The 72,089-nt window shown below is 41.2% G+C and overlaps 2 protein-coding genes across 2 annotated transcripts; one reads left to right on the forward strand and one right to left on the reverse strand.

Annotated features, from left to right (window-relative positions):
• Positions 1-36,123: 36,123 nt before the first annotated feature.
• Positions 36,124-36,554, forward strand: LOC133061226 (small ribosomal subunit protein uS8-like). The gene has a single exon (XM_061149217.1). It carries the CDS (start codon positions 36,135-36,137, stop codon positions 36,525-36,527), a length of 393 nt encoding a protein of 130 aa, XP_061005200.1. The 5' UTR covers positions 36,124-36,134; the 3' UTR covers positions 36,528-36,554.
• Positions 36,555-41,383: 4,829 nt separating this feature from the next.
• LOC133062740 (zinc finger protein 709-like) lies at positions 41,384-51,608 on the reverse strand. The gene is made up of 4 exons (XM_061152142.1): positions 51,325-51,608; positions 51,032-51,246; positions 50,673-50,887; positions 41,384-41,524 (listed from the first exon to the last, which is right to left on the reverse strand). The coding sequence occupies exons 1-4, from the start codon at positions 51,606-51,608 to the stop codon at positions 41,384-41,386; spliced, it is 855 nt and encodes a 284-aa protein (XP_061008125.1).
• Between the last annotated feature and the right edge of the window lie 20,481 nt (positions 51,609-72,089).

The following is a 72,089-nucleotide window of genomic DNA, read 5'->3' on the forward strand; positions in this document are numbered from 1 at the left end:
ACATGAAAGAATTCAGAGGTGAGAAAATGCTATGAATGTAACCTGTGTGGTAAAGCCTTCAGTTATTTCAGTGCCTTCCAATCACACAAAAGATTTCACACAGGAGAAACACCATATATATGTAAAACATGTCCTAAAGTATTGAGTAGTGCCTGCTCACTTAAAAACCATGAAAGAATCTACACTGGAGAAAAAACCTTAAAAGTGTAAAGAATGTGGGAAAGCCTTCACATTGAATATAATTCTTCAGAAACATATGATAATACACACTGGAGATGGACCTTATAAATGTAAAGAATGTGAGAAAGTATTCATGAATCCCAGTTCTCTTAAAATACATGAAAGTAGACATACTGGAGAGAGACCCCATCAATGTCAATGTGGTAAAACTTTTAGAACACAGAATGTTTTCAGAGTTCATGAAAGTACTCACAGTAGAGGAAAAACCCTACAAATGTAAGATATTTGTGAAAACCTTCACTTCCACTTATGTTCAAGCATGTGAAAGAATTCACACTTGGACAGAAACCATCTCTCAACCATTCAAAGACAAATTAGACTACACACTGGACAGAAATAATATAAAATGTGAAGAATGTGGAAAAGGCTTTTCTGATCCTTGTAGTTTATGAAACCATAAAAAGATTCATTAGAGAAAATCTTGTTTGTAAATAGTATTTTTAATATGTTTTATGTTTGTAAACTGTTATTGGCCGATATCATTACTTGTAGAAACTGCCATGGAGAAGGACTGTAAGACATATGAGGTAACTTCACTGAAAGTAATCCATGTCTAATGTTGCAGAAAACCTTCAATTCCAAAGAGCTGTGTTCTTAAGTTATTATTGTTATTATTTGTGAGACCCTGCAGCATGAGGACGACTGAGCGAGTTCACTTTCACTTTTCACTTTAATGCTTTGGAGAAGGCAATGGCAACCCACTCCAGTGTTCTTGCCTGGAGAATCCCAGGGACGGGGGAGCCTGGTGGGCTGCCGTCTATGGGGTCGCACAGAGTCGGCCACAACTGAAGTGACTTAGCAGCAGCAGCATGTGGGGAGTCTTAGTTCCCCAACAAGGAATGGAAGCCATGCTCCCAGAAGTGAATTCTTAACCACTAGAATGCCACAGAAATCCCGAAAGAGTTCTTTCAAAAGTCTATAAATATGTTGTGTTTATTGTGGATCTTTCTTCAAGTGTATCCTTAGATGGTGGATTTCTACTAATTTCAGAAACAAATATTAATGTGAGTTCATTCTGTCAGTTTCCTTTCAACAATAGTATGTAAGATTTAAAGGTAGTGATTTTTTTTTCTTTTACGTTTGGATCCTGTTGGATCTTTGAATGAGTGTTAGTTGCTCAATCATGTCCAGTTCTTTGCAACCCCGTGAACTGTAGCCCAGCAGGCTCCTCTGTTCATGGAATTCTCCAGGCAAGAATACTGGAGTGGGTTGTCATTCCTTTCTCCAGGGGATCTTCCCAACCTAGGGATCAAACCCAGGTCTCCTGCATTGCTAGCAGATTCTTTAATGTCTGAGCCACCATGTATGAATATGTATGTTTCTAATATGCTCTGAGGCTTAGATTTTCATAGTGTTCTATTCATTTTTAATGGGCCTTTGAAACATGACAGTTTGGTATTTGTACAGATTGACCTAGTGGTTTTGTGTAGCAGTTGCGAGACATATACTGTTATATGTATTGTATCCTTTCTTTCTGGTGGGTATAAGAAAGTGGGTATAAGAGCCATTTTCCATTCTGTTAATGACTTGGGATAGGTTTTATATATGGCTAGGATGTCAGAGAGTATACTGTGAATCAGTATTTTTTTTCTGTTTGCTTTTTGCAATTCCTTCTGCCTAGTATTTGTTAAATAGGCTATGAGAATTCTGAAAACAAACAAACAAAAAAAAAAAAACAAAAGAAAACTAGAGGTTGAGATATCTTACTTGTGAGTAATACTGGGACCTAGACTTTCCAGAATCAATCCCCTTTGTGGTTCAATGTTAGCTTTCACCAAGAGCTCACCTGTGTTCCATTTAAAAGCGTATACAGGGCTTCCCTGGTGGCTCAGTGGTAAAGAATCTGCCTGCCAATGTAGGAGATGGGGAGATGTGGGTTTGATCCCTAATCTGAGAAGATCCCATGTACTGTGGAGCAAATAAGCCTCTGCACCAACTATTGAGCGTGTGCTCTGGAGCCTATGCTCCACAAGAGATGTCAACACAATGAGAAGCCTGTGCACTGCAACAGGAGAGTAACCCCTGTTCTCCTCAGCTAGAAAAAAGCCCTTACAGCTGTGAAGACCTAGCACAGCCCCTCAAAATCATCAGATGCAAAGAAGAAACTCTTCAGATATCGGAGCTCCCACACAGGGAAAGAGATGGATACATAAGGGCTTCAGGGATAATAATCTTCCAGCTTATTTTCCAGATTCTCTGTCCTTGTAGTCATGAGTAGCCATGACACCAGCAACCAACCCATCACTTCATGACAAATAGATGGGGAAACAATAGAAACAGTGACAGACTTTCTTTTTGGGGCTCCAAAATCACTGCATGGTGACTGCAGCCATAAAATTAAAAGATGCTTGCTCCTTGGAAGAAAAACTGTGACCAACCTAGACAGCATATTAAAAAGCAGAGACTTTACTTTGCCAACAAAGGTCTGTCTAGTTAAAGCTATGGTTTTTCCAGTAGTCATGTATGGATGTGAGAGTTGGACTATAAAAAAAACTGAGCACCAAAAAATTGATGCTTTTGAACTGTGGTGTTGGAGAAGACTCTTGAGAGTCCCTTGGAAATCCAACCAGTCCATCCTAAAGGAAATCAGTACTGAATAGTCATTGGAAAAGGACTGATGCTGAAGCTGAAGCTGAAGCACCAATACTTTGACCATCTGATGCAAACAAGTGACTCATTGGAAAAGACCCTGGTGCTGGGAAAGATTGAAGGCAGGAAGAGAAGGGGATGACAGAGAATGAGATGGTTGGATGGCATCACTGACGGAGTGGACATGAGTCTGAGCAAGCTCTGGGTATTGGTGATGGACAGGGAAGCCTGGTGTGCTGCAGTCCATGGGGTGGCAGAGTTGGACAGGACCAAGTGACTGAACTGAGCTGACGGTTTTTGGCCCTTCCTTTTTGCCCCAGGCACACTGTTTTGATAGGGTAGTTTTACAGGTAGTTGTGGGGGATTGTAGACAGGAAGGGAAACCTAAGGAAATTTCGGGGACCACTGGAAGCTAGTGATTGCTCAGAAAGCTATAATGCCGTGAAAGGTAGCAGGCTTGCTGAACTATAAAGCCATAAATAAAAATATGAGATATGCCCCGGGTCACTAAGTAAAAGAAAAAAAAAACGAGGCCTGCATTCTGTTGGTCCAGTTCAGCAAGATAATGGTCCTTAGGACCAAGGACAGGAATCTGAGGGAAAGGACATTCGAAGTTGGAGACCCTCATTATGTGAAAAGCTGAGGTGACTCAACATATTTTAATATCTGTTACCACCCTTCTGCTGATTTGAATAAGGGGTCAGACACTCTCCTGCCTGTTAGGAAGGGGAGGTAGTGATGATGTAAGCCTCATCTCTACTTGGAGAGGAACAAGGTGATTCTTTCCCCCTCCCTCACTTTCCTTTCCTTTTCTCTCTCTTTTTTTTTTTTTTAGATTAAAGACTGCATCCGGTCCTTGTTGTGGCCCTCAGGATTGTAGTTGCTTATGCAGGATGTTTCCTTGTGATGTGTGGATTCTAATTGTGCTCTGCAGGCTTCAGTAGTTGGAGCTCCTGGGCTTAGTTGCTCTGTGGCAGGTGGGATCTTAGTTTATCAACCGGGGATGGAACCCATATCCTGTGCGTTGCAAAGGTGGATTCTTAACCACTGGACCTCCAGGGTCCCCCTGAGCCTCAGTAAGTCCAGACACTAGGTGAGTGAGTCTAAAAGAAAGTAGAAGCAAAAAAAGAAGAATCTGATGATGACATGGACTTTGGTCTTTTTGACTAAACCTCTTTAGTAACACATTCAGTAAAAACCTGTTTAAAAAAAAAAAAAGAAGACTGTGGGTTCATATCTCAATCTTGTTGCCCTAATGGTCCGGAACGAGTGACGAGAATGAAGACAGGACACGAAATCTGGTGCAGTGGGTCAGGGGACCTGCAGCCGAGTCCACTCTGAGTCCAGCTTTGATTCCTAATTGCAGACTGCAAGACTTTCTATGACCATATCTTTCCCAAGACACTACACTGACATAGTCCAGATCTCCTTGTTTTTACCCCAGGCTGTTCACTTTTGGGCTAGTCTCGGGGACAATCAGCAAGTGCCTAGGCAGCATTCATGCCTGATGCCGACCTGGTGTTCCAAGGTCCATGCTTTCATGATCCCAGTCATACTGCCTTCTGGGTCTGGCCTTGGGGTTTGTGACAAGGTTATTCTTAAAACATGAAAGATAATCATTAGCACAGTTTGTTAATATATGCTGTTTTTTCAGGTGCTGTTTCTGTGGAATTTCTCAAGGCTGTGAAAGTACATTATTAGGCATTCCCATTACACAATCTGAGTTTAGGCTGCGTTTGAGCCCAGCATGCAGGTTCGAGTCCCAGTGTGGGTTTAGGCAGGGTTCACGTCCCTAGGTGGGTTTATGTTGGGTTCCAGTCCCTGCATGTGGGTTTAAGGCCCAATCCAAGATACACGGTCTCAGTTTTCCTTTGAGTTTTCCAAATGTTTGGGGTGCAGAATCTCAATTTGAAGACCTTAGCCCCCCAGAAGAGTTCTTTGTGGGGCTGGCAGTATATTAGTACAGTTCTAAATCACTCCCCTCTTTCCCAAAGTCGGTTTTGCCTCCCCAGTTCAAATGATCTGTTCTCTTTGGCACATTTCAAACAAACCAATACTCAGTATTTCAGTTGTTTATCCTATTTCTGTGGAGTTGTCCATGGTATTTTTTTCAGGGAGCTGGAGTGGGGAGGTAGGGTGGTGGGGTGGGAGGGTGGTCTCTGGGTATTTTGTATGAGCAGAAGCTGACAGTAATCACTTAGAAGCAGGTTGTATCAAATCCTTTCAATTCCTGTTTGTTGTTGTTGTTTTTACTGGGAACAGATATCCTATAGGAAGTCTTTTCATGGAAGCTTTCTTTTGAAACTTTTCTGTCCCATCCCTAGGTTGTGTGTGTGTGTTAGTCACTCAGTCATGTCCGACTCTTTGCGACCCCGTGGACTGTTGTCTGCCAGGCTCCTCTGTCCATGGGATTCTTCAGACAAGAACACTGGAGTGCATTGACAATTCCTTCTCCAGGGGATCTTCCCAACCCAAGGATCGAAGTGGGGTCTCCCGCATTGCAGGCAGGTTCTTTACCATCTGAGCCACCAGGGAAGCCCTGTTATTTCCATGAGGATAAAGTAAATAGAACTCCAAAGATGTTAATCTGTTAATGTAAGTTTCTTTCTTCAATGGTGTACAATAGAGCTTAAAAAGACCTTGTGGAATAGTTCTGAAAAGTTAAAAGAGGTGAATTTCAGGAAAAATTCCAGTATTACATTCTATATGTTAAAAATTTTTCACTTGAATTCATTCTCTGAGTCAGTGTGGTAAGTTTTTGAGTCCTCTCCTTTACTTTTGGTGGCTTTCAAATAAAGTTCCATGATTTAGACTGATAGAGGAGAGGTATTCAAGGATGATTATTTATGTAGTAAATTAAGTTGCCTTGGAAACAATTGACTGACATGTTTTTACTGAAAAGGAATAGATATTTCGGGCTTTCTGGTGTCCTCGTAGAAGTGGCTTATAATTTTTTTTCTCTCATTAATACATAAACACTGGGTTTGAGTGATATTGCTGAGTTGGTCAAACAGGGTTTGTGTACTTAATATGTCAGTGGTGGTCAAGAGCACCTATAGTGGGGAGCAGAGCCTGAGGTCAGTGTCTTCAGGCTTAGGCCCCCTTGGAGCGTGTGAGAGGAAGGACTTGAAGGCCCTATGTACTTGGCATCATACAGTGTATAGCTTTGTCAGATTGACTTCTTTCATGCAGCAATACACATACACTTTTGACCTTTCCTTCCTATGTTTTCATAGCTTGATATATTTTTTTTTTACTACCGAACAGATTGTAGCTTCTGGCTATACCACTGATTATTGGACTCTTGCAAGATATCTTGCTCACATGTGTGCTTGATGGCTCAGTTGTGTTTGACTCTTGCAAACCCATGGACTACAGCCCACCAGGCTCCTCTGTCCATGGGGTTTCTCCAGGCAAGAATATTGGAGTGGGTTGCCATGTCCTCCTCCTGGGGATCTTCCCAACCCAGGGATCGAACCCAGGTGTCCTACATGGCAGGTGGATTCTTCACCATCTGAGCCATCAGGGACACTGGAATGGGTAGTAGCCTATCCCTTCTCCAGGGGATCTTCCCGATCCAGGAATCCAACTGGGGTCTCCTGCATTGCAGGAGGATTCTTTACCAGCTGAGCTACCAGGGAAGCCCAATATCTTGCTTCCCTGTTAATTATTGCCAGTTCTGAATAAAGCCTGTACAGATACTTGTGTAGGATTTTTTTGTGAATATAAAAGTTGACTTCATTTGGAGAAATAGCAAGGAGTGAGATTGCTGGGTCCTAATATACATAAGTGAGAGTACATTTTGTTTTGAAAGAAAGCTCTTATCTTCCTTTGTGGGGGTACCAGATTCCATCCCCTCTGGCAGTGAATCTGTATTATCTTCACATCTATTTGGTGTTCTGAGTGGTTGCATTTTAGTTATTAAATAGTGTGTAGTGATAGCTCGTTTTTTTTTTTTTTTTTTAATATTTGTTTATTTGTTTGCTCTGGGTCTTAGTTGCAGCACACTGGCAGGAAATTTTAGTTGTGTCATGCCAACTCTTATTTGTGGCATGTGGCACTCTTTAGTTTTCTATTTGTTGCCCTTATTTTTTCACTTTTTTCTACCTTCTCCCAATTTAATTGAGCATTTTACCTAATGCTTCCTTTTTTCCCCTTTCTTAGCCTTTCTCTTCTTAAAGAACTTTTAAAATGGTTGCCCTTGAGCTTTTAGTACACTTTTAGAACTAAACCTCATCTTCTGCAACTTAATACCTCTTCAGTGGTTGTACAAGTACCTCACACCACACTATTCTCAATTCCCTTCCTCTGTCCCTTTTGACATGGTATCAGTTATTTCATTTATCCACAAGGTTATCACTGTCAGTGTCATTATTGCTATTATTATTTTAGACAACGTCTCATCTGTTATAAAGAAGTGTTACAGATGTTCACCTTTATTCCTCTTTTAATCCTCCTGCATAATTTATATTCTTTCTAATGGATTTTTATTTATTTTTCTAATGGATTTTTAAAATGTGTCTTTCAAAGTTGGTGTACTAATGACAAATTTGCTCCATTTTTGTCCCAAATGGCCTTATTTTCTCTTAAGTTTTAAGGATAAATGCACTTGATAACAAATTTGTAGGAAGGTTTATTTTCAATTTCAAATTTTTAAACTTTTCAGTCCACTTGGTTCTTGCTTTTGTTTTGTTTTTTTCCTGAAAAGAAGTGTAATTTGATTCTAGTCTTTGTCTATACCAAAAGTATACCTTTGCCTTCTTCCAATATATTCTTTTTGCCTTTTTTTTTTTTCTCCAACTACAATATACTTTGGTCTCCATTTTACGTTTTTCATTTTTATTTTTCATTGAGGTTCGTGGATCTACATTTGTTGTCTGTCATTAATATTAGGAGAAACCCAGAGGTCATTAAATATTTCCATCTCTCTTTTCCTTCAGTTATTTTCATTATATGTACCTGAAATCTTCTGGTAAAGGAGGTTATGCCAGGACTCACGGATATTGTGTTCTATAGTTTTTGATCTAGTTTATCTTTGTATTAGACTCAAGTGAAACGGTGTTTTTTCAGTGCAGGCCTTAAGAACAGAATTTGGGAGCATATTGAAGCATTTATTTTCTCTTTCCCAGTTTTAGAACATCAGCTTGCCCTTTGAAGTCAGTGCTCACGTGGCTCTGGGAGGGCTTCTTTATTTCAAGTTTTTCATCCTCCTCTTTTGATACAGAGAATCACAAGTTCTAAATTAATAAATCACAGATTAGATTTTCACCTGGCAGTGGTATAGTGGCTGCTTGGGAAACACTTGTTCCTGAAATTGCAGGCTGGAGACTTCATGTTGTTCTGAAGGAAGCCAATGATGAAACCCTTACATATTTTATAATCATAGAAAAGTTCACCATCAAAGTATCATGGACTTTGGTGAACTCCCTTCTTAACATGGCCTCTAGAGCACAAGCTCAGTAATTGTGGTGAAAGAGCTTGGTTGCCTTTGGCATGTGGGATCTTCCCGGACCAGGGATCGAACACATCTGAGTCTATTGCATTGGCAGGTGAATTCTTAACCACTTGACCACCAGGAAGGTCCCTAATGCATTATTTGCTTCTTCTCCATAACTGAGGTCTTAAGTTTGGAATCACTTTCTACCTGTATCAAGTTTTATATATAGAGGAGAAAAAACAGAGTATGTAATAATTGTTACACAAATTAAAGTCAGTGTTTCTGCAGAAGAATGTTTATTTTGAGGCAAGTGCATGTGACTTCTTCTAAACACCTGGAGGACACTGGGACAGTGTGGCCAGCTGGGCTTTGTTAATTGTTTGAGTTCTACAGGTCACTTGACCTCTGATGATAGGTGATAGGACTAGAAAAATGCTTCCAGTTCTTAATTGTGTTTTTTTTTCTTTTTTAACAATCCTTTAAAATTTATTTATTTTATTTTTAGCTCAACTGGATCTTCCTTGCTACATGGGGTTTCCTCTAGTTGTGGTGAGTCAGGACTACTCTCTAGTTGTGGTGTGTGGACTTCTAATTGTAGTGGCTTCTCTTGTTGAGGAGATTGGGCTTTAGGCACAGGGGCTTCAGTAATTGCAAATCCTGGACTCTAGAGTACAGGCTTAGTAGTTGTGGCGAAAGGGCTTAGTCACTCCTCAGCACGTGGGATCTTCCTGAAACAGGGATCAAACCCATTTCCTCTACATTGGCAGGTGGATTTTTTGCCACTGAGCCACCACGAAAGCCCATTCATTGTGTTTTTAATCATTGAAACTTCCTGCAGTCTTGATCCTCGGCATCATGGGGTACTGTAAATTTTGGAACATCAGGAAGAAGATGAATGAATTTTTTTTCACAAGAAATGGATGTCCCTAAATTGGTATTTATAAAGCATTTCTGTCCTTTCCCTACATTCTCTGGAATCTGTTATGAGTCCATGATTGTGAGAGTTCCATGATTGTGATATAAGCAATAACGTGACCACAGATATGATGTGTAAATAAATAATTTTTGTTTCTTTGTGATGCTGTTACATTTTGAGGAAGTGTGGAAAGTAAGTTTACTTATGATCAAATCAAATAACTTTGTAAACAACAGAATTGTAGGTAACCTTCCTGTAAATGGATTCTGGGTATCTAGTTCTGTCAGTCTCATGCTTCTTACTGTGCACATATTTTGGGTATTTTAGGACTTATTGATCTTTGGGGATGTGGCTGTGAACTTCATCTTGGAGGAGTGGGTTTTACTGGATTCCTCACAGAGGAAACTACAGAGATGTGAGAAAACTTCAGGAACATGGCCTCAGTAGGTAATAATGAAAAAGTTCCCTTCATTGGTCAACTAGAGAACAGCTGTTTCTTACCTGTCTGATTTGTTCAAAGATGTGGAATGTGGAAACAGAAGACACTGTTAAAGAAATTTGGGGAAATAGAATTCCCCTGGCAGTTCAGTGCTTAGGTCTCAGTGCTTTCACTGCCATGATCTAGGTTCAATCCCTGTCAGGGAACTAATGTCCTGCAAACTGCAAAGTGTGGTGGGGAAAAAAAGAAAGAAAAAGAAACTGGTCAGTGTCAGAGCTCATCATGAACCAAAAATCCAATAATTATTCTATAATTTCTAATACTTTGGGATCTTTTTTCTGGGTCTGCATTTCAGAAGCAAAATGGGAACATCATGGCATTCAAGATCAGTGCAAAATCCAGGGGAGGAAATTAAGATGAGCCATACTCACAATACAAAGAATATCTCATGTAGGAATCCTGGTCTATTGTGAAAAATTTAAAAGATGCGAACAAAAGAAATAGCCCTGTCTGCAAATTTAGTTATTGTTTGAAAATATTTATAATATTTTCTTAAATATGACATAAATTCAGTGTTTTCAGTGTCATTCATTAGATTCATAAACTCTATATTTCACCTCACTTTTTAGTAGAAAGTTTGAAGGTCCATTGTTAAACATTCAGTTTATTCAATTTGTAGTAATTCTCACAAGATAGAAAAGTTCACTATTTCTATATGTCATAATAAATACAATAAATATAAAATAATAAATTATTAATGTTCTCATGATTTATATAAGTCTTATCATTGAGAGTCTCTCTGAAAGTAAAGATATTAATTTTTGCAGAGAAGACTTCAACCTTATTCCACCTCTCAGTCTGAAGAAGAAAACTGTTGGCTTAGAACCATGGAAATGCAGTCATGTGGGAAAACCTTCATGAATCATTCATCCCTTACTAGACACAAGAAATGTCACACTGAAGACAAACCAAGAGAGCATCTAAAGTACTGTGAGAAGGTATGTAAATATAAAGAACATGGGAAGGCATTCATTTCTCCCAGTGCTCTCAGAACACATGAAAGGAGTCACACTGGAGAGAAACCCTATGAATGTTGCTGCTGCTGCTGCTAAGTCACTTCAGTCGTGTCCAACTCTTTGCGACCCCAAAGACGGCAGCCCATCGGGCTCTGCTGTCCCTGGGATTCTCCAGGCAAGAACACTGGAGTGGGTTGCCATTTCCTTCCCCAATGTGTGAAAATGAAAAGTGAAAGTGAAGTTGCTCAGTTATGTCCAACTCTTCATGATCCCATGGACTACAGCCTACCAGGCTCCTCCATCCATGGGATTTTCCAGGCAAGAGTACTGGACTGGGTTGCCATTGCCTTCTCCGCTATGAATGTTACCAATGTGGAAGAACCTTTAGTATCAAAAATCCTTCTGACTACACCAAAGAACTCACACAAGGGAGAAACCTTACAACTGTAAAGAATGTGGGAAAGCCTTCATGTGGCAAATAAGTTTTTGAAAACACATGGTAACCCATACTAGAGGTTTACCTTATAAATGTCAGAATTGTGAGAAAGCATTCCTTTATCCCAGTTTTCTTCAAATACATGAAAGGAGTCACACTGGAGAGAAACCCTATGAATGTAAACAATGTGGAAAAGCCTTTCCATATAAAAAAATCATTGCAAATACACGAAAGAACTCACAGAAGGGAGAAATCCTATGAATGTTAGAAATGTGGGAAAGCTGTTCTGTGTAAAACAACTTTTCAAAAACACATGGTAACACACCCTGGAGATTTCTTTTATAAATGTCCGAAATGTAAGAAAGCATTCATTTCTCCCAGTTGTCTTAGAATACATGAAAATAGTCACAATGAAGAGAAACCCTATCAATGTAAACAGTGTGGAAAAACCTTTAACAGTCATAAAACAATCCAAATACATGAAAGAATTCACAGAGGTAAGAAAAGCTATGAATGTAACCTGTGTGATAAAGCCTTCAATTATTTCAGTGCCTTCCAATCACAGAAGAGACACCATGTGTATGTAAAACATGTTCTAAAGTTTTGAGTAGTGCCTGCTCACTTAAAAAACCATGAAAGAATCTACATTGGAGAAAAACCCTATAAGTGTAAGGAATGTGGGAAAGCCTTCACATTGAATATAACCCTTCTGATACACATGATAACTGGAGCTGGAGCTTATAAATGTAAAGAATGTGAGAAAGTACTCATGAATCCCAGTTCTCTTAAAATACATGAAAGTAGTCATACTGGAGAGAGACCCTATCAGTGTCAATGTGGTAAAACTTTTAGAACACAGAATGTTTTCAGAGTTCATGAAAGTACAGTAGAGGAAAAACCCTACAAATGTAAAATATTTGCAAAAACCTTCACTTCCAGTTATGTTCAAGCACATAAATTAATTCACACTGGACAGAAACCCTGTCAATGACAGGAATGTGGGAAATCCTTCATTTGTCCCTCAACATTCAAAGACAAATTAGACTACACACTGGACAGAAATCATACAAAATGTGAAGAATGTGGGAAAGGTTTTTCTGGTCTTAGCTGTGTATGAAAGTATTAAGGATTTACTGGTTAAAACCTTGTTTTTAGGGCTTCCCTAGTGGCTCAGTGGTCAAGAATCTGCCTGCCAATTCGGGAGACACTGGTTTGATCACTGATCGGGGAAGATCCCACATGCTGCAGGGCACCTAAGCCCATGTGCCACAACTATTGAGCCTGTTGTGCTCTAGAGCTGGTGCTCTGCAACAAGAGAACAAACTGCAATAAGAAGCCTGTGCACCACAACTAGAGAGTAGCCCCCACTTGCCACAACTAGAGAAAAGCTTGCACAAGAACAAAGACCCAGTGAAAATACATAAATAAATAATGTTTTAAAAAGACTTCAATTGGTTGATATCATTACATGTAAAAACTCGCATGGAGAGGAAGTATAAATGTAAGTAACAAGAGAAACTTGATGGAAATCTTGATGGAAATCCGTGTGTACTGTTCCAGAAAACCTTCAATATAAAAGAGTTGTTATATATTTTGGCTGTGCTATGTGGCATGTGAAATCTTAGTTCCCCAATCATGGATTGATGCTGTGACCCTCCAGTGGAAGCTTGGATCTTAACCACCGATCTGCCAGAAAAGTCCTGAAAGAGTTGTCTTAAAAGGTTACAGGGACTAGGACTTGCCTGGTGGACCAGCAGTTAAGAATCTGCCCTCCAATATAGGGGATACAGGTTTGATCTCTGGTTGGTGAACTAAGATCCCACGTGACCCAGGGGGCAACTAAGCCCCTGAGCTGAGCCAGTGTGCTTTGGAGTCGGTGGGCCACAACTAGACAGAAGCCCATGCACTGTAATGAAAGCTCCCCTGTACAACTAGGAAGATCCCACATGTTGCAACTAATGTCTGACACAGCCAAAAAAAAAAAATTTTACAAGAACTTCCCTGGTGGTCCAGTGGTTAAAACTCCACAATGCAGAGGGCCTGAGCTTGATCCCTCGTCAGGGAAGTAGACCTTATGTGCCAAAACTTAAAAACAAAAAAAAAGTCCTGCATGCTAAAATGAAGATTGTGAGTAGCACAACTAAGACACAGCTCAGTGACAAAAAATTTTTAATATATTGTGATTCTAAAGGTCTTTCTTCAATCATATTTTTGAATTGCAGATTTTGACTAATTTCAGAAGTGGATATTAATGTTAGTTAATTCTGTAAGTTGTCTTTCACCAATAGTACATAAGGTTTAAAGGATGTAGTTTTTCCTTTGATCAGATAGTGACTTTTTTCTCTCATGTTTGAACCCTGTTGGAGTCATGGGTGAATTTAAGTGTCTTTCTAGTATGCAGTGAGGCTTAAATTTTTATAATGTTCTATTAATTTTCTGTTGATGGGCCACTGAGAAATGGCAGGTTAGTATTTGTAGGGATTTTCATGTGGCAATTAGTAGTAGTTTATGTGGCAATTCTTGGATATTTATAAATACATATATTGTACCCTTTTTACTGAGGAAAAAAATCCCTTTTGGTGGTGGTGCTTGAGGAGCCTTTTGTCATTTTCCATTCTGTTAATCACTTGGAATAAATTTTATGTATGGCTAGGGTGTCAAAGAGTATACTGTTATGCAAATTATTATTTTTCCTATTTACTTTTTGTGTTTCCTTCTGACTGTATTTAGAGTTCAAGATATCTTGCTTGTGAGTAATATTAGGACTAAACTTTCCAGAATCCATCCCATTTGTAGTTCCATATTGGCAATCACTGATAGCTCATGTGTGTGATTTAAAAAGAAATACATTGAAGACATTCTTCAGATATTGGAGCTCCCACACTGGGAGAGAGACAGATACATAAGGGCTTCAAGGACACCATCTTCCAGCTTATTTTCCAGATTCTGTGTCCCTGTAGTCAAGAGTAGCCTCAACATCAGCGAGTAATATTTGATTTCCATTTATATAGAAGTGTGGTTTCCCCTGATGTCTTCACACCTTCCACATCAAAGATCCAGCAGAGGTTGAATTTCTTCTGTTAGGCAACTTGTGTCTACTATGAAAGTATTTCAGTGTTTCATGGTAGGGAATATTCTCTGATTCCACCCTTCTTTGGATTATATCTTTGTTTCTCTCCTACATGTCAGTTGGCTTCTTTAGTGCGTTGTGCAGTGCCATTCTTGACCCATTGTTTCCCTGTGAGAAGAAGCACCTTCCTTCTGTCAGGAAGGTTGTGGGTGTTTCCTATTACTTGTAGCTGAACATAATTCTTCAATGTGTTGTTTTTTTTCTTTTCTTTTTTTTTTTTTTTGACCCCATGGACTGTAGCCTACCAGGTTCCTCCGGCCATGGGATTGTCCAGGCAAGAATACTGGAGTAGGTTGCCATTTCTTTCTCCAGATTCAATGTGTTTTTTTATTGTATTTTATTTTCTATGACCAAAAGTGTGATTTTTTTTGTGAAACAACTATTTTTGTACTCATTCCAAATATTTTACCAACTCTTTGTGAAGCATTTTTAGCTAACATATGTTGTTTTTTATATCTTCCAAGAATGTATTAAAGTACCAATTTTATTCATAAACATTCTGAAAAACTTTGAATTTTTCTTCATTTAGTCATTATATAATATTAGTCCGTTTAATCCTGTAAATAGAAAGTCAGCTACCTTATCCTCAGGCCATTTTGTTGTTTTTAGTTTGTTAGTTTTAGTTTTCATTAACAAAAATGATTTCTTACTCATTCTTATCCTCAAAAGTTACATCATGGGTATTTTCAGTGCCATCTTGCCAGTGACCCATAAGATCAAACCTCTGGTCAAGTACTTGGATGAAATGAATTGTATTAAGAATGATTACAGGTAAACAAGGTACTACTGTATAGCACAGGAAAATGAAAGTGTTAGACAGTTGTGTCTGACTCTTTGTGACCCCATCGACTGTAGCCCACCAGACTCCTCTGTCCATGGAATTATCCAGGCAAGTCTACTGGAGTGGATAGTCATTCCCTTCTCCAGGGGATCTTCCCAACCCAGGGATCACACCTGGGTCTCCTGCATTGCAGGCAGATTGTTTACCATATGAAGCACCAGGAAAACCCTTTGAGCCACCAGGACATGTTTTCAATATCCTGTAACAAATTATAGTTAAACAACTATATTTCAATAAAATTATTTTTAAAAAAGAATGATTTCAAACCTTATAAAACTGTGGTGTGTAATAGTAACAGGGTGCTGAATTCTTATAGAAATTTAACCTGTTAGAAGATTTGATTACTATTCAAGATAGCAAGATGGTATTCTTTATTGAATGCTTTTAAGCAGTTAACTTTATCATTGATGAGTATAATCATGTTGTTGATATAAAAAACATTGTCATGGAGCTAAAAGTTATCAGTTAAGAAGCTTCACTGAATTCTATTAGAAGAAGGCAGTATTGGTTATCTTTATATTTTTAAATTTTAATTAGTATTTAAAATTTCTGGCTGTGTTGGGCTTTCATTGTGTGTTGGGCTTTCATTGCTGTGTGGGGGCTTTCTGTGGTTGGGAAGAGTGGGGACTACTCTTTAGTTGTGATGTGAGGCCCTCTCATTTTGGTGGCTTCTCTTGTTTAGAACACAGGTTTTAGGGGCTTAGGCTTCAGTAATTTCAGCACACAGGGTTAGTAGTTGCGGCTCACAGGCTCTAGAGCCAGAGCTCAGTAGTTGTTGTGCAATGGTTTAGTTCCACCACGGCATGTGGGATCTTCCCAGACCAGGGATGGAACCTGTCCCCTGCATTGGAAGTAGGATTCTTAATCAGAGGTCCACCAGGGAAGTCCATGATTTCATATTTTATCTTGTATCACTGTTAGAGCCAGGATTATAAAGTACATAAATTCCCATCTTAGTATGCTAGGTATTATTTTTATAATCTCCTTTATAACATAACTGAGGTCTATAAATCTGAGTAAATTGTTAGACAATAAAAAGCTAGCAAGAGAAAAAGAAAGGACTACTATGCCAGTGAACACTTTCTGAAAGACTGTATTCCTTTTAGAAAACATTAATTTTATTGAACTATAGTTGATTTACAATGTTGTATTAATTTTTGGCTATATAGCAAAATGATTCAGTTATACATACATTGTTTTTATATTTTATTCAATTACAGCATCACAGGATATTTAATACAGTACCCTATGCTAGGCAGGAGGACCTTGTTGTTTATCTGTTCTATGTATAATAGTTTGCATCTTCCAATTTCAAGCTCCCAGTTCATCCCTTCCTCCATCCCTTCTCCCCTTGGCAACCACACGTCTGTTTTCTAGATAAGATTATGTGATATCATCTGGTATTCGTCTTTCTCTTCTTAATGTACTTCGCTTAGTATGATTATCTATAGGTTAATTCATGTTGTGCAAATGGCATTATTCTTTTTCATGACTGAGTAGTATTCCATGGCATATTATTGTTGTTGTTGTTCAGTCACTCAGTTGTGTCTGACTCTTTGCGACCCCATGGACTGCAGCATGCCAGGCTTCCCTGATGCTGGGAATGATTGAAGGCAGGAGGAGAAGAGGCTGACAGAGGATGAGATGGTTGAATGGCATCACCAATTTAATGGACATGAGTTTGAGCAAACTCTGGGATATAGGGAAGGATAGGGAAGCCTGGCGTGTTGTAGTCCATGGGGTTGCAAAGAGTCAGACACAACTGAGCAACTGAACAACAACAAACTTAGGACTCAGCAGGGCAAGATCATCGGGAAGTTTCAAAAAACAACTTTCAGTAAAGGACTTCCTATGGGATAGCTGTTCTCAGTAAAAAATGGGGAGGAGAAAGGATTTCTTTCACCTACTTTGCAAGTAATTATTCCTGGCTTTCTGCTCATCTAACGTATTCACATACTGCCTTCCCTCCAGCCCCCACTGGTCCTGCAAAATCACCATCCACTACTTGGCAGCGCAAATAGGATAAACAATTAAAATATTGGGTGTGTATGAAATGCACGGTGGAATGAGTAGTTTATAGATCATTTGAATCGCAGAGGCAAAATTGAATTTGGAAATGAGGGAAGCAATGTGGAAATTTAATGATTTCTAGCCCTGGAAAATGTAGGGGCTAAGGTCTTCAATTTCAGATTCCACACCCCAAAAGTTTAGGATGCTCAAGTGGAAAGCAGGTCCCCCCTGGGCAGAAAGGAGGGGCTGGGATTGATGAGAAAACAGCTAATCCTGCCACCTAACCATGGGAATGAGTCCCTATAGTCACCTTAAGACTGGGAGCTGACTGTAGTTCAGATCATGAACTCCTTATTGCAAAATTCAGACTTAAATAGAAGATAGTAGGGAAAACAACTAGACCATTTAGGTCTAAATCAAATCCCTTATGATTATACAGTGGAAGTGACAAATAGATTCAAGGGATTAAATCTGATAGAGTGCCTGAAGAACTATGGACAGAGGTTCAGGAGGCATTGATCAAAATGTTGTACAGGAGGCATTGACCAAAACCATCCCAAGGAAAAAGAAATGCAAGAAGGCAAAATGCTTGTCTGAAGATGCTTAGCAAATAGCTGAGGAAAGAAGTGAAATGAAAAGAAAGGGAGAAAAGGAAAGATAATACCCAATTGAATGCAGAGTTCCAGAGAACAGCAAGGCGATAAGAAGGCCTTCTTTAATGAACAATGCAAAGAAGTAGAGGAAAACATTAGAGTGGGAAAGATTAGAAACCTCTTAAGGAAAATTAGAGATACCAAGGGAACATTTCATGCAAAGATGGTCATGATAAAGGACAGAAGGACCTAACAGAAGCAGAAGAGATTAAGTAGAGGTGGCAAGAATATACAGAAGAACTATGTAAAAAAGGTCTTAATGACATGAATAACCACAATAGTGTGGTCACTCACCTGGAACCAGACATCTTGGAGTGTGAAGTCAAATGGGCCTTAAGGAGCATTACTACAAACAAAGCTAATAAAGGTGATGGAATTCCAGCTGAACTATTTAAAACTGTAAAAGATGAGGCCATTAAAGTACTATACTTGATATGTTGGCAAATTTGGAAAATTCAACAGTGGCCACAGGACTGGAAAAGGTCAGTTTTCATTCCAATCCCAAAGAAAGGCAATGCCAAAGAATGTTCAAACTACCTAACAATTGTCCTCATTTATCTCAGTATGTAAGAATGAAGAAATTCCCTCCTTTTTTCAATGAGAGAACAAGTGTTTCTTAACATCAGTATTGTTCAAAGATGTGGAATGTGGAAAGGGAGGACATTGGTAAAGAAAGTAGAGAAAAAAACAAAGAAATTCCCCGGCAGTTTTATGATTAGGTCTCAGCACTTTCAATTGTGTGGCCTGAGTTCAACCACTATCAGGGAACTATTAATAATATCCCTCAAGCTGCACAGTGTAGTGAAAAAAAGAAAAAGAAAACAAGAAACTGAGTTGTGTCACAGCTCATCATGGACCTAATATTTCATGATTTTCCTGTAATTTCTAATACTTTGGGATCATTTTTCTAGGTCTGCATTTCAGGATCAAGCCAGAAAGATGTTGACATTGAAGATCAGGAGAAAAACCAGGGGAGAAAATTTAGGTGAGCCATACTCACAACACAAAACATGTCTCATGTGAAAAGTTTGATCTGTGATGAAAATTTTAAAAGAAGCAGAGAAAGAAATAGACCTGTCTTCAAGTTTAGTTTTTCTTTGAAAATATGAAAAATATTTTAAATGTGCTATAAATGGTCAGTGTTTCCAATACAGTTCATGTGCCATCAGTATTCATAAAGCCTGTATTTCAACATCACTTTTTAATAGAAAGGTTGAGGTTCCATTGTAGAACATTTAGTATATTCAACTTGTAACAATTCACAGAACATAGAAAAATTCACTATTTTTGTAAATCATAATAAGTACAATAAATGTAAAATAATTAATATATTAACAATGTTCTTCTCGTGATTTACAGAAGTACTATGATAGAGAGTCTCTCTGAAATAAAAGACATTAGTTCAGGCAGAGAAGACTTCAACCTTATTTCAATGTGCAATCTGAAGAAAAACACTGATTTGAAACCACTGGATTGCACTGCATATGGAAAAACCTACATGCATCATTCATCCCTTACTAGACACAAGAAATGTCACATTGAAGATAAACCAAGAGAGCCTCAAAAGTGTCCTGAGAAGGTATATAAATGTGAAGAGTGTGGGAAGACATTCGTTTCTCCCAGTGACCTCAGAACACATGAAAGGAGTTACACTGGAGAGAAACCCTACGAATGTTATGAGTGTGGAAAAGTCTTTCCATATCAAAAATCCTTTTGACAGCACAAAAGAACTCACATAGGGGAAAAACCCTATGAATGTAAATACACAGTGTGGGAAAGTCTTCATGTGGCAAATAACTTTTCAAAAACACATGGTACCATACATACTGGAGATTTACCTTATAAATATCAGAAATGTGAGAAAGCATTAATTTATCCTAGTTTTCTTAGACTACATGAAAGGAGTCACAATGGAGAGAAACCCTATGAAGGTAAACAATGTGGAAAAACCTTTAAAAGTCCTGAAAGTATTCAAATACATGAAAGAGTTCAGAGAGAAAGGCCTATGAATGTAAACAGTATGGTGAAACCTTCAGTTATTTCTGTTCCTTTCAGGCACACAAAAGACTGCACACAGGAGAGACACTGTGTATAGGTAAAACATATTCTAAAGAACTGAGTAATGCTTGGTCTCTTTGAGAATATGGAAGAATCCACACTGGAAAAAAAGCCCTGAGTGTAAAGAATGTGGGAAAGCCTTCAGAGTGAAGCCTATTCTTCAGAAACACATGAAAACACACACTGGAGAGGGACCTTATAAAGGTAAAGAATGTGAGAGAGCATTCATTAATCCCATTTCTCTTAAAACACAGTATAGGAAACACACTGGAGAGAAACCCATATCAATGTTATAAAAAGTTTTAAAGTTCATTTAATAACCCATACTAGATAAAACATCTATGAGTGTAAAATACATGGGAAAACCTTAACTTCCACTTAGGTTCAAGTGCATGAAAGAATTGACACTGGACAGAAACCCTATCAATTTGACAGGAATGTTGGAAATCCTCCATTTGTCTCTCAACCATTCAAAGACACATGAGACTACACACTGGATGGAAATCATATAAAATGTAAAAATTTTAGGAATGGCTATTCTAATCTTAGCAGTGTATGAAAGCATAGGAGGATTCACTAGTTAAAACCTTGGTTGTGAACAGCCTGGGAAACACTTAAATTGGCTTATATCATTACATGTAAAAATTTCCATAGAGAGGAACTATAAATGTAAGTAACATGAGAAACTTGATGGAAAGCAATCCAGGTGTCATGTTCCAGAAAGTGTTCAATATGAAAGAGTTGTTTTATTGTTGTTTATTATTCATTGTTTTTGGCCATGCCATTGGCATGTAGGATCTTAGTTCCCAGACCAGGAATTGAACCTGTGCCCCCTGCAGTGGAAGATCAAACTCTTCAGTAGTCTGTCAGGAAAGTCCTGAGAGAGTTTTTTTTAAAAAGTTTACAGGGACTTCCCTGGTAGTCCAGTGGTTAAGACTCCATGGCCTCAATGCTGGAGGCTAGAGTTCGATCCCTGTTCAGAAAACTAGATCCCACATGCCAGAGAGAGAGAGAGAGAGAGAGAGAGAGAGAGAGAGAGAGAGAGAGAGAGAGATCCTGCATACTGCAATGAAGATTCCTTGTGCCACAACTAAGAGAACAACCAAAAAAAAATTTATAAAAATGTTGTGGCTCTAAAGATGTTTCCTCAAGTATATCTTCGAATGGTGAAGCCAGAGTCTTAACCACTGGATTGCCACAGAAATTCCAAAAGAGTTGCATTAAAGTTTTAAAATATGCTGTGCTTACTGAAAGTCTTTCTTCAAGTGTATCCTTGAATTTCTACTAAGTTCAGAAATGAATATTAACGTGATCTAATTCTATAAGTTGTCTTCCAACAATAGTACATAAGGTTTAAAGGTAGTGCTTTCTCCTTTAATCAGATAAGTAATTTTTTTCCTCTTATATTTGAAAACTGTTGAAGTCATCCGTGAATTTAAGTGTATTTTTAGTATGCATTGAGGCTTCAATTTTTAAAATGTAATGTTTATTCTCTGTTAATGGGTCATTGAAAAATGACAATTTGGTATTTTTAGGGATTTTCCTAGTAGTTTCATGTGGCAATTCTTGTACATTTGTAATTAGAAATATTTTACTGGGAAAGACACCTTTTGCTGGTTGTGCATTTAGGAGTCTTTTGTCATTTCCCATTCTATTAAAAACTTGAAATAAATAACTAGGATGTCAAAGAGTTATGTAAATTATGATTTTTTCTATTTGCTTTTTGTGTTTCCTTCTGACTGGTATTTGTTGAATAGACTGTGGGACTTGTGATAATACACAAAATCTAGAGTTGGAGGTATCTTGCTTGTGAGTAATACTAGGACCTAGACTTTTCAGAATCCATCCCCTTTGTAGTTCCACATCAGCATTCACCAGTAGCTCACCTGTGTGTGATTTAAAAGCAGATGCATTTTAAGACATTCCTCAGATACTGGAGTCTGACACTGGGAGAGAGGCAGATATATAAGAACTTCAAGAACACCATCTTCCAGCTTATTTTCCAGATTCTGTGTCCTTGTAGTCACGAGTAACCTCAATAGCAGCAACCAATGTTTGATTTCCATTTTTACAGATGTCTTGTTCCCCTGATGTCATCACAGCTTCTACATCAAAGATCCCCAGCAGAGTTTGAATCTTTTCTGTGAGGCGTCTTGTGTCCACTACGAAAATATTTCAGAGTTTTATGGTTGGGAATATTCTCTGATCCCACTCTTCTCTGGATTATATCTTTGTTTCTCTAGTGCATTGTGAAATGCCATCCTTGACCCACTGTTTCCATGTGGGAAGAAGCACCTTCCTTCTGTTAGGAAGGCTGTGGGTATTTCCTATTATTTGTAACGGAACATAATTCTTCAATGTGTTTTTATCATGTTTTATTTTCTGTCTAAAACTGATTTTTTGTGAAACAGTCATTTATGTACTCATCTCAAATACATACCAATCATTTTTGAAGCGTTTGTTAGCTAACACGTATTGTTTTCCATTTCCTCAAAGGATATATTAAAGTGTCCATCTTAAAAAATAAATAAATAAATAAAGTGTCCATCTTATTTATGAGTATTCTGAAAAACCTTGCAGTTTTCTTCCTTTAATCATTGTTCAGTATCAGTCAGTTTTATCCCATAAATAGGAGGTCAGCTACATTATCCTTAGGCCATTTTCTTATTTTCAGTCACAGTTTTTGTCAAAAAAAGTAATTTGTTGTTCATCATGGGAATTTTCAGTGCCATATTACCAGTGACTTATAAGATACACCTCTAGTCGAAGACTGCGATGAAATGAATTCCATTAAGAATGATTACAGGATTGCCTGTGTGGTTCTCACTCCATTCAGTCCTCACAGATCAGCAGCTGCACTCTTAAACAGCCTCAGATGCTTCCCCTCTGTCCCAAACAATTATTGCTCTGATTTGGGAATCTAATCCCTGCTTCAGTTCCCCCACCCTTACAGAATTAACTTATACTAGTTTTTGTTTCTAAAATTAATAGAAGTTCACCATTCCAAGATACACTTGAGGAAAGATCTTTAGTAAATACAACATAACATAAAGTTTTAAAGCAGCTTTTTCATATTGAAGATCTTCTGGAACATGAGGCATGGATTACTTTCTATCAACTTATCTCAATGTGGGATTTCCCTGGTGGTCAAGTGGCTAAGACTCCACATCCTCAATCCAGGGGGCCTAGTTTCCATCCCAGTTTAGGGAACTTCATCCCACATCCCTCAACTAAATGTTCCCATTTGGCAACTAAAACAACTAAAACTTCATCCAGCATGCCCCAACAAAGATAAAAAATGCCCTGTGCCACAACTAAGACTCAACTTAGCCAAACAAATATTTTTTAAACACTTCTTTTTTGCAATATTTATTCATTTATTTTATTTGGTTGGTCTTCATGGCAGCACACTTCCTTGCAACATGCAGGATCTTTCACTGTGAACTTTAGGCTTCTCTCAGGTTGTGGTGTGAGGGCTTAGTTCCCCCATGAGGAATTGTATCCTTGTCCCCTGCTTGTGGATTCTTAACCCATGAGGCACCTGGGAAGTCCCCAAGTAATTTTTTTTTTTAAGTTGACTATTGTGATGATTGCATGTACCTACAAATGTTTGAAATCTATAAAATGTACACTTAATGAATGCCTTCTACAATATGTGTAATACATCTCAATAAAGCAGTTCAAATAAACCAATGCATGAAGTGTTTTTACAATGGAAAAAGGTTTTGCAGTGAAGTCTCTTGGGAACCAAAAAGGGTTTCCAGATTACTTAATACATACGTCACTTAGTTGCCTTCATTTTTTTGTATGTGGTCAGAATGCTTAAGATCCACTCTTTTAGGACATTTCAGTTGTACAATACAGTACAAGTATATCAGATCATCATCATGCTGTAATCTTTAAATGCAGTTTTATTAGTCAATGGTTGTTCTTCAGTTGCTAAGTCATGCCCGACTCTTCGTGACCCCAGGGACTGCATCATGTTCCCTGTCCTTCACTATCTATGGGAGTTTCATCAAATTCATGTCCATTGAGTCGGTGATGCTATCTAACCATCTCATCCTCTGCTGCCCCTTCTCCTTTTGCCTTCAATCTTTCTCAGCATCAGGGTCTTTTCCAATGAATCAACTAGGTATACCGCAATAAAGCTATGTCCATGGAGTGACACAAGTTTCTAGATGCATACCTATCTTACATACAATTTATTGTTTTTCATTTATCAGTGGAAATAGGAGTACAATTGTTATATATATATTGCAAGGTTTTCTGGAAACAATGAAATTAGGACACTCCTTAACACCATACACAAAAATAAACTCAAAATGGATTATAGACTTTCAAAAGGCTGGACACTATAAAACTCTCTGAGGAAAACATAGACGGGACACTCTTTGTCATAAATCACAGCAATCTATTCTTTGGTCCACCTCTTAAAGTAATGAAAATAAAACAAAAAAATGGGATCTAATTAATCTTAAAAGTTTTTGCACAGCTAAGGAGACCATAAACAAAGCAACCATCCTCAGAATAGGAGAAAATATGTGCAAATGAAGCAACCACATGGAATTAATCTCCAAAATATATGAACAGCAAATGCAACTAAATATTTTAAAAAATCAGAAAAAAAATCAAAATATATGAAGATCTAAATAGAGATTTCCACAACAAAGACATACAGATGGCCAAAAGCACAAGAAAAGATGTACAGCATTACTAATTGCTAAAGAAATGCAAATCAAAACTACAAGGTGATAGAACCTCACATTGGTCAGAATGGTCATCATCAAAAGATTTACAAACCATAAATGCTAGAGAGGATGTGGAGAAAAGGGAAACTTCCTACACTGTTGTTTAGAATGTAAATTAGTACAGCCACTATGGAGAACACTATGGAAGGTCCTTAAAAAGCTAAAAACAGAGTGCCTGAAGATCTATGGACAGAGGTTTGTGACATTGTACGGGAGGCAGTGATCAAGACCATCCCCAAGAAAAAGAAGTGCAAAAAGGCAAAATAGTTGTCTGAGGAGGCCTTACAAATAGCTGAGAAAAGTAGGGATGCTAAAGGCAAAGGAGAAAAGGAAAGATATACCCATTTGAATGCAGAGTTCCAAAGAATAGCAAGGAGAGATAAGAAAGCCTTCCTCAGTGATCAATGCAAAGAAATAGAGGAAAACAATAGAATGGGAAAGACAAAAGATCTCTTTAAGAAAATTAGAGGTACCCAGGGAATATTTCATGCAAAGATGGGCACAATAAAGGACAGAAATGGTATGGACCTAACAGAAGCAGAAGATATTAAGAGCTATCCTAAGACCCAGCAAAACCACTCCTAGGCAAATAGCTGGAGAAAATCATAATTTGAAAACACACCTACATCCCAATGTTCATTGAAGCAGTATTTACAATAGCCAGGACATGTAAACAACCCAAATGTTTATCAACAGAGGGATGGATAAAGAAGGTATGGTATACATATGTAATGGAATATCAGTCATTAAAAAAAAAAAGAAAATGATGCCATTTGCAGTCACATGGATGGACCATGAGATTGTGCTGAGTGGAGTGGGTCAGACAGAGAAGGAAGGATGTTGTGTGATTTCACTTATATGTAGAGTATAAAAAGGGGGTGCAAGTGAACTGGTTTGCAGGACAGATGTAGAGTCAGGGCTGTGGAGAGCAAATGTATGGTTAATAGCATGTAAGGAAGAGGGATAAATTAGGAGATTGGGATGACATGTACACACTACTAAATGTGGAATATATAACTGACAGGGACCTCTTATGTAGCCAAGGAAATTCTACCCTGTACTCTGTCATGGCCTATATGGGAGGGGAATCTAAGAAAAGAGTGTGTGTATGTATTTGTGTGGCTGATTCACCTGCTGCACACGAGGCTAGCACAACACTGTAGATCAGCTATGCTCCAGTAATAATTATAAGTAAATAAAATTGCCTTCCAGTGTAAAACATCCACCTGAGAAATTAAAGCATACACCTCACAGCCTGTGGTTTGACTGAGGTTTGTCCTAGCACCCACGCAGGGCTGAGTGATTCAGACCTCCTACTGGAGCCAAGTGATCTGGAATTCTTTAGGATAAGTACCTCAGGAGTGGGGATGGTGATGGGATGGATGGAAGGCTCAGGTCTGTCAAGGACCAAAGATGAAAATGTAGTCAGCCCCTTTATTGTAGATGGTGAATTCATATTTGTCTGTTTCTCTTTTTTTTTTTTTTTCTGGTCATACTTGGTCTTCGTTGCTGTGCACCCAAGCTTGCTCTAGTCTCTGTAAGTGGGCTTCTCATTGCAGGGGCTTCTTTTACTGCCCAGTGCGAGCTCAGTAGCTGTGGCCCACTGGCTCAGCTGTCCAGTGGCATATGCGGTCTTCCTGGACCAAGGATCAAATCTGTGTTACTTGAGTTGGCAGACTGGTTCTTAACCACTGGGCCACCAAGGACATCCTCTGCTTTTCTTGAGAAGAACCACATTTCCATGAATGGTCATAGAGCCTTCCACCAAGCCCTTGACCCATGGAGGACCTCCCTAAGACCCTCTTGCGCCAGTTGTCTCTGGTGTGGGCCATTCTCTAATCTGTACTTGCTCCGCCTTGAAACAGAATCAAGAATCCCAGGGCAGGAGAAACAGGTGAAGACAGCACAGGCAATCCCAGGCGAGGAAATACTTCTGTCGCAAACCAAAGGTGCCTGGAGGTGGCAGGTCCCTGGGTCATTTGTCAGGCATGAGGGGCGGGGCATTGGGATCTGGCCAACCAGGAGGCCGCTGAAGCAGGTGGGCGGGACGACGCGCCTTCTGCGCGCAGCTGTCCTTTCGTCGTCACTTACACGCTAGGGAGGAGGCATTTAGCCGACGCTTCGGGATTTATGGTAGCGCATCGTTATCTTCTTGTTGCACTCGTATATGAACTGGTCGTTGGAATCCAGGGAAGGACACAGAAACATCCAGAACACTTCACAGTGGGGAGTGTGCTGCCCTGGTTTGCGGGGACTCACCAGAGGTCTGGTCGGGACCGCCCTTAACTGGCCTCCTCGCGGTCAACTGGGAAGTCTCCTAACTACAGTGCTCTCCTGGCGCCGCGCGGGCCTCAGTACCCGATGGTTGGTAGCGTTTGTGTGTGGCTGGCAGTGAGAACCCCCAAGTGCATGGTTAGCTCCCTGTGGCTGGCGTCTTCGGCCTGACTTGGAGCCTCTCTGGGCAGCTCTGCACCCTCAAGCCCTATGCCTCTTCCAGAGTGTTCCTTGACCACATGGAGGGTCATCAGGGGACCATTCTGTTTACTATAATAGCGGGACAAACCTTAATGTCCCTTGTTTTTTAGTTTGAAAGATTGCTTTTTTATAGGTTGCAGTTTTATATCCATTTTCTGTTTAAAGAATCTGATTTTTAAGTTGTTATTGATGATTTATTGCAGAGGATATTTTGAAGAATACAGATGAACAGATGGAAGAGATGTGTGGGGCAAGGTTGGGCACAGAAGAGGCACAGAACTTCCATGTCCACTCCAGGCCTGCCATAGCCCCAGCACCACCACGTGTTCACCAATGTGGAAGCCCACCAAATCTTTTGGTTTCAGAGGCTTTTGTCCATTTATCTTTTTTTTTTTTTTTAATTGAAAAATGAACGTGAAAGTCGCTCGGTCGTGTCAGACTCTTTACAACCCCATGAACTGTAACCTGCCAGGTTCCTCTATGTGTGGAATTATCCAGGCAGGAATGCTGGAGTGGATAGCCATTCCCTTCTCTAGAGGATCTTTCTGACCCAGGAATGGAAACCATGTCTCCTGCATTGACAGGCAGATTCTTTACCACTGAGCTAGCTGGAAAACACATTTTACACATAGTAGTGTGTGTATGTTAATCCCAACCTCCTAATTTATCCTTTCCCACAACTCCTTCTTTCTGGAGAAGGAAATGGCAACCCACTCCAGTATTCTTGCCTGGAGAATCCCATGGACAGAGGGGGCGGGCGGGCTACAGTCCATGGTGTTACAAAGAGCTGGACACCGATGAGCAACAAACACACAACACACCCCTGCCCCCCCAGAAGGACCAGAACTTGCAGTTTTTACATAGTTTAAATTCCCAAGTGAGGAAAGTATCTCAGAGTCCCTTCTCCATATATTCCCCCACTTCTCTGCTCTTAACTCCAGCCATGCTCAGCTAACCAATTTTAATTACTACTTTTAGTGTTTCTTTATAAACAATCCAATGCGAAATGCCTATTTTTCTTGCACTCTTTTGTTCTTGAGATGATTACTTGGGATCCACATACTGGATGCTTCACTAGTGAAAGTTAAGCCTCACCTCTCCTTTTCCACTAGGGCGTCTTACTTGGACAGGCTGATAAGAAAGCCTGGAGGCTCCTCCTCTGTGAGCTGGTGTTTGCTGGTGAGGTTTTCCTGCGTGTAGCATTGCTGACTCCACCAAGTCTTGGTTGTCAGTTTGGAGGCCTCAGAGTTAGAAGTTTCTGAGTTGGGGAACAGGAGTTTCCTCTCTAGTTGGAGGACACTGAGTTGGGAGCAGGAATATGAGAACGGGGCTCTCCTTCCAGTGGTCCTAGGTTGATGTCTTAGCTGGAACCTGTGTTTAGAGTGAAGGTGTGACTGAGGTTGGGTTTACCCAGGCATTAGACCTGGAGGGAGGACTCGGGGCTAGGAGGATGAGTGTACCTGTGAAGGAGGTGAGCCCAAAAGATAGTCACTACTTGGTTGTTGTTTAGATGCTAAGTCATGACTCATCTTTTGTGACCCCATGGACTGTAGCCCACCAGGCTCCTTTTGTCTGTGGGATTTCAAGAATACTTCATAGACAGCAGTTATTTCAGAGAGAAATGAAAAGACAAGAGACAGGAATAAAGGCAGTCAGTAGGTGGTGAGATTCCAGAAGACTCATCCAAAGTTTTAAGTCACTATGGGGCTGTTGGCCCTGCGTCTACTGCAACAGAGATCTTTACCCTCTTGGTAGTGGTGGACCAACACCCACAGTCTCAGTTGGTGCAGAAAAGGAGTTGGTTCAAATCCAACTTAAGTTCTGATTTCTTAAGCTCCGTAAAGCTATCTGTGTCATGGAGGAGGTCTCTAACCACGTGGGCCATGATGGGAGGCTCTCTGGAGGAAGGCCTTCAGTTGTCCATGGGCTTCTGATGCAAGGCACTGCCCTGGGTCTCACATCTATATGCTGGTAGAGCTGTAATTATCTCCGTGGGTTTATGGAACCAAACTTGGGTCCACTTGCTGTTGGGTAGCAGAGCCAGGCTAGTGACACCGGGATGTGGTGAAGGAAAGTGTAGTGCTTATTGCAGGGCATCGAGCCAGGCATCCAGATAGCTAGAACTTAATAGGCCTGAGCTCTCTGGAAGATTCTGAGAAAGGTTTTTAAAGACAGGGTGAGGGAGGAGGTTGTGGGATGTGAGGTCAGCTCGTGGACATTCTTCTGATTGTTTGGTTGGTGAGGTAATCTGGAGTTAACATCATCAGACTTCTAGTTCCAAACAGTCTGGGGTCTGCCTGATTGTGGGCAGCATAGAGTTAACTTCTTAAAATATTTTTAAAATTTTTCTTTTCTTTTGTTTTTTTCGCTATGCTAGGTCTTTGTCACTGCACAGGCTTTTCTTCAGTTGTGGTGAGTGGGGTTTTATTGCGGTGGCTTCTCTTGCTCTGGAGCAGGCGCTCTAGGGTGCAGGGCCCATGAATGTGGGCTCAGTAGTTGCAGTTTCCAGCCTCTAGAGCACAGATCAGTAGTTCTGGCACATGGGCTTAGTTGCTCAGAGGCATGTGCGATCTTCCTGGATCAGGGATTGAACTGGTGTCTCCTGCATTGGCAGGTGGATTCTTTACCACTTAGCCAACCAGGTAGCCCCTAGAGTTAACTTCTTGCATTATTTATTATTCCATAGAATGTATTCCATATATTACTTTGTCTTGCTTGACTGTTTTTCTTTCTTTTTGCATTTTCTCTTGTCTCTGATTAAATTTACTCTACTATGAAGAAGGCTTGGGAGGCTGTTTTTTCTGCAGACAAGAGGCAGCTGTCTTGTTTCCAGAAGGACCAATAGTATCTTGCTCAGTTACTCATATTCTGGGTTCTCTAGAAAATAGAGGCCTCCCATAAGCTCTGATCGTATGACCCTCCACCGAGGTGCCTGTTATAGCCCTGGTCCTGGAAACAGCAGCCCAGCTCGGCTGCTCACACTTACTTGCTGTATGATGGAGCCAAACCTTGTCTGTCTGGCTTATGCCTCCCTTGGAGAGAGGACATTTCTTTCTTTGGTCCTTTGAAAGATCCTGTGGTGCTGGAGGAGTCACCCTTCTCCAACACCTTGGTTCCCTGTGTAGTTGCTGGGAATCAACTGAATGCACGGCTCAGGGAAGTGCCTGGACTAAGGATGACAGCACACCCTGGTGCCTGATGGAGGTCAATGGAGACTTGCTGCCCTTTATCCCTGAATTGGGACAGCCTTGATGGAGAACCAAACCCAGTGGTCACCACATCTAACTAAACATCAGGCAGTCATCCGGGGTGAGTTGTACAGATCTTTCTTCATTTCCCCCCACTAATATACTTGTTTCTTTTCTTTCTTTCTTTTTTTTTTTTTTTGCGGCTGCACCACACAACTTGCAGGATCTTAATTCCCTGACCAGTGATTGAACCTGGGGCCAGGGCAGTGAAAGCACTGAGTCCTAACCACTGGAACACCAGGGAACTCCAGACTCAGCTTTTTAGATCACTTTTAGGTTAAGAGAAAAACTGATCAGAAATTAGAGAGTTCTCACATAACTCAGAATTCACTTTAAAAAAATCGTGTGTGACAATTGTTGAACCAATACTGATGTATTAAAGTCCATAGATTACTTTAGCATGGGTTTTTTTGTATTGTATTGCATAATGTATGTTTAACGCCTCCTGGGTTTGGCAAATACTTCTGTCCATTGTTTTTGCACATGTTGTGTACTTTTGGGCTTCCCGGGTAGCTCAGCAGGTAAAGAATGCTCTTGCAATGCGGATAGACTACCCACTCCAGTATTCTTGGGCTTCCCTGATGGCTTAGATGGTAAAGAATCTGCCTGCAATGAGGGAGACCTGGGTTCAATCCCTGGGTTGGGAAGATCCCCTGGAGGAGGGCATGGCAACCCACTCTAGTATTTTTGCCTGGAGAATCCCCATGGACAGAGGAGTCTGGTGGACTACAGTCCATGGGGTCGCAAAGAGTTGAACACGACTAGACAGCACAGCAGTGTACTTTCACTTCCCTAAAAATACTTTGTGCTTCACCTATTGATTCGTCTCTTTTTTTAGCCCCCAAATCCTTCAGAACCGAAGATCATTTTACTGTCTTATGCTTTTGTCTTTGCCAGATTGTCAGATGCTTGGAACCATACACTAGATAGTCTTGTTTGATTGTCTTCTTTCACTTAGCAATATACTTTTAAGCTTCCTCCATGTGTTTCCATGGCTTGAAACCTCATTTATTTTTGGCTGCGCTGGGGCTTCTTTGCTGTGCATGTGAGGTTGCAGAGAGTGGGGGCTACTTTTTGCTGATGATTTCTCTTGTTTGGAGCATGGGCTTTAGGGCATGGGGGTTTCAGTAGTTGTGGGGCACAGGCTCAGTTGTTGTGGCATGCTGGCTTAATTGCCACAGCATCTGGGGGATCAAACTGATGTGCCCTGCATTGCAAGGTAGATTCTTACCCACTGGATCACCAGGGAAGCCGCTTCACTTCTTTTTTTATCACTGAGTATTTCATCATATGAATATACCACTGATGATTTATTTGACTCTTGAAGCATATCTTGTTTAACTTATGTGAATCATGGGTAAACTTTGTGTACAAATTTTCTGCAAACATGGGGATAAATAGCAAACTACTCACAGAGTGTGATTGCTGGATCTTACTATACATAGTAAGAGTCTATTTTCTTAAAAAAACAAAAAAAACAAAAAAAACATAGTAAGAGTCTATTTTCTTGATGGAAATTCCTATCTTTCATTATTGGGGTACCAAGTTCCTTTCCCCTCAGCAGTAACTCAGGATTATATCCACATCTTCACCAATATTTTGTGTTCAAGTGTTTTGAATTTGAGCCATTTATGACTGTCTCCTGATGCCTCATGGCTGTTTTATTTTCCATTTCCCATTGACATTTGATGTTGAGTATGTTTTCATATAGCCTATATCTTTTCAATATATCTTCTTTGGGAAACTGTTTATTCAAACATTTTGCCTATTTTTAATTAGGTTTTATTCTTCTTACTATTGAGCTTTAATAGTTCTTTGGATATGTTGGATACCATATCATTTATCACATAGGAGTTTTGCAGATTTTTTTCCCTGCACCCTGGCTTGCCTTTTTGTTCTCTTAACACCATCCTCCTCAGAGCAAGGTGTTTTTTTCCTTCCTATGAAGTGAAATTCTACATTTTTGTTTTCTTTTACAGAACTTGCATTTTGTGTTATATTTGAAAATTCATCAAAGAACCCAAAGTCACCTACATTTTCTTCTTTATTATTTTCTAGGAGTTTATTGCTTTTGCATTTTACATTTAGATCTAACAAATGTTTTGAAATTTTTTTTGAAATGTCTAAGGTCTGTGTCTACATTTGTTGTATGTCTGTATGCATGTGTGTGCTTTATGTAACTATGCTTTATTTCCCGTGGTATTTGTTTAAAGGATTTCCTTTTCATTTGAATTGCTTTTCCCTCTTGGTCCAAGTTTTGAGTGCGTTTGAGTACTTGGGTCCAAGTTCACTTGGGTCTGTAGGAAAGCAATTGATGAACCATTGATCTCAGCCTCTTATTAATTCCAGAAGCTATCTTTGTCATTGTATATGGATCCTTTCAGATATTTTACAGGGATAATCATGTTATAGATTTGGCCACAGGACTCATGAAGGTGTTCCTTCTCAAGAAGTGAAAGTTACCTCTGTTAGTAGTTTGTAATCATCAATGGATGTTGGATTTTATCAAATCCTTTTTCATTTTCATTTACCTCTCTGTTCCTTTCTGATATTCATACTTTTTGTCTCCCCTTTCTTAGTTATCTTGACTAGATCTTTATCAGTGTTGCTAATCTTGTCAAATAACCAAGAGTTAAAATTTTCTTCTCCATCAATATCCCACAATTATGTTATATTTTCCCCCTAATTTTTATTATCTTTTAAATTCTGCATCTTGGTGTTTCCCCAGTATATTTGTTTCCTGGCATAAGATTCCCTCTAGGCACTGCTTTTGCTGCATCCCACATCTTTTGAAACATGTTTTTGCTTCATTTAGTTGAAAATAAATTTCCTTTTTCTTGAGACTTCTTTGATCTTATGTACTATTTTAAAGTTTGTTGGATCTCCACATATTGATGTGCTTTCCAGCTTTCTTGCTATTATTGACATCTATATCTTTTTTATTGTTATTATTTATATCTAGATAAATGTCTTTGAGGGGCTTCCTTGGTGGCTCAGCTGGTAAAGAATCCACCTGCAATGCGGAAGACCTGGGTTTGATCCCTGGGTTGGGAAGATCCCCTGGGAAAGGGAAAGGCTACCCACTTCAGTATTCTGGGCTGGAGAATTACATGGACTGTATAGTCCATGGGGTCCCAAAGAGTCAGACATGACTGAGTGACTTTCACTTTCACATAGTTTATATGATTTTTTTTTCCAGATTTGTTAAGGCACGTTTTATATCCCAGAGTGTGTGTTCTGTCTTGGTGAATGTTCCAGGTAAACTTGAGAATGTGTATTCTGTCCTTGTTGCATAAAGCATTCCATAAATTACAATTAAATCAAGTTGTTTTATAGTGCTTATTCAGTTCAACTCTGTCCTTCCTGATTTTCTGCCTAATGAAATTTATAGCTTTTGACAAGAGGGTGAGGATGTATGACTATAATGATGGTTTCATGTATTTGTCCTTGCATTCTTTCAGGCCTTGCTTTATTTTGCCCCTTTGTTGTTCTGGGTGTACACATCAAGGATTCATTTGCCTTCTTGGAGAATGCAGCTTACTGTCATTATGTAAAGCTGCTTTTTATCTCAGGTTTCCTGGTCTGAAATCTGCATAGTCTGAAATTGATATGCCAATGCCACCTTTCTTTTGATTAGTTTTGGCATGGTACATCTTTCTGTATCCCTTTACCTTTCATCTACCTGTGTGTTCATATTTAAAATGAGTTTTTTTTGTATACAACATAAAATTAGAATTTTTAACATCTGATATTAGTGTGTCTTTCATTTGTTTTGAGACTATTGGTGATTGAAGTGGTGATTACAGTTGGGTTAATATCTACCATACCTTCTACTGTTTCTTGTTTGTTGCCCTGGCTCTTTTGTTCAATTTCCTTCCCCCTTTTTTCTACCTTCTCTGGCTTTAATTGGGCATTTTACCTGATTCTTCATTTTATCCTCTTTTACACTACCAATTACATATTAAAAAAAAAAACGTTTTTAGTAGTTGCCCTTGAGTTTTTGGTATACATTTAGAACTAACCAACATCCTCTGTCAAGTAGCACTTGACTTCTGCAGTGGTTCTACAGGTACCTCATACCAGACTATTCTCAATTCCCCCATCTCTTATTTCACTCCACAAGGATTTCATTAGCAATGTCATCATTGTGTTTTTTTTTTTACATAAATTAGTTTTTACATTTGTTATATATAATATAAAAATTGTCTTCTTCAAGACAGAAATATAGATCAATGGAACAGAATAGAAAGCCCAGAGATAAATCCACGTACCTACAGACACCTTATCTTCGACAAAGGAGGCAAGAACATACAATGGAAAAAAGACAACCTCTTTAACAAGTGGTGCTGGGAAAACTGGTCAACCACTTGTAAAAGAATGAAACTAGAACACTTTCTAACACCATACACAAAAATAAACTCAAAATGGATTAAAGATCTAAATGTAAGACCAGAAACTATAAAACTCCTAGAGGAAAACATAGGCAAAACACTCTCCAACATAAATCACAGCAGGATCCTCTATGACCCACCTCCCAGAATATTGGAAATAAAAACAAAAATAAACAAATGGGACCTAATTAAACTTAAAAGCTTTTGCACAACAAAGGAAACTATAAGCAAGGTGAAAAGACAGCCTTCAGAATGGGAGAAAATAATAGCAAGTGAAGAAACAGACAGAGGATTAATCTCAAAAATATACAAGCAATTCCTGCAGCTCAATTCCAGAAAAATAAATGACCCAATCAAAAAATGGGCCAAAGATCTAAACAGACATTTCTCCAAAGAAGACATACAGATGGCTAACAAACACATGAAAAGATGCTCAACATCACTCATTATCAGAGAAATGCAAATCAAAACCTCAATGAGGGACCATTACATGCCAGTCAGAATGGCTGCTATCCAAAAGTCTACAAGCTATAAATGCTGGAGAGGGTGTGGAGAAAAGGGAACCCTCTTACACTGTTGGTGGGAATGCAAACTAGTACAGCCACTATGGAGAACAGTGTGGAGATTCCTTAAAAAACTGGAAATAGAACTGCCATATGACCCAGCAATCCCACTCCTGGGCATACACACTGAGGAAACCAGAACTGAAAGAGACACGTGCACCCCAACGTTCATTGCAGCACTGTTTATAATAGCCAGGACATGGAAGCAACCTAGATGCCCATCAGCAGATGAATGGACAAGGAAGCTGTGGTACATATACACCATGGAATATTACTCAGCCATTAAAAAGAATTCATTTGAATCAGTTCTAGTGAGATGGATGAAACTGGAGCCCATTATACAGAGTGAAGTAAGCCAGAAAGATAAAGACCAATGCAGTATACTAACGCACATATATGAAATTTTAAAAGGTGGTAATGGTAACCCTATATGCAAAACAGAAAAAGAGACACAGAAATACAGAACAGACTTTTGAACTCTGTGGGAGAAGGCGAGGGTGGGAACTTCTGAGAGAACAGCATTGAATCAAGTATACTATCAAGGGTGAAACAGATCGGTTTCACCCAGGTTGGATGCATGGGACAAGTGCTCAGGGCTGGTGCACTGGGAAGACCCAGAGGGATGGGATGGAGAGGAAGGCGGGAGGGGGGATCAGGATGGGTAACACATGTAAATCCATGGCTGATTCATGTCAATGTACGGCAAAACCCACTACAATATTTTAAAGTAATTAGTCTCCAACTAATAAAAATAAATGGAAAAAATTAAAAAATAAATCAGTTATAGAACAATCATTAAAAAATTGTCTTCTTCTAATATGCTTTCATCATTTGTATTCTTTTTATGAATTTTGAACTTTTCTTTCAAAGCAGGTTGACTGAACCCATAATTCCTTGCGCTCGCCCCTCCCGTCCTCTTTCTGCCATCTTTCCGTACCGCCAGAATGGTGTGCATGAATGTCCTGGCTGATGCTCTCAAGAGTATCAACAATGCTGAAAAGAGAGGCAAACACCAGGTCCATATTTGGCCATGCTCCAAAGTCATCGTCAGGTTTCTAACAGTGATGATGAAACATGGTTACATTGGTGAATTTGAAATCATTGATGATCACAGGGCTGGGAAAATTGTTGTGAACCTCACAGGCAGGCTAAATAAGTGTGGAGTGATCAGCCCCAGATTTGATGTGCAACTCAAAGATATAGAAAAATGGCAGAATAACCTGCTCCCATCCCGTCAGTTTGGTTTCATTGTACTGACAACCTCAGCTGGCATCATGGACCATGAAGAAGCAAGACGAAAACATACAGGAGGGAAAATCCTTGGATTCTTTTTCTAGGGATGTAATACGTACAAATAAAATGCTTTAGAGGGCGGGGGGAAGAAAAGCAGGTTGACTAACATCAACTTCAGTGTAATGACAAACACCCTCAATTTTTGTCTCAGAAAGTTCTTATTTATTTTTTAAGGATAATACTGCTTGATATAGAATCCTATACAGTTAAAAAACTTTATTTATTTTTGGCTCCCCTGGGTCTTTGTTGCTGCATGTGAGCTTTCTCTGGTTGAGTCCCGTAGGGATTTCTGTGTAGCTGTGGTGCATGGGATTCTCATTGAAGTGGCTTCTCTTGTTGCAAAGCATGAGCTCTAAGGGTGCAAGGGCTTAGTTGCCCTGAGGCATGTGGGATCTTCCTGGACCAGGGATCAAAGCTGTGTCCCCTGCATCGGCAGGCAGATTCTTAACCATGGACCACCAGGGATGTTTCCCACCCCACCTACTCTAGATTCTTAAAATATATTCTTTTGCCTTTGATTTTTCTTTGCTTTGAATATGATGTACTTTGGTCTCCATTTCAGGTGTTTTCATATTTAAAGTTCACTGAGCTTCATGGGTCTACCGTTGTTGTCTGTCGTAATTTTTTGAAAATCTCAGTGATTGTTAGTTATACCTTCTATTTCTGTCTTTCTTTTCCTTCACTTACTGTCATTATGTGTATTTTAAATCTTGTGTTAAAGAAGGTTATTCTGAGGTTTATGGATATTTTTCTTTCATTTTTGCATGTGTAATGCAAAACAACTTTTTTTCCTCCCCAGCATAGGCCTTAAAAACAATATTTGTGCCATATTTGAGAACCCTCTTTATTTTCTCTTTCCCAGTTTTGGAGACACCAGTTACCCTTTGAAGTCACCTGCCTCATTGTTCTAGGAAGACTTTACTTCAAATTTTTTCATGAGATTCTCATGAAGACTTTACTTCAAATTTTCTCATGAGATTGGGTATCACAGCTTCTAATGCCATAAACTCCAGACTGGAAGTTGGCCAGGCAGCAGCTAGGGTGTCTACTCAGGAAACACTAGGTCCTGCAATTGCAGAATGGAGACTTTATGTTGTTTTGGAGGAATCCACCGATGAAGCCTTTAAATGGGCAAATTCACCATCAGTGCATATGAACTTCAGTGAATATGCTTGCTATCTGTAGCTCTTATTATCCTTTCCTCAAGGGGACAGGGCTTGACCAGAAAGAGCTATTCTGGCTATTATCTCAGTGTGGGCTCTTTAGTTTGGCTGGTAGAAGCTCAGAGACACATGAGTAGAGGGCTTTTGTGGTCTCAGTTGTTATTGCTTTTTCCTCAGGTCTGAGCTCTAAGTTTAAATAACTTCCCAGCTGCATGAAATTATAGAGAGAGAGAGGAAAAGGAAGCACACAGGCTGTGATCTTTATTAGACAACTTAAAAGCAGGGCTTCCCCACAAGAAGATTTACATTTAGTCAGGAACATTAGATTACTTCTGAAGGCCTGGAGGACTTTAGGACTGTGTGGCCAGGTGGGCTTTGGTAAAAATTTGATTTCTACAGGCCTCCTGGATGCCCATGTTTGGTGATAGGAATAGGAAGAAAAGCTTCCAGTTCTCCTCAGAAGACTCATTCATTAAAAATTCATGCACACTTTACCCTCTATCTTAGAATGTGCTGCTGCTGCTGCTGCTGCTGCTGCTGCTGCTGCTAGGTCACTTCAGTTGTGTCCGATGCTGTGCAACCCCATAGATGGCAGCCCACCAGGCTCCCGTGTCCACGGGATTCTCCAGGCAAGAATACTGGAGTGGGTTGCCAGTTCCTTCTCCAATGAATGAAAGTGAAAAGTGAAAGTGAAGTCACTCAGTTGTGTCTGACTCCTAGCGACCCCATGGACTGCAGCCTACAAGGCTCCTCCATCCATGGGATTTTCCAGGCAAGAGTACTGGAGTGGGTTGCCATTGCCTTCTCCGGAATGTGCTGCAGATGGTGGATAATAATGAAGAAAGTGAAAGACTTTTCACACCAAAATCAATGTTCTTAAAATGATATTTGTTTCAATCATATAGCATTTTTGCCTATACATTTCATCTACACACATTTCATAAGTAAAAAGGAAAACATTCAGAACATCAAATAGATGTGAAGATAATCTCATTCACTGCTGTTGTTCTTGTTGTTCACTCACTAAGTCATATCTGACTGTGTGTGACCTCATGGACTCTAGCATGCCAGGCTCCATGGGGTCCTCCAGGCAAGAATACTGGAGTCAGTTGCCATTTCCTTCTCTAGGTTCTCTTCCTGGACCAGGTACCAAACCTGAATGTCCCACATTGGCAGGCAGACTCAGTGCTAGGGTAATGGAATTTGGTACCTTTAAGAAGGAAGACAGGAGCTTTCATTGAAAGCAAAATATACTCTTACTACATATTTTAAGACCCAGCAATACCACTCCTTGTTATCTGTCCAAAAGAGGTCAACTCTTGTATTCACACAAAACTTACACAGAAATACCTGTATGGGCTTAATTCACACCTGGCATGAGTTAATAGACAAGCATCATATCCTGAAAGAGTCAAATAATCACTGGTACATCCATATGATAAAAAAAACTGTTCCCTACTTAAAGAAATGAAATCTCCAGCTATGAAAACACATGACGGAAAGCATAGAAGTGTATTGCTATCTGAAAGAGGCCAATGTGACAAAGCTATAAACTCTATGATTCCAAATATATAAGGGCCTTCAAGTACTTCCCCTCACAGGCTGCAAGGGGGCAATTCATGAAAATTATGTTTATGTGGAATGAGAATTATGAATTATGTGTTTATGTGGAAGTGAGAGAAGAAAATTATAAGCCATTTCTAATAGTTCACCCAGAAAACCCCTGACATCTATTCCTTTCAGAAAAAAATATGTCAATCATTATTTTCAAGGCAAGTTTATTACACAATGAATCATACTTGAATACTTTTCTGTCTGCTAGTCTAAATCCTGGAATATCATTTGACATCAAATAAAACAAAAGGTTATCCAAAAGAACTCACCATACTCACTCAGGAAATGAAAAAGGTAAAACAAAAATTCTAAATAAATGGAATGTAACAATGCAATTTCTTCCCTCTGAAATTCACCTCTCTTACTGAGGCTAATTAATTGGGGAGAGGAGGGGTTGAGGCAAGGAATACTATTTTAATTCAGAAAGCTAGGTGACCCAGGAGATGGCAGACTATTGCCTCAAAATAACCATCTTGTCAGAGTCTGGATGCCAGGTTCTTTTATGGATTAGAGATGGGGTGAGGTGAGGAAACAAAAGTCCATTTAATCTTGCATATATCTCCTAGAATGACAAGCCTCAGGCAGGGGGATATGTTTAATTTCTTCCTTCCTGCCATCTACAGGTGGACAGGGCTCTGAACAAAGGCACTTTAGCTTAACAGGTAGGCAGAGGGACAGGATTATGAGCCAGGCCATTATGTGTGATTATAATAACAAAAGTGGCTAAAGAAATAGATCTAGCTTGGGAGAGTCAAAGTTGACTCTTCCCTGTTACACTACCACTTTGGAACTACTTTATATTGTCTTTCATTCATTCTTTATTAATTCAATATGTTTATACTATTGAAAAAAGAAACTTAAATAAATAAGTAAATCTTTTCAAGGGGACTAACCAGGAATGGGCAGGGTTGATTGTGAAGAAGTTTAAAAAACAAACAATATCTAGGAAAGAACTTACTATGGTGTATCTGTTCCAGTAAAAAGTTGGAAGGAGAAAGGCTTTCATACACCTACTTCCACGTGGTTATTGCAGGCTTCCCCTCAGGTGAAATAAGCACATACTCCCCCAACCACCCACCATTTGCCCTCACAAAAATGCCATGCACCACTGTACAAATAGGATAAAAAATTAAAATATTGAACTTGTATTAAGGTAAAAGTTGTTAGGCAGTCAGTGTAAGGCTTGAGGCCTCCGTTATTTTTTTCAATTTTAGTTTTTAAGTCCAACTTTAATTTTACATAAGCATCTTGCACATATATATATATATATAATCTATATAGCTATACTTGTTGTTACAGTTTTCAGGCATTGAGAGGAATGCCTTCCTGGTCTGAAGGGCTATAAAACATCCAGACCCATGATAAGACAATCAGTAATTGCCATACAGATTATCAAGGAAAAATATACCAGCTGGATCATTAAGTTTTAAATATACATCTGGTTCTTAAACAATAGCTGGGAGGTCATGAGAAAGAGTCGCAGGCTGCCAACTGAAAGCAAAAAAAAAAAAAAACAAACCCAAGGACTGGGGAATCAAAAAGTCATAAAAATGACAAACTGGACATTGTAGCTTTTTAAACTGATTGGTCAAAAATTACATACATCAGGTGCCCCAAGCCAACCAAAAATGAACAGATCAATTGTTCAATGGTAAATGTTGCTATTCTTGCCTTTGGGGGCTCATGCACCCCTCTCAGTTTCTATGCTGAGAGCTTTGTAGCTCTACCCTCTAAAATAAGCTTTGCCTGTGTGAGTGTTTGCCAGTTTACAAAGTTTAGTTTTCAGCTCTGCGAACTAGGTCTGTTTCCCCTTTTAGTATAAAATGTACCACGGAGAAGAATAGTTTATATCAATACATTTGAATAGCAGAGGCAAAATTGAATTTGGAAATGAGGGGCGTGATCTGGAAATTTAATAATTCATTGCCAGCACTACAAAGAGACACTCTGTTGAGCTAAAGTCTTTGAGTTGAGATTCTGCATCTGAAGCATTTAAAAAACTCAGAGGAAAACGGGTGCCTCCTGGACAAAAAGGAGGTGCTGGGACCAGTCAGACAACGGCTAATCCCATGTCCAGACCCTGGAGAAAAGTCCCCATAGTCATCCTAAGACCGCGCACAATGTCACCACACAATCGGAGGGAGAAGAAGGGCTGCAGGAGGTGAGTCTCGGGGCCAACATTTCCGCTGAGACCCCGAGGGTACTGAGGACCCAGAAGAATCCAGACTCTGGGTATCCCCAGATATGTTACTGACCGCGAGGTGCTGAGTCAAAAAACGACCAGTTTCAGCCAGTGCCAACCAGTCCCTCTGCAAAGTCCTTAGCCCAGGGGGACCACACTAACCATTCCAAGATTTCCTAGGTCTGAATCCATCCCAGCGACTCCAACGAGCAGTGCAGATTAAAGGGCAACAGAAGGTACACGACAGAGACCAGGTGGTGAATGGCTCAGGACACAGTAGTCTCTGCACAGAGAAAGACAGAAGTCACCACCCAGGAAGCATCACCCCACCCACCTGACTCAATGGCCTCTTGATTGGACAGATTGTAATGCCCCGCCCCTCATGCCTGAGTGAGGACATATGGAAGGTATTGTTAAGACCGCAGGACTCTTTGAGACACCATGGACTTCAGCAGCTCTGACTTCTCTATCCTCAGTTATCTCTCAGAGTTTGCTTAATGTCCAATGAGTTGGTGAAGCTATCTAACCAATCTCATCCTCGCCAGCCCCTTCTCCATTTGCCTCAGTCCTTCCCAGAATCAGGGTCTTTTCCAAGGTGGGATGTGACCTATTCAAGCATGGTTTTGGTTTCAAATAGAACCTTTTCCTGCCCTGGGATTGCCTTTGCTGTCCTCGGCATCTTCTCCTGTATTGGAATTCCTGTTTCACTTCAAGATGGTGCAAGTAGAGATATGAGGATGGCCAGGGCCAGACCTGCCAGTAAGATGGTCTGATGTCCTCCAGGGGTCAAGGGTTTGGTGCAAGGCTCTGTGGCTGCACATAGAGCCATGCTTCTTGTTAAGAAATGCAGACACTTAAATGAGAATTAACCAAGGGCTTGCTCCACTTTCATCTTTGATCCTTGACATAGCTACAGCTTCCAACCATATCTGCCCTATCACCAGTCTTTTGGAACCTAAGTGAAAAGAATCCCAGAGCACTTTGCTCTGGTAGGAGGTCTGAATCAATGGGCCTAGCTGGGTGTGAGGGCTTTCCAGGTGGCTCAGTGGTAATGAATCCGCCTGTGAAGAAGACCCAGGTTCAATATCTGGGAAGATCCCCTGGAGAAGGAAATGGCAACCCACTCCACTGTCGTTGTCTGGGAAATCCCACAGAGGAGCAGGTGGAGCCAGGTGGGCTACACAGTCCACGGGGTCACAAAGAGTTGGACAGGACTTTGTGACTAAAACAAGTTGCCTGCGAAGACAAATATCAGCCAAACTACAGGCTGTGAGGTGTGTTCATTAACTTCTTAGGTGTACATTTTACACTGGAAGGAAATGTAATTAATTTACTAATTTATAATTATTAGTGGAGTGTAACTGATCTACAATGCTGTGCTAGCCTCAAGTGTACAGCAAGTTTATCAACCACACATATACACTCTTTACTTAAATTCTGTTCCCATATAGGCCATTACAGAGTACAGAACGGAGTTCTCAGGCACACAAGAGGTCCCCATCAGTTATGTATTCTAACTACAGTGGTGTGTACATTTCATCCCAATCTCCTAATTTCTCCCTCCTTCCTTACCATCTGGTAACCATATGTTTGCTCTCCGTAGAAAAGACTATTTCTTTCCTGCAAACAAGTTCATTTGTCCCCCTTTCTAGACCCCACATATACTTGATGACATATGACATCCATCCTTTTGTCTGACCCATTCCATTCAGCAGGACAATCTCATAGTCCATCCATGGGACTTCAAATGGCAGGAAATTATTTTGTTCTTTTTTATGGCCAACATTCCATTGTATCTATGTAGCATATCTCCTTTATCCACTCTTCTTTTGATGGACACTTGGGTTGTTTCAATGTCTTTTTGTTGTTCAGCTATGTCTCTTCCATGTCATGGATTTTGTCAACACTGCTGCGATTAATATTGGGATGCATGTATGTTTTTGAATTATGGTTTTCTCCAGGTATATGCCTAGGAGTGGGATTGCTGGCTCTTATGATAGCTCTAGTTTTTTAAGGACCTTCCATACTGTACCCCATAGTGGCTGTAACAACTTACATTCTAACCAACAGTGTAGGAGAGTTCCCTTTTTTCCACACCCTCTCTAGCATTTATTTTTTGTAGATCTTTATACATATACATACACATACATATAATTTTTATTTTTGGTTGTGTTGGGTTTTTGTTACTGCACTGACTTTCTCATTTCTGCAAGTGGGGGCTACTCTCTAGTTGAGGTGGGAGGGCTTCTCATTGCAGTGGCATCTCTTGTTTCAGAGCAAGCACTCTATGGTGTGTGGGCTCATCTGTTGTGTCCAGTTCTAGAACACATGCTCAATACTTGTGGTGCATGGGCTTAGTTACTCCACAGCATGTGGAATCTTCCCAGATCAGGGATTGAACCCATGTCTCCTGCATTAGCAGGCAGATTTTTTACCACTGAGTCACCAGGGAAGCCATTTGTAGAACTTTTGATGATGGCCATTCTAAGCAGTGTGAAGTGACACCTCCTTGTAGTTTTGATTTGTATTTCTTTAACAATTAGTAATGTTGAGCAACCTTTCATGCACTTTTGGCTATCTGTATGTCTTCTTTGCAGAAATGTCTATTTAGATCATCCTTTTTTTGGTTTTGTTTTTTTATATTCAGCTGCATGAGCTCTTTTCTAAATTTTGGAGATTAATTCCCATATTGGTTGCTTCAACTGCCAATATTTTGTCCTATTCTGAGGATGGTCTTATGTTTTCCTTTGCTGTGCAAAAACTTTTTAAAAACTGTACAGTCTTATTAAGTGGCATTTTACAGAGGGGTTGGAACTTAAGTCTGCAAGTCAAGAAAAATTGGGAAAACAAGAATGGGGGGGGGGGGGGGGCGGGGCGGAGAAAATGTGCTCCAGGTGCAACAAACCAACTTTTTTCTTCAAGAAAGAAAATGTGATCATAGCACACTTTTTGGCTCAATTATTTTAAAAAGGAAACACAAAACACATAAAATGAAAGTTACTGTACACAAAAGGAGACAAAGTCTAAACTTTTACCTTCTGTCATATGAATGTGTGCTAAGCTGCTTCAGTCATGTACAAGTCTTTGTCACCCTATGGACTGTAGCCCAAAAGACTCCTCTATCCATAGGATTCTCCAGACAAGAGTACTGTGCACAAAATCTTGTAAGATTAATTAGATCCAATTTGTTTGTGTTTTATTTTCATTACTCTAGGTGGTGGCTTGAAGAATAGATTGCTGTAATTTATGTAAAAGAGGGTCCTGCCTGTCTTTTCCTCAGAGTTGTATAGTGCCCAGCCTTACTTGAAAGTCTCTAATCCATTTTGAGTCTATTTTTGTGTATGGTGTTAAGGAGTGTTATAATTTCATGTTTCATATGGAGTTGCTGCTGAATGGTGGCAATGGCAGGAATTCAGAGTAATTTGATGGTCTGGCACTGGGAGCCTGACATGTGGGAAATTTTAGATCAGTGCTCCCTGAGTGCCTAGAAAACTTTGCAGTGTCAACAGCTATAATATATATAAGGCAATTGTACTCCTATTTCTACTGATAAATGAAAAAACTATAAATTATAGGTAAAATAGGAATGCACCTGGAAACTCCTGCCACCCCGTGGCCACAGTGTTATTGAGGTATAACTAAATGACTAATAAAATTGCACTTAAAGATTACAACGTGATGGTCTGATACACTTGTACTGTATCGTACTATTGAAATGTCCTAAGACAGTGGATCTTCAGCATTCTGACCACACCACACAAAACTGAAGGCAACTAAGTGAAGAAATTGATGTATTGTGTACAGGCAAGTCTTAGGTTCCCAAGAGACTGCATTGCAAAACTATTTTCCATTGTAAAAAAACACTTTATCTGCTGGTTTATTTGAAAAGCTTTATTTAGATGTGTTACACATATTGTTAGAAGGCACCCATTAAGTGTACATTTTATACATTTCAGGATATTTGTATATACATGAGTCATCATGACAATTAAAAAATACACATATATTTATGGACTTCCCTATATATAAACATAATATGGACTTCCCTGTTGGGCCACGGTTAAGAATCCACTTTTCAATGCAGGGGACAGGAGTTTGATTCTTGGTCAGAGAATTATGATCCCACAAGCTCATGATGGACCTATGCCTTCACACCACAACTAAACATTAAGTCTGTGGGGTGCAATGAAAGGTCCTACAAGCTGCAAGGAAATATACCACAACTAAGACCAGACACAGCCAAATAAAATAAATATTACAATAAAAGAACTTAAACAATTTTAAAATAATTTATTTTATAATTTAAAATAATTTATTTATATGACTGAGTCAGGTCTTGTAGTACAGAGGATTTTTGATCTTTCTTAAGGGATGCTGGATGTTTTAGTTGTGGAATGAGAACTCTTAGCGAGAGAGTCAATTCCTAGGCAGGTTGATAAGTCTGGGGATCCCCAAGGAGAGAGGGGTCTGGAATTCTCAAGGAGGAGGAAAGGACAAATTTTTTTCCCCTCTACATTCCTTAGGGTTATATGTATCCTGCTTGAGGACAGTTTCTGGCAAAAACCTGGCTAATCCTGTTATCTTAAAATGTAAATGATGGGAGTGGGTCTAGTAAGGTCTTTATAACCTCCAGACATTCTTTTGATTCATTGTAATAAGTAATTAAAAAGTATATAACTCCATTGCTAACACTAGCGAGGGGGCACTCTTTCTGTCCCCTTCTGACATCTATGTCATAAACTTTCTCTATCTCTTTTATACTTTTACTCTATTACACAAAAGCTCTGAGTGATCGAGCCTCGTCTCTGGTCCCGGATTGAATTCTTCTCCTCCAGAGGCCAAGAATCCCAGCGTCTTTCGTGGTTCAGCAACAACCTTTCATTAGTTGTGGCATGCCAGATGAAGTTCCTGGAACAAGGATGGAACCTGGATCCCCTGCACTAGAAGTATGGAATCTTTGACACTGGACCATCAGAGAAGTCCCAACATGAGATAATTTGATGAAAAGTAATCAATGCTTCATGTTTCAGAAATCTTAGAAGAGTTGTTTTAAAGTTTATAATTATGTTGTGTTTACTAAGCATCTTTCTTCAAACGTATCCTTAAATGGTGGATTTCCACGAATTTTAGAAATGAATACTAATATGTTAATTCCGTAAATTATCTTTCAACACAAGTATGTAACGTTTAAAGGTAGAGATTTTTCCTTTAATCAGGTAATTGAGTTTTTTCTCTTCCCATTTGAAGCCCGTGGAATCCATGGGTGAATTTCAGTGTTACTTCTACAATGCAACTAGAGTTAAATGTTTATAATGGTCTGTTCATTCACAGGTAATGGGCCATTGAAAAAAATGAGTTTGATATTTTATTTAAATGTTGATTTCTGTTTATGTGGCTGCAGCACTTGAGATCTTTGTTGCAGCATGTAAACTCTCAGTGTCAGCATGTGGGAGCCAATTCCCTGACCAAGGATGGAATAAGGGCCCTCTGCACTGGGAGCACAGAGTCTTAGCCACAGGACCACCAGGGAAGTCCAGGCAGTTTGGTAGATGATTTGTCTTTCCTTCTGACTGGTGTCTGTTGAATAGACTATGAGACTTGTGATAATACAAAAATAAATCTAGAGTTGGAGATATCCTGCCAGTGAGTAATATTTGACATAGATTTTCTAGAATCTATTCCCTTTCTGGTTCCACTTTACATTCACCTGTATGTGATTTAAGAACAAATTCAAACACATACATTCCTCAGATACTGGCACACCAACACCATACTGAGACCTCTCCATCATCTGTAACACAGTCTGAATCCTAATTAAAAAAAAATTTTTTTTTTATTGGAGGAAAACTGCATCACAATCTTGTGTGGGTTTCTGCCATACATCAACATGAATCAGTAATAGGTATACCTATGTCCCCTTGCTCTTGAACCTCCTCCCACATCCCAGCCCAAGGCACATTTGGGCAATGATTTAATAATAAATCATAATTTATTATTATTTTTTGCATTGCCATGCAGCATGCAGATCTCCCCCAACCAGGAATAGAACCATGCCCCCTGATTTGGAAGTGTGCATTCTTAAACACTGAACCACCAGGGATATCCCAGTCTAAATCCATTTCAATCTTTTATCTTTCCCAGCATTGAGCCTTTCCAATCCCCACTGATTTGGTACTTAAGGTAAAGAATTTTAAAACACTTTGCCCTGGTTAGAAGTTTGAACCCTGTAGCCCAGATGGATGCAAGGGTTCTTCTCAAACACACTGTGAGATAATTCATTAAACACTCTTATGTACATTTCATACTGGAAGGAAATTTTTGGTCAGGTTTTGCTTCAAACCCTAGTGAACTTTGACATACAAATAACTACAGTGTCCCTAAGGAAACTGATTCCTGATTTTTTCTGGTAGAAGTAACACACTAAATCTTTCCATAAATTGGGATTCACCTGGAAACTGTTCTCCCTCCCTTTCTGATACCAGAAAGACAGACAGCTGCTATCAGTTATATGTAGAATCTAAAATATGTCACAAATGAATTTGTCTAAAAAACAGAAACGAACTCACAGACATCGAGAATAGACTTCTTGTTGCCACAGGGGAGAGATGATGGGAGGAGGGATGAACTGGAAGTTTCAAACTGACCTAATTAAACTATTATACATTGAACAGATCAACATCAAGGTCCTACAGTATAGTATAGTGTCAATATCTTGTGAAAAACTCTAATAGAATAAAATATAAAAAACAATGTCATATACAATGGAATCACTTTGCTATACAGCATAAGTTAATACAACATGGTAAATCATCTATAGTTCAATAAAATTAATTTTTTGAAAACTGTAAAGTCTTTCAGAAAAGGTTCACTGGCAGAATGGTCCTCTTTCTCTCAAGCCATCTTTTATTGTCTCACAATTTACATAAATTTATAGGCCTTGATTATGTCATAAGAGAGATTTAAAAAATATTACCTAGAATACAGAAGAACTGAATTTATGTATTTTATAACCCCATCTCAGTGATTTAAAAAGATGAAATCATTAAAATAACCAATAGTTCCCTTGCCTTACTAATGTGATTGAATGAAACTTCTTACTAATTAAGTTTAACTGCATGAGAAAATTTTTGCCTTGAAGAAAATGATTCCAGTCATCAATGATAAAGTAAACATCTGAAAGCATTCAATAAAGAAAAGCACCTTGCTCCCTTGCGTAGCAATCCAATCCTCTAACACAAGTGCAACTCCTAGAAGAAGACCTTTGAGTGCCCTTTTACTGTTACATACCACAGTCTTATGGGCTTGTAACATTCGTTTCTTCTGAATTTTTATTGAAGTATAGTTGATTTGCAATATTATGTCAATTTCTGCTACAGCAAAGTGATCTTTTATATATATATTTGTGTATATATATATACACAAATATATATATATACACACACAAATATATCTCATTTCATATATTTCTACTTTATTACAGGATGTTGAGTACAGTTTTCTATGCTATACATTAGGATCTTATTTATTTGTATTCGTTCTTAATAGAATTTATTTCATCACAGTAATTGACTCCAGTAGAGTTGTGATCTTAAGGGTCATTGGCACAAAGGTATTGAAACATCCCATGATTTAACTTCTACAGTTAAAAATTAGAAATTATAAAAAAAAAATTAGAAATTACTTTTGATACTAATGCATATATATGGAATTTAGAAAGATGGTAATGATAACCTTATATGCAAGACAGAAAAAGAGACACGGATGTATAGAACAGACTTTTGGACTCTACGGGAGAAGGTGAGGGTGAGATGATCTGAGAGAACAGCACTGAAACATGTATATTATCAAGTGTGAAACAGATCACCAGTCCAGGTTGGATGCATGAGACAAGTGCTCGGGGCTGGTGCACTGGGATGACCCAGAGGGATGGGATGGGGAGGGAGGTGGGAGGGGGGTTCAGGATGGGGAACACATGTAAATCCATGGCTGATTCATGTCAATGTATGGCAAAACCCACTACAATATTGTAAAGTAATTAGCCTCTAACTAATAAGAATACATGGAAAAAAAAAAAAAAAAGCAAAGGGAAAAAAATTACTTTTGACACAAAACTGTAACTAAATCTAAGAAAATGGCCTGAGGATGAAGTAGCTGACCTTTTATGCACAGGATAAAACTAACTGTTATTGTATAATGATTGACTGAAAAAAACTGCAAGGTTTTAAAGACTACTCATAAGTAAAATGGGAACTTTATTCTTTCCAGAAATGAAAATCTAGTTTCTTAGGTAAGAAAAGCTTCCAAAAGACTCGGTAAAATATCTGAAACTACAAAAACTGTTTCACACACACACACACAAAAAACCTTTTAATCATATAAAATAAAATACAATAAAAAACATATTGGGGGATTATACTGAGGTACAAGTAACAAAAAGTACCCAAAGGCTTCCTGACAGAAGGTGTTTATTCTTATGGGGAAACAAAAAGTCTTTTCCACATTTTTCATATTTTATAGGATTCCTGTCCAGTGTGAATGTTTTCATATACCAGCACATAAGAGGAAGTGAAGGTTTTCCTGAGTATTTTTCACTCACTGGATGTCTCTAAAGTATGGGTTCTTAAATGTTTATTTATATATGATTGATATCTGTAACTTTTACCACATTGATGACATTGATATGGTTTCTCTCCAATGTGACTTCTCTGATGTATTTTAAGAGAACTGGCATTAATGAATGCTCTCTCACATTCCTTACATTTATAAGAACCATCTCCAGTATGTGTTATTTTGTGTTTCTGGAGGCTTTCCTTACATCTGTAGGCTTCCCCATATTCCATACACTCATAGTGTTTTTCTCCACTATGGATTTTTTCATGCCTTTGAAGAGAGCTGGACCAACAGAATTCTTTAGAACATGTTTTACATACATATGTTTTCTCTCCTCTGTGATGTCTTTTGTGTGTCTCTAAGGACTTCAAATAATGGAAGGTTTTACCACACTGCTTACATTCATAGGGCTTCTCTGCCCTGTGAATTCTTTCATGTTTTTCAAAACTTTCAGGACTTTTAAAGGCTTTTCCACATTGTTTACATTGATACGGTTTTTCTACATTGTGACTCCATTCATGCTTTCGAAGTTCAGAGCAAAAAATAAATCCTTTCTCACATTTCTGACATTTGAAAGGTACATCACCAGTGTGTGTTACCATGTGTCTTTGAAAAGTTACTTTCCACATGAAGGCTTTCCCACATTCTTTACATTCATAAGGTTTCTCTCCAGTGTGAGTTCTTTTGTGTTCTTGGAAGGAGTTTTGATATTGAAAAACTTTTCCACATTGTAAACATTTATAGGGTTTCTCTCCAGTGTGACTCCTTTCATGTATTTTAAGAGAACTGAAATGAATGAATGCTTTCTCACATTCCTTACATTTATAAGGGCTATCTCTAGTGTGTCTTATCATGTGTTTCTGGAGGCTATTCTTAAATCTGTAGGCTTTCCCACACTGCATGCACTCATATGGTTTTTCTCCACTGTGGATCGCTTCATGTTTTTGAAGAGTGCTGGCACAAGTTGATACTTTAGAACATATTTTAGATACATATTGTGTCTCTCCTGTGTGAACTATTTTGTGTGCTTTTAAGGAACTCAAAGTATTGAAGTTTTTCCCACACTGGTTACATTCATAGGGTTTCTCTCCCGTGTGAATTCTTTCATGTACTGGAACACTTTCAGGACTTTTAAAGACTTTTCCACAGTGCTTACATTGATAGGGTTTTTCTCTATTGTGTTTCCTTTCATGACTTCTAAGCCAACTGGGAGTAAGGAATGCTCTCTCACACTTCTGACATTTATAAGGTAAATCTCCAGTGTGTGTTAACATGTGTTTCCAGTAAGTTATTCTCCACAAGAAGGCTTTCCCACATTTCTTACATTCATAGGGTTTCTCCCCTGTGTGAGTTCTTTTGTGTTGTTGCAAAGAGTTTTGATATAAAAAAACTTTTCCACATTGTAAACATTCATAGGGTTTCTCTCCAGTGTGACTCCTTTCATGTGTTATGAGAGCAGTGGGAGAAAAGAATGCCTTCCCACATTCTTTCCATTTACATACCTTCTGAGGGTATTTTTGATGATCTCTTGGTTTGTCTTCAATGTGACATTTCATGTATCTAGTGAGGGATGAACCACTCATGAAGGTATTTTCATATGCACTGCATTCCCATGGTTTTAAATCAGGAGTTTTTTCCCTCATTTTGAGAGTTGTAATAGGATTGAAGTTTTCTCCAAAGGAACTAATGTCTTTACTTTCACAGAGCTTCTCTATCATTGGACTTCTGTAAATCATAAGAACAACATTCTAAATACATTTATTATTTTACATTTTTGTATTTATTATGATTTATAGGAATAGTGAGGTTTTCTATCTTGTGGGAATTGTAACAAGTTGAATATACAGAATGCTTTCCAATAGAATTTCAACCTTTCTGTTAAAAAGTAATATTGAGGGCTTCCCTAGTGGCTTACTGGTAAAGCCATTACCTGGCAATGCTGGAGACATGGGGTCAATTCCAGGTCTTGGAAGATCCCATATGCCGTGGAGAAACTAGGCTCTTGTACCACAACTATTGAGCTTAAACTCTACAGCCTGAGACCAAAAGTACTGAAGCCCAAACTCTACAACAAGAAATATGTAAATAAGTAAAATTATTTTTAAAAAAAAACTAATATTCAAATATAGAGTTTATAAATATGAACTGTAAACAAATCACATTGGAAACATGGAACATTTCTTCCATATTTAAGAAAATATTTTGGAGAGACATTTTCAAGAATAAATAAATTTGAAGATGGGGATATTTCTTTTCTTTGATTCCTATAAAATTTTCATTATACACCAAGATTTGGAGACGAGACCTGCTGTGTATCATGAATATGGCTCACCTTAATTTTTTCCCATGGTTTTTCTCCTGTTCATCAATGTCATGATCTGGCTGTTTTGTCACTGAAATGCAGAACCAGAAAAAATATGATCTGAAGTACTAGAAATTAAAGAAAAATTCATTGGATTTTATGTCCATGATGAATTCTGACCCTGCTGAGTTTCTATTTCTTTCTTTTTTTTTCCTGCCATGTTGTGCAGCTTGTGGGATATTACTTCCTGAACCAGGGATTGAACCCAGGCCAGAGCGGTGAAAGAGTCAAGTCCTAACTTTTGGACTGCAGGAGAACTGCCCTTTATTCCCTCATAGTTTCTTTACCAATGTATTGTCTTTCCACACTCCACATCTTTGAACAGTATAACAGGTAAGAAACAACTCTCTAATACATCAACGAAGGGAATTTTGTCATTCTTACCTACTGATGCCAGATTCCTAATGTTTTCCAACATCACATCTCTGTAGAGTGTCTTCTGTGAGGAATCCAGTAAAAGCCACTCCTCCCAGGTGAAATTCACAGCCACATCCTCAAAGGTCAATGAGTCCTAAAGCACCCAGAATATGTGCACAGTGAGATGCATGAGACTGACACACCAGACATTTATACTCTATTTGTAAATGTTATGCAGCTTACTATGATTCTGTTCTTTAACAAGAGTTATGCTATGACTTGATCATGAGAAATTTACACTCCACACTTCCTCAAAAATAGAATAGCATCATGAAGAAATGAAATTATTTATACATCATTTATGTGGTCACAGTATTACTTATATCACAATCATGGTCAAGCCAGAGAATGGAGGGAAATGACAGAAATCCTTTACAAATGAAACAAATAACAATTTCAGGAACACTGATTTCCTGTGGAAAAATTCTTTCATCTTCTTCCTTATGGTATACATTTTACACTACCCCATGGGGCAGATGATCAACATTGCATAGGGTTTCAATGAATAAAAACCCAGCAAAAAAACTGGAAAGCCTTTTCTAGTTGTACAACCTAACATCAGAGGCCAGGTGACCAGTATAATTCAAATTTGACCAAAGCCCAGCTGTCTACACTGTCCCAATGTCTTCTAGGTCTTTTGAAAAAAATCACCAGCAGCTGCCTGAATATAATTCTGCTGAAGAAACACTGCCTTTAAGTTGGTTGATAATAATCACAGAATCTGCTTTTCTCTTCTCTCTACATAAAACTTGATGCAGATGGCAAGTGATTTCAACCTTAGACCTCAGAGATGAAGAATCACTAACGATATGTTAGACCACAAAATTTACTCTACCCAAGTGCCTCTGGGCACTTTGAGCCAAACTTTAAACATACAGTGCAATTACACACCAGAAAGACTCTTTGTCATCACACACTAACAGTATATCCTGGGTCTTACTGCCTTTACGCACAGGTTAAGAGCTACAGCTACATCAACGTCCATAATACTTTGAGGATTAATTTTTCTGTGATCATAAAATATGTGAGGGTATCATCATTGGCTTCCCCCCAAAGAACATAAAGCTTCTATCCTGCAATTTCAAGAACAAGTGTTTCGCCAGCAGCCACTATAAGCCCAGAGAGGTGTAAATCTAGCCTGTGATTTGTAAATTTAAATGTTGTGATTCTCCATCTCACAAAAAGAGAATGAAAAACTTGAAATAAAGAAGTTATCCCACAACCATCAGGGTGTGACTGGGTCAAGCTGGAGTCCTAATACTGGGAAGAGAAAAGACATTTAAAAAATATTCCTCAAATATTTTGCTCTAAAGCCCTGTAAACCCAAAACACCTGTTTCACTAGAGTCTAACGCAAAGACTAAAAATATAAAAAAACACAGAACATTCATGAACCTGACATGACATTTTTTTAATGGAATATTTCAGGTACAGCTAGTGAAAATAACTAAATGGAAAGAGAGACAGAAATCACAAGCACTGAGGTTTTCCTAACATTAATGACAGACAACACCTGTCCAAGGAGCTCAGTAAACAAAAAATTCAAAACTCCTAAAATGGAGACCAATGCATGTTATAGTCAAAAGAAGAAAAAAAACAAAGGCAAAGAGAATAAATTATAAGAAGCCAGAGGTAAACTTTTATGTACAGGAAAAGACTAGAATCAGATTGGACTTATTTTCAGTACAAACATAAACTAAAACAAGAATCACGTTGACTGAAATATTTAATGATTTCATGTTAAAAAAAAAAAAAAAACTTCCTAGAATTTTGTTAGCAAGCACAATTAGGAAAAATTAAGAATACAAAGCCGTTTTCAGAAAAAAATTGAGGGAATTAGTCATTAAGATAACAAGTTTGAAAGATACCTTTGAAAATTCATTAGAAATGGGGTTGTCAGCAGTTGACAAGCCACCTGTCAATTCAGTGGACACGAGTTTGATCCCTGCTTTAGGAACATCCCACATGCAAAGTGGCAACTAAGCCAATGGGCCACATGTACTGACTCTAATCTCTAGAGCTCTAGGGCCAGAACTACTGAGCCAGCATACTGCAACCACTGAAGCACTTGCCCATAGAATCAATGCTCCACAAGAAAAGGCATCCCAGTGAGATACCTGCTCACCGAAATCAGAGACTGGCTGTCTCTTACGGCAACTAGAGAAAGCCTGCGTGCAGCAAGGAAGAGCCAGGACAGGCATAAATAAATAAATCTTTAGGAAAAAATTCATTGGAAAGAATATAAATTACACAGGTGGACTGACTAACAGCAGCATTCTTGTTGTTGTTCAGTTGCTCAGTCTTTTCTGACTCTTGGTGGCCCTGTGGACTGCAGCATGCCTGGTGCCTCTGTCCTTCACTATCTCCTAGAGTTTGCGCTGATTCAACAATAAACATGTAGTCATTATGACTACAAGGGAAGAAAAAAATAACTAATATAAGGAAGACACACAGGGGAAATGAAAATTTAAAGGACTTAGTAAAATCAGGCATCCATTTATTATCACAAGCAAGAAATAGAGGCAACTTCTACTTCCTAAGAAAGAACATGTTCCTGAATTCTGTAGGTAAATTCAAATAGTCATTCTGTGGCACATAACTATGTCTGTGAAACATCTGAAAGATACTCCAACAACAGATAACTCTTGGTTAGGGAGACATATTCAGAGTCTTCCCTGGTAGCCTAGTGCTTAAGAATCTGCCCTGCAATGCAAGGGATGCAGGTAAGAACTCTGCTCCAGGAATTAAAGTCCTGCACGTCCTGGGGCAACCAAGCCTGCCTGCTTTAGAGCCCCTGCTCCATAACAAGAGACACTGATGTGCCTGAATTACAGAAAAGTCAGCAAGCTGCAGCAAAGATCCAAAGCAGTCAGTGTAAAGATGATGAAAATTATAATAATAATCTGGAAAATAAAAACTTGAAACTTCAAAAACAACAGGGCAAGACTTATCCTAATATTGGAAGAAAATCAGTATCTTCCTAGAGACCCACATTGAAGTTGGCCAAAGGAAAGGAAAGGCAATTCAAATGAAAATGAACTTTTTTTTAACAAATAGTGCAAGAATTAATAGATATTCACAAACACACAAATAAAATGAATGTTGACACAGCACTTACATATTTTACCAGAAAAACCCTCAAAACCATTACAGATCTAAATGTAAAGTACAAAAGTAATAAACTCTTGCAAAATTTCACAGAAAGAAATTAAGTCACCTTGGCTTTGATGATTAATTTTCAAACAACAAACACAAGGTCTATAAAAGAAAATAAGTATAATTTCACTTCATTAATAGAAAATGCCTCCTCTGAGAAAGAGAGTGTTAAGAGAATGATAAGCCAAGTCACAGGAGAGGAGAAAATATTTGCAAATCACTAATGTGATAAATGGGGCTTCATGGTAGCTCAGCTGGTAAAGAGTCTGCCTGCAATGCAGGAGACCCTGGTTCGATTCCTGGGTAGGGAAGATTCCCTGGAGAAGGGATAGGCTACCCATTCCAGTATTCTTGCCTGGAGAATCCCCATGGACAGAGGAGCCTGGTGGGCTGCAGTCCATGGGGTCACAAAGAGTCAGACATGACTGGGCAACTAAACAGAGCACCACACATGTGATAAATGACTGGTATCCAAAGCAGCCCCACAACTATGAAAACTCAATAGTAAGAAGACAAAGTAATCCAGTTAACAATGGGCAAATGATCTCAACAAACAGTTGACCAAAAAGCATATACAGACGGGAAGTAGGAAATATGAAAACAAGCTGAACATCAAATGTCATTTGGAAACTGCAAATAAAACAATAAGCTGTCACTACACACTCATGACTATCAAGAAAAATACTCAGAATACCAATTAGATGTGAAGAGCATCCTCATTCGCTGCTGTTGCTGTTCAGTCGCTAGGTGGCGACTGTGAGTCCCACTCTGTATCCCCCAAGGACTGTACTATTCCAGGCTCCATGGGAGTGCTCCAGGCAAGAATACTAGAGTGTTTTGCCATTTCCTTCTCCATGGAGTCTTCCCAGAGCAGGGATCCAACTGGAGGCTCCTGAATTGACAAGGGGATTTACTGCTGAGCAAAATGGAATTTGATATCCCTATCAAGGAAGACAGCAGCATTCTTTGAAAACAAAATATACTGTTACCTTACTAAGTATCTTAAGACCCAGCTATACCACTCCTTGTTATTTGTTGAAATGAGGACAACTCTTGTATTCACACAAAAGTCATACACAAATAGTTGTATGGGGCCCAGGGAGCAGAAGTTAACAGGTAAGCAACAAATACTGCAAGAGTCAAATATCAGTGGTACATCCATACAATCAAATACTGTTCACTAATGAAAAGGAATGAAGTGTTACTATCCAACTATGAAAACACATGAGGGAAACTTGTATTAAAACTGTACTGCTATCTGAAAGGAGCCAATCTGAAAAAGCTAGAAACAGTATGATTCTAAGTATATGAAGGCCTTCAAGTACTTCCCCTCCACAGGGCCTAAGCCGGGCCCTTGGCCTGAAGACAACGAACCCAGGCTCTGCTCCCCACTACTGGTGCTCTACTCCACCACTAAAATGTTAAATACACAAATCCTGTTTGACCAATTCAGCAAAAACACTCAAATCCAGTGTTTATGTGGAAATGAGGGAAGACATGTACAAGCCACGTCTACTACTTCACCCAGGAAACCACAAATAACTCTTCCTTTCATAAAAATATATGTCAATCATTATTTTCAACACAAGTAATCCTACTCGAATACTTTTTATCTGCAACTGTAAATCCTGGAATGCCATTGGAAATCGACCAAAAGTAGAGCGCCCCCCGCCCCTATGATTTCACCATACTCACTCAGGGAATGAAACAAAGTGAAACAAATGGAATGTAAGAATAGACTGTTTCCCAACTGACATTCCCATCTTAAGTCTTCGGAAATATTGTATACTGTTCGTTAAGCCCCATTAATTAAATATATCTTACAGTATAAAAAAAAGAAATGAGTAGATCTTCTGAAGGGGACTCAAAGGGTAGTTCATCAATAAGTTTCCAAAACAAAAATGAAAACCTTCATGAAAGTATTTCGTATGGAATATCTGTTCCCAGTAAAAAATCGGGCGAAGAATGGCTATCAGACAACCAACTTCCAGGCGGTTACTCTCGGCTTTCCGCTCAGGTAAAATACCTACGGATGTCTCCCCCGCACCCCAGAAAATTGCCATCCAAGACTCTGAGCAAATAGGATAAAAAATTAAAATATTCCGTTTGTTTGAAATGCACCGCAGAGAGGAATAGTTGATCATTTCAATCGGAATCTTGGGAATGAGGGGAACGACCTGGAAGTTTAATGATTACTGCCAGTCATAAAAAGGGCTTCCCTGATGGCTCACTGGCAAAAATACAGCCGGCCAACGCAGAAGACGCAGGTTCCGTCATTGGCGCTAAAAAATCCCCTGGAGAAGTAAATGGCAACCCCCTTCAGTATTCTTGCCTGGAAAATTCCACGGACAGATGAGCCAGGCGAACTACAGTAGTCCATGGGGTCCCAAAGCATCGGACACGATTGAGTAACTAAGGCCTGGGAGCCCTCAGACATCTAATCCTACGACCTGACCCTGGAGAATGAGTCGCGATTGTCCCCTGAAGACCATGCACGTGGTCAAGCACCATCTTGGGAAGAAGAAGGGCTGCGCGCGCCGAAGTTCCGGCGCGCGGTGACCGGGCCAGATGCTGGGCCATCCAACCCCGCTGCGAGCTGGAGGGGACTGAGGTCCGAGTGGCGCCACACACCCCGCCTATCTGCAGACTCCGGCGGTGACCCCGAGGTGACGGATCAAACCGTGGCCGGCTTCGGCCGGTAGCGACCAGTCCCACCTCGGTCTCGGTAACCCAGTCAGCGGACTCACCATTTCAAGTTGCTCGTAAGTTGCTCTGAGTCCCTCCTAAGAGCTCCAAAGACCTGCGCAGATCGCAGAAGGCTTCTGAATGCTATCGCGACTAGACGGGTGAGACCGGAAAGACACCGGCACTTCTCCGCAGTGGGAGAAAGGAAGCCCAGGCATTGGCGCAGAATTGCCCCGCCCACCTGCCGCAGCGGCCTCCTGGTTGGACAGATTCCGATGTCCCGCCCCTTCCTCCTGAGTGACAACCTGTGGCAGGTGGGATTGGACGGCCACCCCCACCCCCCACCCCCGCCCCGGCCTGTTACTTGTGCTTGGAAAAAGAATAGTCTTGGGGTCTATGATTCCCAATTCCGTTTCAAGATGAAGCAAGTACAGATAAGATGGTGGCCCTGGGCAGTCCTCCCGGGAACAAAGGGTCTCAGATCCTCCCGGGATCAAGAGCTTGGCGTAAAATTGTGCGGCCAGGCATGGAACTATGCTCCTTAAGAAAGGGAGACACTGAAATGTGAACTCACCGTCTCTAATAAAGGGGTCGCCTCCATTTTCATCTTAGGTTCTACAGAGGACTGAGCTTTCCACCTATCCCTGCCCCAGCCCCACTCATTAGGTCCTGAAGCTCAAGAATCCCTTGGCTCTGGTAGGAGGTCTGAATCACAGCCTTACCTGGGTGCCAGCACGAACCTCAGTCAAACCACAGCCTGTGAGGTGTCTTCATTAACTTCTCGGGTGTACATTTTACACTGGATGAAGTTTTATTGACTAAGTTATTAATTTGTTAATTTTATTCCAGTGTAGCTGATCTACGATGGTGTGCAAACCTCAGTAGAATAGCAGGTGAGTCAGTCACATATTTATGTATGTTGTAGTTTGGTCACTAAGTCATATATGAAACTTTTGTGACCCTATGGCCTGTAGCTCACCAGCTCCTCTGTCCATGGGATTTCCCAGGCATAACATAACTGTGGTGATTATTGTATCTACAAATATATTAAAAGCTTAGTAATGATTAAATAATGGGTGCCTTCTACTGGTGAGGGGGTGGGAGTGGACCAGAATACTCTCCAGGTATATTCCAATTGACAGGATCATTTCTTGTTTTTATTGGATTATGGGAAATAGGAATACAGTTACCTTACATATATTTAAACTGTTGACATTACAATATTTTGTTGGTACACAGGTGGTTTCAAAAATTAATCACTCAATCTAAGAAATAATTGGGAAAATTTATTTGAGACAGATTTGAGAATTATAATCTGGGAAGAGCATCTCAGATAGCTCAGGGTAGGAGGAGTTGTGGGGGACAGCAGAAGCAATCCAGGCCTGGAAAAACTGCTCAAGAACCAGAAGTGCCTGGCAGGGATACATCCCGGGGCAGCCGCAGAAAGGGTTCCACTGAGCAGCCATCCTCCTGCAGCTTGTCCCTCAGGCACGAAGGGGTGGGCTACTGAAATCTACACAGCCAGGAGGCCAGGAAGGCACGTGGAAAGGTCCACTGGCCAGTTTCTAGTTGCCATCCCGTGTGGGTGGGTCTTGCTAACACTTGTGGATTCCCAGTAGTTCTTGAGTATCCTCCGTGATTTGTGTTTGTCTTCAGAGTCTTTAGGAGGGACTCAGACCTTCTAAAGAGTCTGTTCAGAAGGCCTTGCTACTTTTGATTTCTAACCTGTTGATCTCATTCATTTCATTAAAGAGTTTGAGATGCTAGCCCAATTTTTCATCCTAAGAAATAGCCAAACTTGGTCATGTTTTTTCATAATACTGGTTTGTTGTTGCTAGTATTTGTTGAGATTTTTTGAATCTATATTCAGAAAAGAAAAAGGTGTGTGTTTCTTTGGTTATGTTTTTTCCTGTTTTTTTCTTTTTTTGGCAGTTCTCATGTGTGTATAAGAGAAACACGGGTGTCAAAAACTGAGTGTGGAGTATTGTCTGCATTCTATTATTTACAATAGATTGTGAAAATCAGTAAATATATGTGGCACCAAGGGGAGCAATCACAGAGTCCATTACTAACAATGCCAAAATAGTGTCTATAAACAAATACACTTGTTCTAGCCAAGGAATCAAGAAAGCCCAGCTCCCTCATTAAAAAAAAAAAAGGTTTTGGCTGCACCTTGAAGCATGGCAGTAGGTTTGCTTTGTGGCTCAGCTGGTAAAGAAATTGCCTGCAATGCAGGAGGCCTGGGTTCGATGCCTGCGTTGGGAAGATCCCATGGAGAAGGGAAAGGCTACACACTCCAGTATTCTGGCCTGGAGAATTACATGGACTGTATAGTCCCTGGGGTCACAAAGAGTCGGACATGACTGATCGACTTTCACTTTCACACAGCATGGGGGATATTAGTTCCCAGACCAGGGATCCAACCTATGCCCCTTGCAGTGGAAGTCAGTGGAGTCTTAAGCACTGAACCAACAGTCAGTCAGTGTTACCCTCCTCCCTTCCCTGTACAAAGAGGCTGTATGAATGGTTGACAATTTCAATTGGAGAGGCGAAACTGACTTTGGCAAAGAGAAGAGTGCTCTAGAAATTTAGGAATTTATTGCCAGCCCTACAGAAAGCCCATCTAGGGTGGAAAAGGTCTTTGATTTGACATCCAAGTCCCAAACATTTGGAAACGGAGATTCCACCTGTCCTACCACCGCCCAGAATCCTTCTCACTGACATCCATCTTGACTGACCAATGTGTACGCCACCAGGAAGGACCCTGAGTCAGAGTGACTGGCCAAAGACAACCCGGAAAGTAATCCCATCACCATAAAATCCGGGCCATGTGGCAGAGCAGTTCTCCTGAGTTCCCTTACCCTAATGCTCTCTGCCTGGGCACAGTTCATTTCCCAGTGTTAGACAAGAGCTCGCTTTCAGGACGCCCAGGGCAACAGCCCCGCTAACCTTGCGAATCTAAGGGACCGAGGTTCGATCAGCCCCCCACAGAGCCTCGCCCAGTCACAGACTCTGGCGGTGATCAGGAGGAGACGGGGTCCAAACACGATCGGTTCAGCCGGTCCCAAAAAGTCCCTCTGCAGTGGCCGCAGCCGGATCAGCACACTCACCATGTCCAGGTTCCTTGGTTTGTCCGAGTCCCGCCTAAAGGACGCCAAAGACCAGTGCATATCAGGGAGCCAAACAAAGACTTTTAAAGTTACCGGGCAAGTGAACCACACAGGAAACAAGCGCAACCTTCTCCGCGGTTCAAGAAAGTGAAGTCTAGGTAAAATCGCGGCAGCGCCCCGCCCACCTGCCGGGGTTGCCTCCTGGTTGGACAGAGCCTAGTGCCCCGCCCCGCGGGACTGACCGACGACCTACGGAAGGTGAGGTGGGACTTGTGCCCCCAAGCTAAGAGAAGTTTTTCCTGGTCTGGGACTGCCTCTGCTGTCTTCTCCAGATCCTCCTGCACTGGCATTCCTGATTCTTGTAAGGTTTAGTTCGAGACGAGGCAATGAAGAAAGGAAGAAGACCTCAACAGAGACAGGTTACCTTTATTCAGGCAAGGAGAGGCGACTGTCGGTCTAACGACCAGGCTGACCGCCTGACCGATCAGGGAGGTTTCATATTTAAGAGGAGGTTTGCGGAAGCGACACGGGAAGATTTAGTCATGCGGGGCGTTCTGGGTAAGCTTTAGCTGTCAGGGCAGTTTGCGGTTGAACAAAGGTGGGGTCCCGGGCAGGGGATTGAAAGTCTCCGGCTGATGCAATCTGCCCGGAGTATGGGGGAGGGACTTTTATGCTGTTTTGTTTTCCCCGAAGTCAGGTGGTCCAGCACGGGCCTTTGAGATCGTTATCTCCTTTTTCCAGGCCCGAGGACTCCTTCAATTCTGTTTGAAGATGGCACAAGTATAGATAGGAGGGTGATCCAGGTCAGTCCTGCCTGGAACTTGAGTCTCTTGGGTCCTCTAGGGGCAAAGGCTTGGTGTAAAACTGTGTGGCCAGGCATGGAACTGTGCTGCTTCTTAAGAAACGCGGAACTAATGGGTGAACTCACCATCTGTAATAAAGGGACTGGCTCCATTTTCATCTTTGGTCTTCGACAGCGCTAGCCTTCCACCCATCTCTCCCCTGTTGCCACTCAATGGATACTTAAGCTAAAGAATCCCAGAGCTCGTGGCTCTGGTAGGAAGTGAACCAGTCAGCTTAAGGGCTTGTGAGGACAAGTCTCAGTCAAGCCACAGGATGTGAGGAAGGTACATTAAGTGCTCAGGTGTACATTGAACACTGGAAGAAATTTTATTAATTTATAATTTTCATTGGAATATAGCTGATCCACAATGCTGTGCTAGCTTCAGTTGTCCAGCATGGTGAATCAGTCACGCATCTACATATATCAGCTCTTCTTAGATTTTTCTCCCATATAGGCCATTACAGAGTATAGAGTAGAGTTCCCTGGGCTACAAAGCAGGACCCCCTCAGTCATCTATTCTGTAGATAGTAACGTGTACACTTCCATCCCAGTGTCCCAATTTATCCCTCCTCCCTTATGCCTTGGTAATTACAAGTTTGCTCTGCACATCCCCGACCCTACCTCTGTCCTGCAAACAAGTTGATCCACGTGTCCTGGTCCGTGCATGGGTTGGAAAAGAATTTCCAGACATGAGGCAGAACGACAGAAGAATAAAGTTTGTTAGAGTGGGAGACGCTGTTAGAATCAACTCAAGGAGCCGACTGGACTCAAGGGGGAGCCAAAGGCTTTTGAAGGCTTTTGGCCAGTTTTTATAGCCTCAAGACAGAAAATTCCTACTGGAATGGTGGCATTAGGTGATTGGTTAGGATGCTATAGGGTGTATAGTAAGATGAGTATTTTACATTATATGGGGTCAGGGAACTGGCCGGTTTATTTCCAGAGGCTCATGGCAACAGTTGCTATGGGGCTTGGTCAGTTTCAGAGATTTTTATCCTGTGACCTTGGTGTAGGACTCTGCACCACCTGTAAGCGACATCCTGTCTCAAGGAAGAGCCTATTTAGACTCTATGCTAGGTCTGCTTCTTTGCTTTTTCATTGCTTTTGTTATTAGTTTTGCTCAGAGGCTCTGTGATGTCCAACTCTTTGAGACCCTGTGGACTTTAGCCCACCAGGCACCTCTGTCCGTGGAATTTTCTAGGCAAAAATACCGAAGTGGGTTGTCATTTTCTACTCCAGGGGATCTTCCTGGCCCAGGGATCCAACTCACCCATATCTCTTGCCTCTCCTGCATTGGTACATGTGAAAGTGAAAGTCGCTCAGTCCTGTCTGAATCTGCGACCTCATGGACTATACAGTCCGTGGAATTCTCCAGGCCAGAATACTGGAGTGCTTAACCTATCCCTTCTCCAGCAGATCTTCCCAACCCAGGAATCGAACCGGGGTCTCCTGCATTGCAGGCGGATTCTTACCAGCTGAGCCACGAGGGAAGCCCCAGCTACCAGGGAAGCCCCAGGAATCGAGCACAGGGAGCCAGGCGCGGGGCGCAGGGGCAACGAGCGGCAGCGGAAACCCAACGAGGCGAGGAAGCGGGAAGGGGGTCACCAGGGGACGCCGGCCGACCGGTCCTGCCCCGGGCGAGGACGGTCTCCCGCCCACGCTCGGTCCACAAGGGACGCAGAGCACCGCCGCGACGGCGTGGAGGAACCAGGGTGCGAGCCTCGTGGCTGATCGGCCTTCCAGGCGGGGCCGGGAGCGGGGCCTGAGACACTGGCTCGGAGCCTCGGGAACGGCCGAAGCTCCCTCGGGTCCTCCGCCCCAAGGGGCGGGAGGCGCGGGCACGGCGGCCGGTCCACAGTGGCCCGCCGCGGACTGGATCTGCGCTCTAGAGAGCGCACCCGAGCTGGACGTGGCGCGGGGCACGAGCGCTCCCCCTGGTTCAGAGCAACGACGTCGGCGGACGGACGGCGGCGACGGGCAACGGAGCGGGACCGTGGCGGGCTCGGGGAGCGAGACGCACCAGGGCGCGGCCCCGGGGATCAATAGACAGGACGGACGAGGCTGACGGACGGACGGACGGAGAGGGGCACCGACTGGGTGCGGCCACGTTAGGCCTACATCACGAAGACGCTGCGGCAGCAAAGAACCCACCGTGGAGGTGGGTGGCTGCGCGCCATTGCGAGGGTCCCCAGGGCCTTTCAAAATGACCCGGAAGCGAGTCGGCCGCCGGTGCACGCCGCGGGATCTCACCGCCAGAGGCCCCCAGCACAGGGGCGGTCCCGCGGCACCCAATACGCGGAATGGCCTCCCGGGCTTTCGCGGGGCCACCCTCCCTGGGCTCGCGCACACCACTGCTAACACCGAGAGCACAGCCGGCCCTGGAGAACGCTCTCCCGCCGAGTACCGCGCCCCACGGCCCTCAGGCACTACTCCGCCCGGCCGCCACCCACGTAAGACGAGGCAGGTTCGGTCCCAGGGGAAGCGGGCGCGGGCGGTCACTGGTCCAGGACCGGGTAGTGGGTGCGGGGTCGGGGGGCGGAGGGGAGGCTAGCAGCGACGGGGAGGGGCGGCAACCACGCAGAGCGAGGGCCGCGGGACAGGGTCGCGGGCGCTGTCCAAGGACCAGTAAGGCCGAGACAAGGACGGGCCACCAGGAAAGCAAGCACGGGGTCCCACCGTCACACACAGGACGGCGGTCCCGGGACACCCGAGACGCCAGACGGCCCCGTCCACCCCCGGAGCTTCCCACCACCCGGGTTGGCGTGTCACAGCCCCACCGCGTGCAGCGGAGAGGCCCCGTCCATCCATCTCCTCGGTGTGTCCGCAGCAGATCCGTCTTCATCCAGTCCGACCTTGAGGCTCAGGTCCTGGGGACCAGCTCTCCAGCGAAGCGGCTCAGCCCATGCCCGACACCGACACCGACACAGACACCGGTTGAGACTGGGGTGGAGGGAGGGCAGGCGTGACAGGCTCCTCAGGGCTGCGGGACTGGGGTGCTGCACCGGGAGTCCCCCCTCTTCCTGGGCTCACCACGGGGATTGTCCTTGCGCGTGCGAAGCAAGCGAGGCCTCAACCTGCAGGGGGCGAGACGGGCCCAGCGGAACCCACCCGGACTCGGAGGTGGGAGGCTCGGGCTGCCGCCTGCATTGTTAGGCAGATTCTTTACCGCTTGGCCACCTATGTGTTACAATCCTACGTGCAGAACTACCTCAGGGAACCCTGCCTCTCACAGGAAGAGATTAACACCTCCCCTCCCTAATGGCGGAGACATTACTTTGCCAACAAAGGTCCGTCAAGTCAAAGCTATGGTTTTTCTAGTAGTCATGTATGGATGTGAGAGCTGGACTATAAAGAAAGTTGAGCATGGAAGGATTGATGCTTTTGAACTGTGGTGTTGGAGAAGACGCTTGAGAGTCCCTTGGACTCCAAGGACATCCAACCAGTCCATCCTAAAGGAAATCAGGCCTGAATACTCATTGGAAGGACTGATGCTGAAGCTGAAACTGCAGCCTGGCCCACCTGATGCGAAGAACTGGCTCATTTGAAAAGACCCTGATGCTGGGAAAGATTGAAGGCAGGAGAAGAAGGGTTCGACAGAGATTGAGATGGTTGGATGGCATCACTGACTCAATGGACATGAGTTTGAGTAAACAACGGGAGTTGGTGATGGACAGGGAGGCCTGGTGTGCTGCAGTCCATGGGGGTGGCAAAGAGTCAGACACGACTGAGCGACTGAACTGACCGAAGAACTTTTAAGAAAATAAGGTAGGAGATCCCTGGAGAAAGAGAAACAGGCGTGGCTTTCTTGACAGGAAGAAGCCGTTTCTGGGTTAACATATTATGTGATCTAAGCCTGACCTGGATGCTTGCCCTTGAACAGGTCTGAGCAATGATCTTAAAGGAACAAAGGAATGAAAGAACAGAGAAAAGGCAGTCAAACACTGCCTAGTGCAATGATACTATTGAGTCCTAGTCCTTCCTTAAGGGAGATACATAACAATGTATTTTTCAGTTATGTAGGAACTAAGCCCTCTACCCACGTGGAGGATGGAATTAGGAAGTTTGACCCTCCTGATTTCAATCAGCTATAGCTTGGACTCTGTCAACATCTGTCAAATTCCTGGATGAAAAAAAACCCATTAATATCCTAGACAAAGTGCATGCTAATCACCTCAGTCATGTCCGACTCTTTGTGACCCCATGGATTGTAGCCCACCAGGCTCCTCTGTCCATGGGATCCTCCAGACAGGAATAGTGGAGTGGGTTGCCATGCCCTCCTCCAGGGGATCTTCCAGATCCAGGAGTTGGACCTGTGTCTCTTATATCTCCTACATTGGCAGACAGGTTCTTTACCACTAGCACCACCTGGGAACCCATCTTAGACCAAAAAGACCTTGTAATCAGTTCCCTCAGGACTGCTTCCAGTCAAATTTTAGAACACAGTGCAATTACAGGCCAGAAAAACTCTTTCTCATCACACCCTAACAGTATACACTGGACCTTACTGCCTTAAGGAAAAAGTTAAGAGCTACAGTGTACGAGGGAGTTCTCCTACATCCACAATAGTTTGATGGTGAATTTTCCCATGATTATAAAATATGTAAGGGTTAAATCATTGATGTCCTTCAAAAGAACATAAAGTCTCCTTGTAATTTCAGGAACAAGTGTTTCCCAAGCAGCCACTATAACCACTGACAGGTGAAAATCTAGTCTTTGATTTGTGAATTTAACCATTGTGATTCTCCATTTCACAAGAGGAGAATAAGAAACTTTGAAATAAACAAATCCTCCCAGAGCCATGAGAGCACTGACTTCAAAGGGCAAACTAGTGGGTGTCCTAAAACTGGGAAAGAGAAAAGAATGAAGTTTCTTAAATATGGTCCAAATATTCTGTTCCTAAGGCTTATATCTAAGAAATTCTGTTTCACTGAAATCTAACACAAGGACAAAAACATCACTAGAGGTATAATACAATATCCTGGAATCCTGGCATGACCTTTATTTATTTATTTATTTTCATTTTAAAATTTATTTTTTGGCTGCCCTGTGACTTTGTTGGGCTTCCCTGGTGGTTTAGACGGTAAAGAATCTACCTGCAAGGCAGGAGACCTGGGTTTGATCCCTGGGTTGGGATGATCCCCTGGAGAACAAAATGGCTATGCACTCCTGTATTCTCGTCTGGAGAATGCCAAGGATAGAGGAGCTTGGTGGGCTACAGTCCATGGGCTCCAAAAGAGCTGGACATGACTGAGCGACTAAGCACACAGCACATGTGTCTTTGTTACTGCATGCTGGCTTTCTCTAGTTGCAGAAGCAGGGGTGACTCTCTAGTTGCAGTGCACAGGATTCTGATTGTGGTGGTTTCTCATGTTGTGGAGCACAGGCTCTAGGGTGCAAGAGTTGCAGTATTTCCTGCAAATGGGCTCAGTAATTAGGGCACACTGAGTCTAGAATGTGTGGGCTTTAGTAGTCGTGGTACACGGGATAGTGGCCCCATGGCATGTGGAATCTTCCTGGACAAGGTTCAAACCTGAGTCACCTGCTTTGATAGGCAGATTCTTAACCACTACACCACAACTGAAATCTTATAGCATGACCTTCTTTAACAGAAAATTTCAGATACATAAAATGAAAATAACTGGGAAAAGACAGATAGAAGGAACAACCACTGAGATTTTCCTATTATTACTGACTGCAACATTCACAGGCCCAGGAAACTCCCTAAAGAGTAAAAGTGAAAACATCTAAAAATGGAAACCAAAATATATTCTATGCAAAGTATAGAAAAAAACAAAGGCAAAGAGCATTTATTGTAAGAAGCCAGAGGTATAGTTTAGGTAGGGAGAAACAAACACTAGAATGAAATTGGAGTTCTTTTCATGAGAAAAAGAAAGAAAAACAAAAATAAGCGAGAACTGAGACTGCCCTGGTAGTCCACTGGTTAAGAATCCACCTTGCAATGCAGGAGGCACAGGTTTGATCCCTGGTTTGGGGACTAAGATGTCACACACTGCAGAAAAGTCCATGTGTGCCACAACTGCTGAGCCAGTGCTCTAGATCCTATGAGGCAAAACTATAGAAGCCCGAGCTCCCTAGAGCTGGTGCTTCGAAACAAGGGAAGACATGAGAGGCTGTGCCCTGAAACGGAGAGCCCCTGTGGTAAAACAAAGATCCAGTGAGTACAAAAATAAATACATAAATATATGAGCCAGAACCAAGTGGAATGAAATATTTAAAGTTCTGAAATTAAAAAAAAACTTTTCTAGATTTTTGTTAGGAAGCAGAATTATTCTTAAAGAGAATACTCTTTCTTCTACTACTAAATACAAAATAATACTAAATACTAAAAAAAGAAAACTCTTAAGAAAGAGAATGCCACTTTAAGACAAAGCTTCAGGGAATTTGTCACTAGGACACCAACTTTGAAAGACAGGCTTAAAGATTCATCAGAAAGAATGTAAATTACGGATGAGGATTAAAAGAGGAATAATGCTAAGCACCTTTTATATTTCTTCTATAACAGATGACATGTCTACAATAATTTAGCAACAATGATGTTGGGAATGATAACTTTGCGATTCAGTCAAATAAATGACAGCCATGTGGTGGCTAAGATGGTAGAGAATCCACCTGCAATGCTGGAGACCTGGGTTCGATCTCTGGGTTGGGAAGATTCCCTGGAGGCGGGCGTGGCAGCCCACTTCAGTATTCTTGCTTGGAGAATCCCCAAGGACAGAGGAGTCTGGGGGCTACAGTCCATGGGGTCGCAAAGAGTCAGAGACGACTGAGCAACTAAGCGTGGCATGTGGAAAGGGACAGAGGAGGGGAATTGAGAACAGTGTGGTGTGAGGTACCTGCACAACCACTGGAGAAGTACTGTGTTAAGTTGCAGAGGATGAATGTTAATTCTAAATGTATACTAAAATCTCAAGGATAACCACTTGAAAACTTTTTTAAAAAATGGATAGGCTAAGAAAAGAAAAAAGGATGCACGAGGTAAAATGCTCATTTAAATCCAGAGAAAGTAGGAAAAAAGAGAAAAAACAAATGAAAGAATAAGAGTAACATGGGGAGGGACACTATGCAATTCCTGGCGCGCCAGCCAGGATCGAAGCCATGCCCTGGGCCGGGGCTGGGGTGGTGGTCAGGTGGGCCTGGGCCCAGCCCCGTGCTTGGCACCACCTGACCTGCAGGAGAAGCAGAGTCCCAGAGTACCCTGGGCCGTGTCCAGGCACAATCAGGGTGGGCCCCAGCCCCACAGCCCTCCCGCCGAGCCAGCGTTCTCCCTGTCTGCTCAGCCCTGAGCTCTGTCTGCCTGGGGACGACTAAGGCCGCTTCCTGGGTGCCCGGCCTTGCTGCCCGGCAGCCTTCTGGCAGCGAGCGGCCCTGCCCATGGTCCCTCGCTTTCCATGGGACTGTGGGGTCGGGGGGGCAGTTTCACAGCTGGAGAAGCACTAGACCCCTGGCCCCCTTTGTACTCCTCCTGTTACTCTGAGTGGGGGGTTCACACCTGGAGAAGCACTAGACCCCCCACCCCCACCCCCGCCCCCTTTGTACTCCTCCTCTTACTCTGAGCTGTGAGTATTTTTAACCTTGTACATACGGCAGCTCTTCTGATGCAGAGACTATTTTATCAACGTAAGCGCCATCCCCGTAGGATGACCCCATGGGTGTTTCCAGACTCAGGCTCCGACGGACCAAATAAAGATGTTTTGTTTTGTAAAAAAAAAAAAAAAAAAGAATAAGAGTAACAAAAAGAAACTGTAAAACTGTGGTATTTATTAATCCAACTGTATTAATCACCATCTCAACCACCAATGGTCTCAATATATGTGAAAGGAAATTTTACAGTAAAATCGGATTATTTGTTTATTTTTATTAAAGGAGGACTGCTTTACAATGTTGGGTTAGTGAGAGAGTTAATTCCTAGGCAGGTTGATAAGAAGTCTGGGGTCCCTGAAAAGGAGAGAGGTCTGGGGTTCTCAAGGAGGAGGAAAGGACAAACTTTTTTCTCTACATTCCTTAGTCTTAGTCACATAAAACTTTTTTTTTTTTTCCCTTTAAACCTGGAACTGATGATTGCACAACTCAGTTTAAACTCTGTACTAGTGATTATATAACAACAATGTATCCTGCTTGAGGACAGTTTCTCCTTCCTGAAAACCTTCTGACTAATCCTGATATCTTAGAATGTATATTATAAGAGTGGGGTCTGGTAAAAATTTTCACAAATTTGAGACATTCTTTTGATTTATTGTAATAACTAATTAAAAAATTGTATAACTCCCTTGTTAGCACTAGTGAGGGGGGCACTCTCCTTCCCCCTTCTGATGTCTATGTCAGAAGCTTTCTCTGTCCGTTTTCATACTTACATCTTGGGGGCTCATCCAGGATCTTCAGGACAAGGCAAGAATGCTCAGAGCTCGAGACTCTGCTTTCTCACTATACACATTTTCTGCCTTACCTTACTAACTCTATGGTGTGCTTGTGTGAATGAATGGCATGCCCTGTGGAAAGCAAGTGATGAGCCCTGCTCTACGGTTTCACGGTGCCTCATAATGACTGAAGGCAGCCCCCAAAAGGGGAGCCTTGTCAGGGGTTTATACTGACCCACCAATGCCAAGAGACACCCAACATCCCTGTGAGGGGAGAGGCCAGAGATGGTCAAAGCGTGTGAACTGAACTTTCCTCTCTCGGTCACCTTTTCCTCGTCTCTTTGACCATTTTGTAATTGTGCGGGGAATTAGAACTAGTAACACAATCTGTCGGATCATAGACTTTCAAGGGACTTGTGATCCATGCTGTTGCTATGTACTTTTGCTTGGACTCCAAGCCTGGTAGTCATGGAAGCGCCTAGCCTCACTAGGAGCCGAAAGTTACAGGAGCACGTTTGGGAGTGAAGCGGAACTCTAGCTCCAGGAATGTTTCTCAGGCTAGAGGTCTTGGCTGCCTGCCTCAGGGGCCAGCGACCTGAAAGTGAGTCTGTCACAGCGGTGTCTCCTGTCTATGTGGATAGAAGCACTGCTGGTGACCATGTGGTTTTTGAGGACACAAATCGGAAATTGCAGGATCTGGTCAGATTGGAGCAATGTGCTTCTTCCTTTGGTAGTGCTAGCTCTTAGTGGACCAGAGGAGGCTCTCTGGTGGCTTTTGTCTCAACTCCCTAGATATTCTTTTTGTGGAATCTGTGGGAATGAACTGGAAGGACTGGCCCTAGTAGCTTGAGGACAAAAATCATTTTTTCCTCACTGGCCAACCCTCCACCACCTCTTTTGCTATACTGGTGTGGTGACACTCAGAAGGGACATCTTGGTTGTTGTTCATCCCTTTATGACTCACCATTTCTACTGCAGTCAGGACTGTACTCAGAAATGTGCGTGGGCACATGTAAGATGGATGTTTTCCCTAGTAGTCCTAGCTCGAGAAACATTCTGGGAAACTACTCTGGCAAATCAAGCAAAGGTCTT

Source organism: Dama dama, chromosome 9 (genome assembly GCF_033118175.1).
Source record: "Dama dama isolate Ldn47 chromosome 9, ASM3311817v1, whole genome shotgun sequence".
NCBI lineage: Eukaryota > Metazoa > Chordata > Mammalia > Artiodactyla > Cervidae > Dama > Dama dama.

Excerpts from the sequence above, each read along its gene's own strand:
- LOC133061226 (XM_061149217.1), top strand. The coding sequence starts at position 36,135 with ATGGTGTGCATGAATGTCCTGGCTGATGCTCTCAAGAGTATCAACAAT.
- LOC133062740 (XM_061152142.1), bottom strand. The coding sequence starts at position 51,608 with ATGAAATGTCACATTGAAGACAAACCAAGAGATCATCAAAAATACCCT. Across the intron at positions 51,247-51,324 it reads ATAACTTACTGGAAACACAT|TCATGAAAGGAAACACAATA; the intron begins GTTAACACACAC and ends TTGGCTTAGAAG. Across the intron at positions 50,888-51,031 it reads ACAATATGTATCTAAAATAT|ATAGCCCTTATAAATGTAAG; the intron begins GTTCTAAAGTAT and ends GACACACTAGAG.